The 72,089-nt window shown below is 45.5% G+C and overlaps 3 protein-coding genes across 3 annotated transcripts in view; all 3 read left to right on the top strand.

The window, feature by feature from the left end:
* Positions 1–6,032, top strand: part of LOC137318101 (probable G-protein coupled receptor 139) — an 8,034-nt gene extending 2,002 nt beyond the window's left edge. The window contains exon 2 of the mRNA XM_067981077.1: positions 5,113–6,032. Coding sequence (XP_067837178.1) covers positions 5,113–6,032 — 920 coding nt within the window. The remainder of the gene's footprint in view (positions 1–5,112) is intronic.
* A 9,402-nt stretch (positions 6,033–15,434) lies between these two features.
* LOC137318100 (probable G-protein coupled receptor 139) lies at positions 15,435–22,663 on the top strand. The gene is made up of 3 exons (XM_067981075.1): positions 15,435–15,557; positions 21,248–21,320; positions 21,747–22,663. Exons 1-3 carry the CDS (start codon positions 15,435–15,437, stop codon positions 22,661–22,663), a joined length of 1,113 nt encoding a protein of 370 aa, XP_067837176.1.
* A 19,322-nt stretch (positions 22,664–41,985) lies between these two features.
* On the top strand, positions 41,986–67,588 carry LOC137318099 (NACHT, LRR and PYD domains-containing protein 3-like). The gene is made up of 8 exons (XM_067981074.1): positions 41,986–42,057; positions 44,112–44,283; positions 44,388–44,453; positions 50,068–51,855; positions 52,350–52,584; positions 53,086–53,172; positions 54,095–54,240; positions 67,464–67,588. The coding sequence occupies exons 1-8, from the start codon at positions 41,986–41,988 to the stop codon at positions 67,586–67,588; spliced, it is 2,691 nt and encodes an 896-aa protein (XP_067837175.1).
* Positions 67,589–72,089: the final 4,501 nt, after the last annotated feature.

The following is a 72,089-nucleotide window of genomic DNA, read 5'->3' as shown; positions in this document are numbered from 1 at the left end:
CAGGATTTTAGTCAGAGCATGCGGATTCAGGGGGCAAGTAGCAGAACGGTAGCAAGCTGGCTACAAAACAGAAAACAGAGAAAACTCAGATTAATACACTATGAAATTCAAATAAAGCTCTGGGGTTCATTTCTAGAGGAATATAATTGAAAAGCAGGAAAATTATGTCAAACTTGTAAAGAATCTTGGATAGACCACGCTATTGATGCAGTTCTTAGCGAATTTGATAGTCAGGGAGATAGACAGGCGTTTCTACAACCGCTGACGTGAGTCCCGCGTGGTGTGTTGCCTCCCTGATGCCAGGATGAAAGGTATCACTAAGTGGGTGCAGAACATTTTGAGGGGGGAAGTTTAACAGCCAGAAGTTGTGGTTCCTGTGGGAACCAATGATATGGAAGGGAAAGGGTCGAGGTCCTGCAGTCAGAGTTTCAGGAGCAAGGGAGGAAGCAAAAAACGAGACCTTCGTCCCTGTGCTGGCGCTTTGAAAAAGCTATCCAATTAATCCCATCCCTCTGATCTTTCCCCACAGCTCCGTATTTTTTTCCATTCAAGTATTTATCCAATTCCCTTTTAACAGTTACTTCTGAATCTGTTTCCAGCACTCTTTCTGACAATGCATTCCAGATCATTACAACTTCCTGCAAAAAATATCCTCATTTCGCCTCTGGCTCTTTCACTGATCACCTTATAGCCGTGTCCTCTGTTTCCTAACCTTCTGCCACTGGAAACAGTTACACTTTATTTATTTAATCAAAACCGTTCATGATTTTGAACACCTCTACCAAATATCCCCTAACCTTCCCTGCTGTAAGGTGAGCAACCACAGATTCTCCAGTCTCCCCTCATAAATGAAGTCCCTCATCCCTGGAACCTTTCTTGTAAATCTCTTCTATACCCATTCCAAGGCCTGACATCTTTCCTAAAGTGTGGTATCCAAAATTTAACACAATACTCCAGCTGAGGCCTAACCAGTGTTTTATAGAGGTTTAACATAACTTCCCTGCTTTTGTACTCTATGCCTCTGTTGTTAACGTCCAGGATCCCGTATGCTTTTTAAAAAACTTCTCAACTTGTCCTGCCGCGTTCAAAGATATTTATTCCCCGTTCTCTCTGCTCCTGCACCTTATGGGAGCTCTAGATTTTCACTTCGTAGGAACCTATCTACTCTGTACCCCAATCCATTCCTCCTTGAAGGCAGCCCTTTGTTCAATTGCTGCTTTGCGTACCAATTTGTGATTCCAATCCACATCAACGAGATCGCTTTTCAACTCACTGAAATTTGCCTTCCTGCAGTTAAGTTTTTTTTTAGATTTGTTTGCTCCTTGTCCTTTTCCATAACTTTTCTAAACCTAAGGATATTATGATCACTGTTCCCCAAATGTTCCCCCACTGAAACATGCGCCAACTGTTCAACTTCCTTCTCCAGAAGTGGACCCAGCATTTTTTTTCCATCCAGGTTTGGCTGTAGACATATTGATCCAGAAGTTTCTCTTGTACACATTTCAGGAATTCCTCCCCCTCTTCGCCCATTGCACTTTTATTGTCCCAGTCTATAGTTGGATAATTGAAGTGCCCCATTATTATTACATAAGAACATAGCAACATAATAAATAGGAGCAGGAGTAGGCCATACGGCCCCTCAAGCCTGCTCCACAATTCAGTAAGATCATGGCTAATCTTCGACCTCAACTCCACTTTCCCGCTCGATCTCCATATCCCTTGATTCCGCTAGAGTCCAAAAATCTATCTCGCTCAGCCTTGAATATCCGCAACGAGTGAGCATCCACAGCCCTCTGTGGTATAGAATTCCAAATGTTCTCGATCCTCTGAGTGAAGAAATTGCTCCACATCTCAGTCCAAAACGTTCCACCCCTTATCTTGAGACTATGCCCTCTCGTTCTGGACTCTCCAGCCAGGGGAATCATTCTGTCTACCCTGTCAAGCTCTCTTAAAATATTATACGTTTCAAAGAGATCATTCTTCTAAACCCCAGAGAGTATAGGCCAAATCGAGTCAATATTTCTTCATAGGACAACACTCTCATCCCAGGAATTAATCGAGTGAACCTTCGCTGCACCGCCTCTAAGGCTTCTATCCTTCCTTAGGTAAGGAAACTAAAACTGCCTACAATACTATAGGTGTGGTCTCAACAAAGCCTTGTACAATTGCAGCAAGACCTCCTTACTATTGTACTCCAAACCCCTTGCAATAAAAGCCCACATACCATTTGCCTTCCTAATTGCTTGCTGTACCTGCATGTTAAATTTCTGTGTTTCTTGTACCAGGACACCCAACTCCCGCTCAACACCAACATTGAATACTTTTCCACCATTTAAGAAATATTCAGTTTTTCTGTTCTTACTACCAAAATGAATAACCTCACATTTCTCCACATTATACTCCATCTGCCAACTTCTTGCCCACTCACTTAACCTGCCGATATCCCTTTGCAGACCATTTGCAGTCCTCCTCAAAGCTTACTTTCTCAGCTAGCTTTATATCGTCAGTAAACTTGGATACATTACTCTCGGTCCCTTTATCTGAGCTATTAATATAAATTGTAAATAGCTGAGGCCCAAGCACTGATCCCTGCAGCCACCCATTAGTTACAGCCTGCCAACCTGAGAATGACCCGTTTATTCCTACTCTCTGTTTTCTCTCCTTTAATCAAACCTCTAACCATGCTAATATATTACCCCCAAACCCATGAGCAATTACCTTGTGTAACTACCCGTTGTGAGGCACCTTATCGAATGTCTTTTGAAAATTCATGTATACTACAATGGGCCGAATGGCATTCTCCTGTTCTGTACCTACTATCACACTATGTCACTAAACTGCATCGTGTGTAATTGTAGGGTGGCACCAGTAACGGTGGAGCGAGGTTTTCTCGAGTGTATGTGTGGTATTCCATGAGTCTCAGAGGAGCACAGTTATCTGGTGTAAGTGTGGTATACCATGAGTACCTGAGGAGCGCGGATATCTCTCGTGTAAGCATGGTATACCATAAGTACCTGAGGAGCGCCGTTACCTCGAGTGTATATGTGGTATACCATGAGTACCTGAGGAGCGCAGTTATCTCTCGTGTCAGTGTTGTATACCATGAGTACACGAGGAGCACAGTTATCACTAGTGTTTGTGTGGTATACCACGAGGACCTGAGGATCGCGGTTATCTCGAGTATAAGTGTGGTATACCATGAGTATCTGAGGCACGCGGATATCTCTAGTGTAAGGGTTACCACAAGTACAGGAGGAGCACGGTCACATCTAATGTAAGTGTAGGGGCACCACTATTACCGGAGTAGCACGGTCACCTCTATTGTAAGTGTAGGGGCACCACTAGAACCGGAGTAGCACGGTCACCTCTATTGTAAGTGTAGGGGCACCACTAGTACAGGAGGAGCACGGTCATCTCTATTGTAAGTGTAGGGGCACCACTATTACCGGAGTAGCACGGTCACCTCTATTGTAAGTGTAGGGGTACCACTAGTACAGGAGTAGCACGGTCACCTCTATTGTAAGTGTTGGGGTACCACTAGTACAGGAGGAGCACGGTCATCTCTATTGTAAGTGTAGGGGACCCACTAGTACAGGAGCAGCACGGTCACATCTATTGTAAGTGTAGGGGTACCACTAGTACAGGAGGAGCACGGTCACCTCTATTGTAAGTGTAGGGGACCCATTAGTACAGGCGGAGCACGGTCGCCTCTATTGTAAGTGTAGGGGTACCACTAGTACAGGAGGAGCACGGTCGCCTCTATTGTAAGTGTAGGGGCACCACTAGTACCGGAGGAGCACGGTCGCCTCTATTGTAAGTGTTGGGGCACCACTAGTACAGGAGGAGCACGGTCACCTCTATTGTAAGTGTAGGGGCACCACTATTGCCGGAGGAGCACGGTCACCTCTATTGTAAGTGTTGGGGCACCACTAGTACAGGTGGAGCACGGTCACCTCTATTGTAAGTGTAGGGGCACCAATAGAACCGGAGGAGCACGGTCACCTCTATTGTCAGTGTAGGGGTACCACTAGTACCGGAGGAGCACGGTCACCTCTATTGTAAGTGTTGGGGCACCACTATTGCCGGAGGAGCACGGTCACCTCTATTCTAAGTGTAGGGGTATCACTAGTACCGGAGAAGGGTGATCAGGTTTAATACTGCAAGACTGAGGTCATCACCAGTATTGCAGGATTAGGTTCCGCACCTGTTGCTGGTGGAGTTGGGTCAAAGGGAGTGAGTCTAAGGCAAGGTCAGGGCGATTACTTCAAATGTAGCTGCCTCCACCAGTCCTGTAGTTATAGGGTCAGGACGAGTACTGGGAGATTCCACTTTCCATTTGTAAAGAATGCTTTAAATGTGTGATTTTTTAAACTGTCCACTAATAATTCCAACTATTTCTCTGAATTCGATGTCTCAGACCAAAAAAGAACTTCCCTTAGTCTATTTGACTGTGAGTAATGTTAATTATGATGTAACCTGATTGACTCCCTGCTGAATTGATATGGGTATAAATATAGGGATCCCTTCTCCCGTCTCAGCCAGGCACCAGTCAGAGACATTCAGCTCCGACAGAATTCATCCATTCTCACAGAAAATGGGGCAAATAACTACACTGCTGATAAAATAGATTTACTACCCGATTCTCGCAGCCGTCGGTGTCGCAGGTGAGCTATTTTAACCTGTTAGTTGTTAATCGCTGTTAATTGTATCACTGTTCTTACCGCATGTTGGATAAGGTAACGTATTTCCCAGATGTCAGCATCACACAGTCAGTCGTTACCGGAACCAACTCGTGAACCATGGGTCTGCAATTTCTGCGTTCCCCTTCATCTGATCATTTCACTGACGTTACAATATTCTTTGAAGCTCCAACACAAGCGTTTTAGCGGAATTACGGACCGTTTCTTCACCCCGTGCAGAGTGAGCGCTGCAGCAGCTCATTACACTGTGTGGGTCGCTTTCCCAAGTAGTGACTCGAATATTAATCCTGCTCTCACACTGCTCCGTGTTGATAATCACACCGAATGGAACAAAATGCTTTCAACAGGCATCTGCAAATATATTTGCAATCAGACACTGGAATATTATTTCTCTCCTCTCTCTTTCTTACAGCGAACTTGATGACAATTGTGATTCGCTCAAGAGGAAACTGCGGCCTTTCGAATTGTATCTCTGTCTACATGGTGGCCATGGCAACAGCGGATCTCCTGGTCATGATCATCAATATAATCGTGTATTATATTTTCAGTTATCACTTCCCACTTTCATTCCTCTCCCACACTCCCGTGTGTAGGTTCATTTTATACATGGCCACTGTCACCCTCGATTTATCTGTTTGGTTCACCGTCTCTTTCACATTTGACCGTTTTGTAGCTCTCTGCTGCCGGAAGTTTAAAACCAATTATTGCACCGAGAGAACTGCGTCCGCGGTTATAACAAGGGTCTCTGTCCTTATTTTTTTAAAGGACATCCCCATTTTGTTTGTATATTCATATGAACAAATAATTAACAAAGTTCAGTGGGGCTGCCGGTCCAGTGAGGCTTTTCTCTCCTCACCTCCAGCAATACCGTACGGCTGGTTTCACGGCACCTCGCTCATTTGGCTTCCTTTTACTTTAATTGCCTTGTTTAATTCTTTGACCATCAGACGGATTGCAATGGCGAATAGAACCCGCAGGAGACTCCGGGATCACAGCAGTGAGAATCAGAGTGATCCAGAAATAGGGAACCGAAGGAAATCCATAATTTTACTGTTCACTATATCGGGCAGTTTTATACTGTTATGGCTGACAACTTCTGTGAGTTTTGTAACTACCAGACTGACAAACACCAATTATTACCGAGGGGACCGCACAAACCCAACATATATCGCCGCAGAAACCGGAGCGATGCTGAAGTATTTGAGTTGTTGTCCAAACACGTGTATTTATGCAGCTACCCAGAGGAAATTCAGAGAAGAGCTGAAGAAGCTGCTGAAATCTCCCTGGACACTGATTCTAAGATTGGTTAAAAATGAAAGAAATGCGAACTAGAGCTCCCATCGTGATACAAGATTTCACTTTCAGCCCCTATTCCAGTTTAGACTGAGGTTCCCTCTCCTTACCGCTACATAAACATGGTTCTTATAAAAACCCACTGGTCCGCGATTACATATGTGATTTCAATTCCATTTCATGCTAGCTTTGACAGAGCGTTTCTAAAGTTCATTGGCCGAGTGATTCCTAAAATATAAGGACATCCGCCGTTAAGTATGAAACGTCCCAGTGATGAAGTGAACTTTAATAGTGGAATAGAATGTTTGATCACCGAGTTTAATATCACTGTGCGAGGACGGTAATTAAATTCTGCCGTGTAATTGACAGGAAAATCCATCCGTTTTAGGTAAAGATTCGGTCGTTTCGAACTCCCGGAGAATTTACTTTTTCCGGGAAGTCTGATGAAAATATTTCTCGGACTGATGTCAGCTGCACCGACCGTCTCATCCCCTCTCCAGGGAATAAGGAGAGGAGCCGCTGTCTCGCTCGCAGTCTGGCGAGGTTTCAGCATTTTTGAATGTTAACAGTTGTTGCCTTGTTTTACCTGGTTTTTTCTGAGATCTCGATTAATTAGAAATACTTGAAGGCTGTCTGGCAACATTAAACATAACATTTTTATTTGTTGTTATTAAATGTAACACAGGGATCCTGACTGCTATTAATCTTAATCAACGACCCAGTAAAAATGATAAAGTAACGTGAGAAGTAGGAATTTATAACAATCAGGACATTTGAGGCAATCAATACTTTCAGATATTGAGAAGGATTAATCCACTGTGTGTGTTGGTGCAGAGACAGTAGCATCTAATGCCCCCTCCGCTTTTACCAAGGCTGAGCATCGGAGTTCAGTCCGGTAACACTGCAGACCGGGGTTTGAGAGCGTTGCTCGGTGCAAAGGCATCAGATGGCGACCTGAGGCAATTAACTAAAACGTTGTCCTCCCGCCAGTTTTTGTGCCTCGGATGAAACTGTTTCCGAATTTATCCTGCAGTATAGGGGTTACAGATTGGAAGATGTCGAGGAGAGGCTGCCCCTGGGACTGGTCAAATCCACCGCTCACACTGCAGCATGTGTGAGATCATCGGAGGAGATGTCTCTGACTGCTTCCATTGTTCTATTCAGTACACCCGGTTGCACATGGCACACAGACAGCGCTTTGTTCGATCTTTACAAACTCTGTGATTGATGGGCACCGCAAATATTGATTGCTGTGTTGTTTCAAATTTCCTTTAAAATTTATTGACATACATGTGTTTTATTTTGGTCAGCCGGTTTATAATTTTAGCGAGATGCATTCCATCGACTGGACAGATAAACAGCGTGAAATTCCGATACTTACCTCATAGATAGGGACTAAACTCGTCACAAAACGTTCGGGCTTGTCCATTCCAGTGTAAGTTCTTTTTTTAACAGCGTGGTAAGTCTTAATTACTGCCAAACAACCTCTCTGGCCATGAAAATTTAATTTACAAGTATGGAGTCTCTTTCCTTCAGCTTCTAATTATTGTCGGACATTTAAAAAGTATTTTGAATCATTTTTCTAAAACTTTTTCTATCCCTCTCTTTACTTCACTCACTGCACCTAATTTGATATTGAATTCATTATTCCAACTGACACTTCCTGGTCGAGACTCTGTTCTGCTCATCATCAACGATTCTTCAATCTGATTGATTATGGAGATACGCAGTTGCTTGCGCTGTTCACAAAGCTCCAAGATGTCCATTAGAGGGCGCCACGCCATTTGGCTGCCCCGTTGACAGCAACTTGCCGTCAAAACCCCAGATAAAGCCTTTAACTAAGAGCAAGTCTAACGAAAGGCTGGCGTCATTCACAGCAAAATCCGGCCCAATGTATATTTGGTTTATTAAGGGGCAAAAACCTAACGGTAAAAACAGGCTGAGTCTCATCGACTCAGCAATGCGAAGCCGCAGCTCACCAGATATACAGCGCCCCCTGATGACTGTGAAAGGAAATTACACTCGCTTCACCTTTCCTTCCACCTGACAGGAGCACAGGCAGGGTCAGAACACCAGGTCTCTGAAAAAGGCTCCACAGATAATTTCATCTCATGCTTTTTAAAGGTGCGGGTTGTAAAAGCTCTACACGTGTGCAGCATGTCTGTGACTGGGAATGAGCAGCTGCCCAGGTATTGAGAGATCAGAGACAGGGTAACAATTTTTGCTCACTCACTTAAGCTGTGGTATATTATTTCGCTTATTTTTCACAGGAGAGGAGAAAAAGATCACCACAGAGTTAATAATAAACATTCACAGATCCTCTCCCCAGCTTTTAAAAATGCATCATTCCATCGTCTACCTTTTCTGTTAAAATTGTGACTGTGCTGAGACTATTTATCGCTTGTTCCATTTCATTCTGCAGAAGCATGAATCAGAATCGACGTTAGTCTCGGAAATGCAGAGAGAAAGAGGGAGACTGGGAGAAATGAAGGAAAACGTTCTACAAACGCGGGGATTTCCAGCATTTATTTCGCAGTTGAAATGTTCCTTTCTGTTAACCATTTCCATTAGCCGCATCACTGACGACCCCAGGCAGCGGCTGCACACTTAAGGCCCAGATAGCGGAGTTACGGGAATATCTTGGAGTGTCGATATTCAGCTGCCCAATGTCACAGGCTAGGGTTGCGAAAGTTAATGACATACCGCAACCCCGCAAAGTGGAAAATCTTCCCAGGTTCCTAGCGATTATCGTCACAATTCCATCAATAGAGATGAAGTGATAACATTTCTTAGGATTATTTATTTTCTGTATTTTTCAAATTTGTGTCCATTTATTAAGATATAAAATTCTCATAACATTGGCCATTAACTTTCAACAGTGTTAACGATCCATTGATCAACAGAGGAAAGCTCAGTAAATGTTTCGATTAAGTATGGACTGATAGCACAGGCAGTGTGTGGGGACTGCAGTATGAACTGATAGCACAGGCAGTGTGTGAGGACTGCAGTATGATCTGATAGCACAGGCAGTGTGTGGGGACTGCAGTATGAACTGATAGCACAAGCAATATGTGGGGACTGCAGTACGAACTGATAGCACAGGCACTGTATGGGGACTGCAGTATGAACCGATAGCACAGGCAGTGTGTGGGGACTTCAGTATGAATTGATAGCACAGGTAGTGTGTCGGGACTGCAGAATGAACTGAAAGCACAGGCAGTGTGTGGGGACTGCAGTATGAACAGATAGCACAAGCAATATGTGGGGACTGCAGTACGAACTGATAGCACAGGCACTGTGTGGGGACTGCAGTATGAACCGATAGCACAGGCAGTGTGTGGGGACTTCAGTATGAACTGATAGCACAGGTAGTGTGTCGGGACTGCAGTATGAACTGATAGCACAAGCAATGTGTGGGGACTGCAGTCCGAACTGATAGTACAGGCAGTGTGTGGGGACTGCAGTATGAACTGATAGTACAGGCAGTGTGTGGGGAATGCAGTATGAACTGATAGCACAAGCAATGTGTGGGGACTGCAGTCCGAACTGATAGTACAGGCAGTGTGTGGGGACTGCAGTATGAACTGATAGCACAGACAATATGTGGGGACTGCAGTCCGAACTGATAGTACAGGCAGTGTGTGGGGACTGCAGTATGAACCGATAGCACAGGTAGTGTGTCGGGACTGCAGTATGTGGGAATTTGTAGACAGCGAGACTGAGCCGGTTGTCCACACCTGTGGGAAACCCCTCTGCCTTGAGAAACTATGGCTCAGAGTCATTGAGCTGCAGTGCTAGTGAGAGTCATATAGGGGAGGGGAAGGAATATCTGGATAGTTTACTCCAAAGTACAGTCACACCTGATAGTAAAAACAAGGTGTATGAAGGGGAGAGTGTGACTGTCAATCAGCAGGTATGGGGTGGGGGCTTAGGGTTGGTAGAGAAGGAAGTACGACAGAAACGTGCGCTATCCAACAGGCACGATGTAATTGCTACCTGTGAGAATAAGGATAAAGGCTGCAGGGAGAATGACCAGAATCCCAACCAAGGCACCGTGGTGTAGGAGGCAGTCCAAGGGGACGGGTGGGGGTGGGGTGTAGGGGCGGGGGGTGGTGGGTGGAGGGAGGAGGAGCAGAAAAGAAAGGTTGTGGTCATAGGACATTCGATGCGTAGGGGGTTAGATTGCACGCTCTACTGCCACCACCCAGAGTCGAGGGGGGTCGCCTACCCGATGCAAGGGTAAATGATATCTTGATGGAACTGGTGAGAAACTAAGAAAGGGAGGGGGAAGATTTAGTTTTTGTGTCCCATATCGGGACCAATGAAAGAGGGAAGAACAAGGAGGCGGTCCTGCTAAGGGAGCATCAGGAGGGAATATCAGAAACGTAGGACCCCAAGGGTGGTAATCTCAGGACTACTACCCGAGAGATGCGCCAATTGGCATGGGGATATAGAGATTAGAACGGTGAATGCGTGGTTGAAAGAGTGGTCTGGGAAAGAGGGGTTCCATGTCGTGGGACTTTGGCACCAATGCTGGAATGGGGGAGATCGTTGATAAAATAAACAAACTGAGAGAGGATAAAACGTCGGGTCTGGGTGGATTGTATCCATGCATAATAAAAGAATCTAGAGAAGAAACAGCAGAAAAGGGAATAGTGCGAGATGGCTGGAGATCAGCTGATGTTATTCAGATTTAGAAACGGAAATAGAAGCAATCCAGGGAATTACAGACCAGTGACCTTCACGTCGGTAAATGTAATAGAAAAACATCTGGAAACCGAAGATATAATGAAGGATAATCAGCACGGATTTCAAAAGGGAAGGTCGTACTTAACCAACCTAATTGAATTTTTTGAAGAAGTAACAGAAAGAGTATGTGGGGTAATCCAGTGGATAAAATACACCTGTATTTTCAAAAATGCTTCGATAAAGTACCCCTTAGTACACTCAGGATTTAAGTCGGAGCATGCGGATTCAGGGGGCAAGTAGCAGAACGGTAGCAAGCTGGCTACAAAACAGAAAACAGAGAAAACTCAGATTAATACACTATGAAATTCAAATAAAGCTCTGGGGTTCATTTCGAGAGGAATACAATTGAAAAGCAGGAAAATTATGTGAAACTTGTAAAGAATCTTGGATAGACCACGCTATAGATGCAGTTCTTAGCGAATTTGATAGTCAGGGAGATAGACAGGCGTTTCTACAACCGCTGACGTGATTCCCACGTGGTGTGTTGCCTCCCTGATGCCAGGATGAAAGGTATCACCAAGTGGGTGCAGAACATTTTGAGGCGGCAAGTTTAACAGCCAGAAGTTGTGGTTCCTGTGGGAACCAATGATATGGAAGGAAAAGGGTCGAGGTCCTGCAGTCAGAGTTTCAGGAGCAAGGGAGGAAGCAAAAAACGAGACCTCAAATGTAGTAATCTCTGGATTACTCCCAGTGCCACGGGCTAGTGAGTTTAGGAATATTAGGTTAAGAGAGGTTAATGAGCGGCTGGAGAAATTGTGCAGGAGGGACGGATTCAGATTCCTAGGGCATTGGGATCTGTTCTGGGAAGGAGGGATCTGTTCAAGATGAACGGGTTGCACCTCAACAGAGCTGGGACCAATCTCCTGGCGGGGAGGTTAACTGGTGCTGTGGGGGAGGGTTTAAACTAATTTGGCAGGAGGATGGACTCCGGGATGAAACTTTAAAAAGGAGAAGCAAGTTGCACAGAGGATTGGGAGGAACAAGTAGCGTTAGAGTAAAGATTAGTTCAGAAATAGGAGGGATCAGGCAGGGGGAAATTGCGAGGCAGTCTAAGATGAGATTGAAGTGCATGTGTGTAAATACACATCGCGTGGTAAATAAGGTTAGTGAGCTGCAGGCTCAAGTCGCCACATACTATAGTGTAGTGGCAAAAACAGAGAGCTAGCTCAAAGAAGGGGAGGATTGGGTACTTAATATTCCTGGCTACAAGGTATTCAAGAAAGATAGGGAAGGAAAGCAAGGATGGGGATGGCAGTATTGATCAAAGAAACCTTTATATCTCCGGGTAGGAATAATGTAGTTGAGGGGTCAAAGACAGAATCCATTTGCTTAGAATTGACAAATAATAGAGGAGCTATTACACATCGGGGTTTATTCTATAGGCCACCAAATAGTGGGGAGGAAATAGAGGAGAACATTTACAGACAAATTACAGTAAAATGCAAGAAATATAGAGCAATGATAATGGGGGACTTCACGTATCCTAATATTGACTGGGACAGTAACAGTGTAAAAGGCAAAAAGGGGGAGGAATTCTTAAAATGTGTTCAAGATCATATTCGGTAACAGTTTGTTTCCAGCCTAACGAGGAAGGAAACAGCGCTGGATCTAGTTCTGGGGAAACGAAGTGGGCCAGGTGGAGCATGCTTCAGTGGGAGAGCATTTGGGGAACAGTGATCATAATCTCATTAGGTTTAGAATAGTAATAGAAAAGGATAAGGAACAATTAAATCTAAAACTTGAGCAGGGCAAATTTCAGTGAGTTAAAAAGGGATCTTGCCCAGGTGAATTGGAATCAAAGATTGGTCGGCAAAACAGTAATTGAACAGTGGGAGGCCTTCAAAGAGGGGTTGATTCTGGCAATGAGTAGACAACATTCCTACGAAGGGCAAAGGAAGGGCATCCAAAGATAGCGCTCCCTAGTTGACGAAAGATACAGACATTAAAATGAAACAGAAAAAGGAGGCTTATGATGCATGTAAGGTGCATAATACGGTCGAGAACTAGGCTGAATATCGAAAGTTCAGAGGAGTTCCAGTAAAGGGAATAAGAGGGGCAAAGAGAGAGTATGAGAATAAATTAGCTGCTAACATAAAAGGAACCCAAAATTATTTTATAAACACATAAACAGTAAAAGGGTTAAAGGAGGCGTGGGGCCGATTAGGAACAAAACAGGAGATCTTCTTGTGGAGGCAGAGGGCGTGGCTGAGGCACGAAATGAATATTTCACATCTGTCTTCACTGGAGAAGAGGATGCTGCCATTGCAGCAGTAAAGGAGGAGGTAGTAGAAAAGTTGGATATGATAAAAATAGATAAAGAGGTGGTAAGTAAAAGATTGGCAGCACTCAAAGTAAAAAAAGTCACCCGGTCCTGATGCGATGCATCCTCGGTTACTGAACTGAACCTGGATTATCATAAACTGGGAGATTCAGGAGTGAAACTACTGTCTGCGGTTCTGAGGAACCCAGACTGTAAAATGCAGAAACTGGGGTAAGTATAAGACTGTGTGAGATTGTGTTTATAATTACTGGACGTCAAACGTTATGATTGGTATCAATAAGAGCATAATTAATAAACACTGTATATTATTATTCGTATCGGAAGAGGAGTTGGTCATACAGCCCCTCGAGCCTGGTCCACCATTCAATGACCTTAGACACTGTTTCGGCCGAATGGCCTGTTTTTGTGCTGTGAATTCTATGTAATTTCAAGAACACTTTCAATATTACAATGACGTTTAAGAAAGATAATTTTCTAAAATTCAACTTCGGCCGGGCGCACAATGGCAGTAATTGGTTGGTCGCCCGTTGTACATCCGATCGCATTTGCAACGAGGAGAATGATCATTAGTGTCACAGCCGTATATAGAACATTAATGCGACACTGGTAGAGAGATCACTGGTGTCACAGCAGCAGGTATAATATTAGTATGACACTAGTAGATTGATCACTGGTGTCCCAGCAATTGTATAACATTAGTGCAACAAATGTAGGAGCAGCATGGTTGTCACAGCCGAGGTATATCACCAGTGCTGCAAAAGTGGACGGAGCACTGGTGTCACAGCAATAGGTATACCATCAGTGCGGCAAAAGTAGGGTCAGCCCTGGGGCCCCAGCAGTACATATACCACGAGTGCTGCACATGTAGTGTCAGCACTGGTGTCAAAGCAGTAGCTATTCGTCCAGTCCTGCAAAAGTAAGCACTAGTGCCCAGTACTAGGTATATCAGCAGTTCTCCAACCGTGGACTCATCGCCTGTACCAGAGGAGTTGAGACATCGGCAGTGCAGTAAGTGTAGTGCCTCGAAGAGCACTGTAGGAATAGGATCAGCACTTGCGCAGTTGGAGCTTTGTGACCTCTGGTGCAAGTGCAGGGTAGCACTAATACCAGAGCAACACGGTCATCTCCAGCGTAAGTGTACAGTACATATAGTACCAGAGCAGAACATTCACCTCCAGTGTAAGTGCAGGATACCACTAGTACCGGAGGAGCATTTGTCACCTCTACTATAATGTAGGGTACCACTATTATCGGTGAAGCACGGTCACCTTCAGAGTAACTTTAGTGCATCACTCGATCTGGAGGAGCACGGACACCTCTCCTGTAAGTCTAGGTTATCACTAGAACCGGAGAAAGGTCAGCTCGAGTATAACTGTAGGGTATCACTACTAACAGGTGAGAACACACACCTCCAGTGTAAGTGCATTGTACCACTAGTACCGGAGGAGCAAGGTCACCTCTAATGTAAGTGCAGGCTACCACTAGTACAGGAGGAGCACAGTCACATCTAGTGTAAGTGCAGGCTGCCACTTATATAGGAGGAGCAAAGTCACACCTTGTGTAAGTACAGGCTACCACTAGAACTGGAGGAGCACGCTCACCTCTATTGGAAGTGCAGAGGTACCACAAGAACAGAGGAACAAGGTCACCCCTCGTGTAATTGTAGCTTGCCATTTGTACCGGAGGAGAATGCTCACCTCCAGTGGAAGTCTAGGGGCAGCACTAGTACCGAAGAAGCATGGTCACCTCGGGAACGAACTGGAACAATGCGCTTACAGCCCAACCAGGAAGGGGACGGTGCTGGATCTAGTTCTGTGTAATGAAGCGGAGCCGGTGGAGTATGTTTCAGTGGGGGAGTATTTGGGGATCATTGATCATAATATAATTAGGTTGAGAATAGTTAGGGAAAAGGACATGAAACAATCAGGCGTAAATATACTTAACTCTAGGAGGTTAATTTCAGTAAGTTAAAAATGATCCTTCCCCAGGTGGATTGGAATCAAAAATTGGCAGAACAGTAAATCAACAATCATGTAAGAGTTAGTTCGGGTACAGAGCAGGCACATTTCTACAGTAGTGGGGGCGGGGGAGTGGGTTGATGGATGGGGTGGGTGGAAGGAAGGTTATCGAAAGCTACAGCTTCCTGGATGACGAAAAATATGGGGACGAAAATGAAACAGAGAAATGAGGCTTATGACGAATGTAAGGATAATATTGCAGTTGAGAACCAGGCTGAATATGGAAAGCACAGAGAAGATCAAAAAAGGAGAGAGCATGAGAATACATCAGCGGCTAAAAAAAAGGGAAACCAATAGTCCATTATAAACATATAAATGGTGAAGGCTAGTCAAAGGAAGGGTGGGGCCGATTAGGGACAAACAAAAGGCGATCATCTTGTGGTGGCAGAAGGCATGGCTGAGGAACGAAATGGACAATTCGGATCCGTCTTCGCTGGAGAAGAGGATGCTGCCATTGTAGCAGTAAAGGGGGAAGGACTAACGATATTGGATATGATAAAAATAGACAAAGAGGAGGTACTTAAAAGATTGGCAGGAGTCAATGTAGAAAAGTCACCCGGTCCAGATGGGATGCATCCTCGGTTTTCTAAGGGAAGTAAGGATGGAAATTGGGACGGGTCTGCGCCAAATCTTCCAATCCTCTTTCAATATGGGGATGGTGCCGGAGGACCGGACGATTGCAAATGTTACACCTCCTAAAAGGGCTAATCCTGTCATTTACAGGCCAGCCAGCCTAACGTTGGTGGTGGGGAATGCTTCAGCGTCAATAACCCGGGTCAAAATTAATTAGAGCTTGGAAAATTTTGGAATAATAAATGAAAGTCATCACGGATTTATTATCGCTAAATCGCGTTTGATTAACTTGATTGAGTTCTTTGATGAAATAGCGTAGATAGTTGATGAGGGTAGTGCGGTTGATGTGTGCTGGACTTTTGAAAGGCATTTGGAAAACACCACATAATCGACTTGTTAGCAAAATTGAAGCCCGTGGAATTACAGGAGCAGTGGCAGCATGGATACAACATTGGTTAGGGGACAGAAAGCAGAGAATAGTGGTGAATGGTTGCTTTCAGACTGGAGGGACGTGTACGGTGGTGTTCCCCAGGGGTCGGTATTAGGATCACTGCTCATTTTGATATATATTAATGGCCCAGTCTTGAGTATAGAGAACAGAATTTCTAAGTTTGCAGATGAAACTAAACTCGGAAATGTAGGAAGAAATGTGGAGGATAGGAACAGACTTCAGAAGGAAATAGATAGACTGGTGAACTGCAGATGAAATTTACAGCAGAGATGTTTGCAGTGATACATGTTGGTAGGAAGAAGGAGGAGCGGCAATATATACTAAATGACACTATTTGAAAGGGGGTGCGGGAACATAGAGACCTGGGGTTACACAAATATCAAGCTTCATGATGGTCGGACAAGTTGAGAAGGCAGTTCAAAAAGTAAATGGGAAGCTGGGCTTTATTAATAGAGTCTTGGGTACAAAAGAAAGGAAGTTATGTTAAACCTTAATAAAACTTTGGTTAAGCCTCAGCTGGAGTATTGCGTCCAATTCTGGGCACCACATTTTAGGAAGGATGTCAAGGCCTTCGAGAGAATGGAGAAGAGATTAACTAGAATGGTACCAGGGATGAGGGACTTCAGTTATGTGGAGAGATTGGAGAAGCTGGGGTTATTCTCCGTGGAGCAGAGAAAATGAAGGGGTGATTTGATAGCGGTGTTCAAAATCATGAACAGTTTTGATAGATTAAATAAGGAGGAAATCTTTCCAATGATAGAAGGGTCGAGAACCAGAAGGTGATCGGCAAAAGAGGCAGAAGCAGTGTGAGGAAACATTTTCTTCCGCATTGAGTTGTTATGATCTGGGATTCAATGCCTGAAAGGGTGGTGGAAGCAAGTTCAATAGTAACATTCAGAAGGGAATTGGAAAAAGTAGTTGAAGTGGAAAATTACATTGCTATGGTGAAAGAGCAGGGGAATGGGAGTAATTGGGTCGCCCTTTCGGAGAACTGGCATACGTATGATGCACAGAATGGAATCATCCTATGCTGCATCTACCATGACAACATGATACTGTGACACCTCTAGTGTAAGTGTAGAGTACTACTAGTACCGGAGGAGCACGGTTATCTCAAGTGGAAGTGCAGCATGCCACAAGTACTGGAGAAGCACAGCATTCTCCAATGTAAATGTAGTATACTACAAGTAATGCAAAGCACAGTTATCTCAAGTTTAAATGTAGTATACCACAATTATTGTAAAGTACAGTTATCTCCAGTGTAAGTGTAGTACACCACAAGTAACGTAAAGGACAGTTATCTCTTGTTTGAATGTAGTATACCACAAGTACTGTAAAGTCATAGAGTCATAGAGTCATACAGCACGGATGGAGGGCCTTCGGCCCATCGTGTCCGCGCCGGCCATCAAGCCCTGTCTGCTCAAATCCCATATTCCAGCATTTGGTCCGTAGCCTTGTATGCTGTGGCATTTCAAGTGCTCATCCAAATGCTTCTTGAATGTTGTGAGGGTTCTTGCCTTCACAACCCTTTCAGGCAGTGAGTTCCAGACTCCAACCACCCTCTGGGTGAAAAAGTTCTTTCTCAAATCCCCTCTAAACCTCCCGCCTTTTACCTTGAATCTATGTCCCCTTGTTATAGAACCCTCAACGAAGGGACAAAGCTCCTTAGTATCCATCCTATCTGTGCCCCTCATAATTTGGTACAACTCAATCATGTCCCCCCTCAGCCTCCACTGCTCAAAGGAAAACAAACCCAATCTTCCCAGTCTCTCTTCATAGCTGAAGCGCTCCAACCCTGGTAACATCCTGGTGAATCTCCTCTGCACCCTCTCCAAAGCGATCACATCCTTCCTGTAGTGTGGCGACCAGAACTGCACACAGTACTCCAGCTGTGGCCTAACCAGTGTTTTATACAGCTCCATCATAACCTCCTTGCTCTTATATTCTATGCCTCGGCTAATAAAGGCAAGTATCCCATATGCCTTCTTTACCACCTTATCTACCTGTTCCGCCGCCTTCAGGGATCTGTGAACTTGCACACCAAGATCCCTCTGACCCTCTGTCTTGCCTAGGGTCCTCCCATTCATTGTGTATTCCCTTGCCTTGTTAGTCCCTCCAAAGTGCATCACCTCGCACTTTTCCGGGTTAAATTTGCCACTGTTCCGCCCATCTGACCAACCCATCTATATCGTCCTGCAGACTAAGGCTATCCTCCTCGCTATTTACCACCCTACCAATTTTTGTATCATCAGCGAACTTACTGATCATACCTTTTACATTCATATCCAAGTCATTAATGTAGACCACAAACAGCAAGGGACCCAGCACCGATCCCTGTGGTACCCCACTGGCCACAGGCTTCCAGTCACAAAAACAACCTTCGACCATCACCCTCTGCCTTCTGCCACTAAGCCAGTTTTGTATCCAAAGTGCCAAGGCACCCTGGATTCCATGGGCTCGTACCTTCTTGACCAGTCTCCTGTGGGGGACTTCATCTCTAGTGTAAGTGTAGTACACCACAAGTAACGTAAAGGACAGTTATCTCCAGTGTAAGTGTAGGACACCACAGGTACTGCAAAGCACAGTTATCTCCAGTGTAAGTGTAGGATACCGCAGGTAATGCAAAGCACAATTATCTCCAGTGCAAGTGTAGGATACCACAGGTAATGCAAAGCACAGTTATCTCCAGTTTAACTGTAGGATGCCACAGGTAATGCAAAGCACAGTTATCTCCACTGAAAATGTATTGTGTCACATGTAATCTAAAGCACAATAATCTCCAGTGTAATTATAGTATACCACAAGTACTGTAAAGCACTGTTATCTCCAAGGTAAGTGTAGTATATTACAATTAATCTAAAGCACAGTTATCTCCAGTGTAAGTGTAGGATATCACAAGTAATGTAAAGCACAGTTATTTCCAGTGTCATTGTAGGATATCCTTAAGTAATGTGAAGCACAGTTATCTCTAGTTTAAGTGTAGTCTGCCACAAGTACTGTAAAGCACAGTTATCTCCAAGGTAAGTGTAGTATATTACAAGTAATGTAAAGCACGGATATCTCGAGTGTAAATGTAGTATACCACAAGTAATGCAATGCACAGCATTCTCTTGTGTAATTGTAGTATACCACAAGTAATATAAAGCACAATAATTTATAGGGTACGTGTAGGATACCACTCGCACCGGAGGAGCACAGTTATCTGTAGTGTAAGTGTTGGGGCACCACGAGTGCCAGAGGAGTACGGCAAATTCTATCATTAGTGTGGGGTATCAACAAAGGCGCAACGTCATAACTGTTGTAAGTATAGGGCACCAGTAGTAACGGAGGAGCACGGTCACATTTAATGTAAGTATAGGGTATCACTAGTACCGGAGGAGCACGGTCACATTTAATGTAAGTTAGGGTACCAGTCGTACCGGAGGAGCAAGGTAACATCTACTGTAAGTGTAGGGTATTACTAGTACCGGAGGAGAACGGTCACATCTAATGTAAGTGTAGGGTATTACTAGTACTGGAGGAGCACATACACAACTAATGCCAGTGTAGGGTATCACTCGTACCGGAGGAGCACGGTCACAACTAATGTAATTATGTGGAGATGCCGGTGATGGACTGGGGTGGACAAATGTAAGGAATCTTACAACACCAGGTTATAGTCCAACAATTTTATTTTAAAATTAAATTGTTGGACTATAACCTGGTGTTGTAAGATTCCTTACAACTAATCTAAGTGTAGGGTGTCACTAGTAGCGGAGGAGCACGGTCACATCTAATGTAAATGTAGGGTATCACTAGTACTGGAGGAGCAAGTTCACATCTCATGCAAGTATAGGTTATCACTGCTACTGGCGGAGCACGGCCACAACTACTGCAAGTGTCGGGTATCACCAGTACCGGAGGAGCACGGCCACAACTAATGCCAGTGTAGGGTATCACGAGTACCGGAGGAGCACGGCCACAACTAATGTAAGTGTAGGATATCACTGGTACCGGAGGAGCACGGCCACAACTAATGTAAGTGTAGGATATCACTGGTACCGGAGGAGCACGGTCACATCTCATGCAAGTAAAGGGTATCACTGCTACTGGAAGAGCACGGTCACATCTAATGTTTGTATGGGGTATCACTAGTACCGGAGGAGCACGGTCACATCTAATGTAAGTGTAGGGTGTCAGTATTACCGGAGGAGCACGTTCACAACTGATGTAAATGTCGGGTTTCACTAGTACTGGAGGAGCAAGGTAACATCTAATATAATTGCAGGATATCAGGAATACTGGAGGAGCACGGTCACAACTAATGTAAGTGTAGGTTATCCTTAGTACTGGAGGAGCACAGTCACATCTAATGTAAGTGTAGGTTATCCTTAGTATTGGAGGAGCACAGTCACATCTAATGTAAGTGTACGTTATCCTTAGTACTGGAGGAGCACAGTCACATCTAATGTAAGTGTAGGTTATCCTTAGTATTGGAGGAGCACAGTCACATCTAATGTAAATATGGGGTATCACATGAACCGGAGGAGCACCGTCACATCTAATGTAAGTGCAGGTTATCCTTAGTATTGGAGGAGCACAGTCACATCTAATGTAAATATGGGGTATCACATGAACCGGAGGAGCACCGTCACATCTAATGTAACTATAGGGCATCACTATATGTGGCGGAGCACAGTTGCCTCGAATGTAAGTGTACGGGTGCCACTAGTACCAGACACGCCCGCTTAGGTCTAATGCTGCAAGACTGGGGTCATCACCAAAATTGCAGGATTATTTTCCGCAACTGCACTGATCGAGTTGGGGCACTCGGAGTGAGTCAAAGGCAGGGTCAGGGCGATCAGTTCAAGGGTATCTGCCTCCACCAGTCCTGTAGTTATCGGGTCAGGACCGTTACTGGGAGATTCCACTTTCCATTTGTCAAGAATGTTTAAATTGTGTGATTTCTTAAACTGTCCAATAACTAATTCAACTATTTCTCTGAATTCGAAGTCTCATGCAAAAAAAAACAACTTCCCCGAGTCTATTTGTTAAATGACTGTAACTAATGCTAGTTATGGTGCAACATGATTGACTCCCTGGACAATTGATGTGTGCATAAATGGAGGAATCCCTTCCATTTCCTCAGACATGCACTGGTCAGAGTCGTGTCAGGTCCTCGAGAATTTATCCATTCTCACAGAAAATGGGGCAACCAACTATTCTGCTGATAAAACAGATTTACTACCCGATTCTCGCAGCCGTCGGTGTCCCAGGTGAGCCGTTGTGACCTGTTCCTTGTTCATCTGTGTTAACTCTATCACTGTTCTTACTGCATGATCAATAAGGTAACGTGTTTCCCAGATGTCAGCATTACCCAGGAACATGCCGTGAACCGCGGGTCTGCACTTTCTACGATTCCGTTGATCCGTTAATATTCACGTTGTTACAATGTTTCTGAAGCTCCAACGTAAGCGTTTCATTGGATTTACGAACCATTTCGTCACCCCGTGCAGTGAGCGCTGCAGCAGCTCATTCCACTGTGTGGGTCGGTTTCCCGGGTCGTGACTCGAATATTAATCCTGTTCTCACACTGCTCCGTGTTGATAATCACACGGAATGGAGCAAAATGCTCTCAACAGGTATCTCCATATGTATATCAAACAGTGGAATATTATTTCTCTCCTCTCTCTTTCTTACAGCGAACTTGATGACAGTTGTGATTCTCTCCCGAGAAAACTGCGGCCTTTCCAAGTGTATCTCTGTCTACATGGTGGCCATGGCAACAGGAGATCTACTGGTCATGATCATCAATATTATAGTTTATCATATTTTCAGTTATCACTTCCCACTTTCATTCCTCTCACTCACTCCCGTTTGTACGTTCATTTTATACATGACTGTTGTCGCACTCAATTTGTCTGTTTGGTTCACCGTCTCCTTCACATTTGACCGTTTTGTTGCTCTCTGCTGCCAGAAGTTTAAAAACAAGTATTGCACCGAGAGAACTGCGGCCGCGGTTCTAACAGGCGTCTCTATTCTGATCTTTTTAAAGGACATCCCCGTTTTTTTTGCATTTGAGCCTCACCAAATAATTAACAAAGTGCAGTGGGGCTGCCGGTCAAGAGTGGCCTTTTTCTCCTCCCCTCAAGGTGCAACGTACGCCTGGTTTCACCTCATCTCGCTCATTTGTCTTCCTTTTACATTGATTGCCTTGTTTAATTCTTTGACCATCAGACGGATTTTAGTGGCTAATAGAAAGCGCAGGAGTCTGCGGGGTCACAGCAGTGTGAATCAGTGTGATCCAGAGATGGAGAACCGAAGGAAATCCATCATTTTACTCTTCACTGTATCGGGCAGTTTTATGCTGTTGTGGCTGACAGCTTTCGTGAGTTATGTAAGTACCGGACTGACAAACTCCAATTATTACCGAGGTGACCGCACAAACCCAGGATATATCGCCACCGAAGCCGGAGCTGTGCTGAAGCATTTGAGTTCCTGTCCAAACACCTGTATTTATGCAGCTACCCAGAGGAAGTTCAGAGAAGAGCTGAAGAAGCTGCTGAAATCTCCCTGGACACTGATTCTAAGATTGGTTAGAACACGAACTCCGAACTAGACCTCCCTTTGGAACATTAGGATTCAGTTTTAGCACCGATTCTATCTTAGACTGGGGTTCCCTCTCCTCACAGATCCATAATGATCTTTCTTGTAAAAACTCACAGGTACGCGACTATATTTCCTGCACTTTATAGAATCTAGCGCTAACTTTGACCGCGGGTTTCTGCAGTTGATTGGCCGAGTGACTCCTGACAAATAAGAACAGTCCCCATTAAGTATGAAAAGTGTCAGTGATGAAGTGAACGTTAATAGTGGAATAGAATATTTAATCAACGAGTTTAATATCACTGTGCAAGGAAAGTAATGCAATTCTACCGTGTAATTGGCATGAAGATACATCAGTTTTAGGTAAAGATTCGATTGTTTAAAATTCCTGCTGAATTTACTTTTTCTCGGAGGTTTGATGAACTCGGTGCCTGGACTGACGTCAGCTGCACCGGCCGCTTCATCCCTTCTCCTGGGAATAAGGAGCGGAGCGGCTGTATCATTCGCAGTGCTGCGAGATTTCACCATTTTTGAATGTTAACAGTTGTTGCCTTGTTTGATCTGCTTTTTCTGAAATTTCGATTAATGAGGAATATTTGAAGGCTGTCCAGCAACATTAAAAATAAAGTCTTTACCTGTTGTTACTAAATGTATCTGACTGTTACTAATCTGAATCAGCGACCCGGTAAAACTGATAAAATAATGTAAGAACCAAGAATGTAAAATAACATTCATCATCAGGAAATGTGATGCATCGTTCTGCAATCAATGCTCTCGTATATTGGAATGGAATAATCCGCTCTGTGTATTGATGCACAGACAGTAACATGTAATACCCCCTGCCCTTTTATCAATGGTGTTGTTTGGGCATCCCAGTGCGAGGCTGTGTATTCGGAGTTCCGACCGGTCACACTGCAGACCGGGGTTTGAGAGCGTTGCTCGGTGCAAAGGTATCAGATGAAGACTTGTGCCAATTAATTGGCAATTTTTCCGCCCGCCAGTTTCTGTGTCTCGGATGAAACTGTTTCCCGATTTATCCTAATTGGTGCAAAGTTCAGGGATTCTGTGACGCGTCACCAATTCTATTCAGGAGCTCGTGCATCTTTCACTCCCTGAAGTTTGTTTATTCAGCAGTTTGATTTTAACTTTACAGTTCAAAGATAACAAATAAATCGCTTTAAAAATATTTACTATTTAATTATTTTAGCTTTTATCAGACTGCTGGACGTCAGCGCTGGGCGCTGATTTTCTTCCCTTTAATATAACGTAAAATTTTCCAGACTGCGCTCCGCCCCGTCGAGGCTTAAAGACCACGTGATAAATACAAACATTTCCCCCTCCATTTTAACCATTTTAATCTTGAGGGGGAAGACAGCCCACCATATCTTCCTAACATTAAAATCATAGTATCGCAGATTCATCGTATTGTACAGCACAGGTTGATGCCGTTCTGCCCGTCGTGCCGGTTCTTTGAAAGAGCTATCCAATAAGTCTCATTCCCCGGCTCTTTCCCCATACCCCTGCACAATGTTGCCTGCAAGTATTTTCCAATTCCCTTTTGAAAGTTACCATTGAAGCTGTTTTCACCACCCTTTCATCCAGTGCATTCCAGATCATTACAATTCTCTGCGTAAATTTCTCATGTGTCGTCTGGTTACCCACTCTTTCCGGCCCAACGAGGAAGGAGGCATTGCTGGATCTGGTTCTGGGGAATGAGAGCGGTCAAGTGGAGGAAGTGTCAGTGGGGGAACATTTAGGGAGCAGTGAACATAGTATCATAAGATTTAGAGTCGCTACGGAAAAGGAAAAGGACCAATCTGGAGTAAAAATACTTAATTGGAGGAGGGCAAAATTCAGTGGCTTGAGAAGGAATCTGGCCCGGGTAAATTGGAATCAAAGATTGGCAGGCAAATCTGTAATCGAACAATGGGCAGCCCTTAAAGAGGAGTTGGTTCAGGTCCAGTCTATATACATTCCCAAGAGGGGGAATGGTACGGCAACTAAATCCGGAGCTCCCTGGATGATGAAAGAGATCGAGAGTAAGATGAAGCTAAAAAAAAGGGAGCGTATGACAGATGTCAGGTTGATAATACAAATGAGAACCAGGCTGAATACAGAAAGTTCAGAGGAGAAGTGAAAATGGAAATAAGAGGGGCAAAGAGAGATTCTGAGAATAGACTGGCGGCTAACATAAAAGTGAATCCAAAAGCCTTCTACGGGCATTTAAACAGTAAACGGGTAGTCGGAGAAGGTGTCCGGCCAATTAAGACCAAAAAGGAGATCACCACATGGAGGCAGAGGGAATGGCTGAGGTACTAAATGAGTACTTTGCATCTGTCCTTACCAAGGAGAAGATGCTGCCAAAGTTACAGTAAAAGAGGGGTTCGTTGAGAAACTGGATGGGCTAAAAATTGAGAAAGAGTTGGTGCTACAAAGGCTAGCTGTACTTAAAGTAGGTAAGTCACCTGGTCCCGACTGATTGCATGGAATCATAGAAGTTACAACATGGAAACAGGCCCTTCGGCCCAACATGTCCATGTCGCCCAGATTATACCACTATGCTAGTCCCAATTGCCTGCACTTGGCCCATATCCCTCGATACCCATCTTTCCCATGTAACTGTCCAAATGCTTTTTAAAAGACAAAATTGTACCCGACTCTACTACTGCCTTTGGCAGCTCGTTCCAGACACTCACCACCCTTTGAGTGAAAAAATTGCCCCTTTGGACCCTTTTGTATCTCTCCCCTCTCACCATAAATCTATGCCCCCTCGTTATAGACTCCCCTACCTTTGGGAAAAGATTTTGACGATCTACCTTATCTATGCCCCTCATGATTTTATAGACTTCTATAAGATCACCCCTTACCATCCTTCCCTCCAGGGAAAAAATACCCAGTCTATCTAACCTCTCCCTATTAGTCAAACCATCAAGTCCCGGTAGCATCCTAGTAAATCTTTTCTGCACTCTTTCTTGTTTAATAATATCCTTTCTATAATAGGGTGACCAGAACTGTACACAGTATTCCAAGTTTGGCCTTACTAATGTCTTGTACAACTACAACAAGACATCCCAACTCCTGTATTCAATTTTCTGACCAATGAAACCAAGCATGCCGAATGCCTTCTTCACCACCCTATCCACCTGTCACTCCACTTTCAAGGAGCTATGAACCTGTACTCCTAGATCTCTTTGTTCTGTAACTCTCCCCAAAGCCCTACCAGTAACGGAGTAGGTCCTGGCCCGATTCGATCTACCAAAATGCATCACCTCACATTTATCAAAATTAAACTCCATCTGCCATTCATCGGCCCACTGGCCCAATTTATCAAGATCCCGTTGCAATCCTCGATAACCTTCTTCACTGTCCACAATGCCACCAATTTTGGTGTCATCTGCAAACTTACTAACCATGCCTCCTAAATTCTCATCAAAATCATTAATATAAATAACAAATAACAGCGGACCCAGCACCGATCCCTGAGGCACTCCGCTGGTCACAGGCATCCAGTTTGAAAAACAACCCTCTACAATCACCCTCTGTCTTCTGTCGTCAAGCCAATTTTGCATCCAATTGGCTACCTCACCTTGGATCCCGTGCGATTTAACCTTATGTAACAAACTACCATGCGGTACCTTGTCAAAGGCTTTGCTGAAGTCCATGTAGACCACGTCTACTGCACAGCCCTCATCTATCTTCTTGGTTACCCCTTCAAAAAACTCAATCAAATTCGTGAGACATGATTTTCCTCTCACAAAACCATGCTGACTGTTCCTAATCAGTCCCTGCCTCTACAAATGCCTGTAGATCCTGTCCCTCAGAATACCCTCTAACAACAAAAGCAAAGAGGTTATGATCAACCTTCGTAAAACACTGGTTCGGCCACAACTGGAGTATTGTGTCCAATTGTGGGCACTGCACTTTTGGAAGAATGTGAAAGCCTTAGTGAGGGTGCGAACAAGATTTACTCGAATGGTTCCAGGGATCAGGAACTTCTGTTACGCGGATAGGGTTGGACACAGAGGAGATAAGGAGAAACTGTACCCATTGGCGGAAGGACCGAGAACCAGAGGAAACAGAATTAAGGTGATTGGCAAAAGAACCAAAGGCGATCCAAAGAAAAAAAAATTTATGCAACGAGTTGTTATGATCTCGAATGCACTGCCTGGGGAACGGTGGAGGCAAACTCAATCGTGACTTTCAAAAGGGAATGGGATAAGAACTTGAAGGGATAACATTTCAGTGCTACTTGGAATGGGTGGGGAGTGGGACTAACTGGATTGCACTTGCAGAGAGCCGGCATGGGCTCGATGGGCAGAATGGTCTCCTCCTGTGCAGTAACCATTCTATGATTCTATGATTTAATCTATTAAGAACGTGCGTAATTCTCCGCTACAACTGATACCCTATAGTTACATAAGATGTGACCTTGCTCCTCCGGTACTTGTGGTACCCTCGACTTACCTCTGATATGACCGTGCTCCTCCGGTATTAATGGTATCCGAAACTTACTTAAAATATGCCAGTACTCCTCCGGTACTAGTGGTGCCCTATACTTACATGAGATGTGCCTGTGCTCGTCCGGTACTGGTGATACCCGAAACTTACAGTAGATGTGAACGCGCTCCTCCGGTTCTCGTGATACCCTATACTTACATTAGATGTGAACGCGCTCCTCCTGTACTAGTGGCCCCCTATACTTACATTAGATGTGAATGTGCTTCTGTGGTACTAGTGATACCCTATGCATCCTTCAGATGTGACCGTGCTCCTCCGGTACTAGTGATACCCTATACTTACATTAGATGTGACCGTGCTGCTCCAGTACTAGTGATACACTATACTTACATTAGACGTGAACGCGCTACTGCAGTTCTAGTGATACCCTATATTGACATTGGATGTGGCCGTGCTCATCCAGTACCAGTGATACCTTTTACTTACATTAAATGTGACCGTGCCCCTCCGGTACTAGTAATAGGCTATACTTACATCAGATGTGACCGTGCTCCTCCAGTACCAGTGATACCCAATACTTACATTAGATGTGACCGTCATCCTCCGCTGCTAGAGATACCCTATACTTACATTAGATGTGACCGTGCTCCTCCGGTTCTAGTGACACCCAATACTTACATTAGATGTGACCGTGCTCCTCCGTTGCTAGAGATACCCTATACTTACATTAGATGTGACCGTGCTCTCCGGATAATAGTGACACCCTATTCTTACTATAGATCTGACCGTGCTCCTCTGATGTGGAGATGCCGGTGATGGACTGGAGTAGACAAGTGTAAGGAGTCTTACAACACCAGGTTATAGTCCAACAGCTTTATTTAAAATCACAAGCATTCGGAGGCTGCCTCCTTCGTCAGGTGAGTGTGGGATTCCATAAAGGTGCAGCATTTATAGTCAGAGAAAATGCTTGGTGATTGCAGATAATCTTTCCAACTGACCGCTATCAAGGCAAAGGGGTTGAATCGTGTTCAGACAGAGAAACATTACATACAAGACGATTGAATACACATACGGTCAGAACACAAAGACAGAGAGAGTGAGAGAGAGAAACATCCGAAAGGCAGAGAAATTGAGAGAATAACCAGTTGTATTAAAAACAGATAACTTTTTTTCGCTGGTAGGGTTACATGTAGCGTGACATGAAGCCCTGTTGAGGCCGTCCTCATGGGTGCGGAACTTGGCTTAAAATTTTTGTTCGACGATTTTGCGTTGTCGTGTGTCTCGAAGGCCGCCTTGGAGAAAACTGACCCGAAGATCGGAGGCTGTATGTCCTTGACTGCTGAAGTGTTCGTGACCGTGCTCCTCCGGTACTCGTGATACTCTATAATGACATTTGATGTGACCATTCTGCTCCGGTACTACTGGTACCCTACACTTACATTAGATGTAAACGCGCTCCTCCGGTTCGAGTGATGCCATATACTTACATTGGATGTGACCGTGCTCATCCTGTACCAGTGATACCCTACACTTGCATTAGATGTGAACGCGCTCCTCCAGTACCAGTGATACCCTATACTTACATTAGATGTGACCGTGCTCCACCTGTACCAGTGATACATTTACTTACTTTACATGTGAACGTGCCACTCCGGTACAAGTGATAACCTATACTTACATTAGATGTGACCATGCTCTCCCGATAATAGTAATACCCTTTACTTACTATCGATCTGACCGTGCTCGTCCGGTTTTGGTGATGCCCTATATTTACATTAGATGTGACCGTGCTACTCCGGTACGAGTGAGACCCTATACATAAATTAGTTGTGACGTGCTCCTCCGGTACAATGATACCCTATACTTACGTTAGATATGACCGTGCTCCTCCGGTACTACTGGTACCCTATACTTACTTTAGATGTGAACGCGCTCCTCCGGTACTAGTGATACCCTATAATGACATCAGACGTGAGCGTGCTCCTGCGGTTGCAGTGATACACCATACTTACATTAGATGTGACCGTGCTCTTCCCGTACTGGTGTGATGCCCATTACTTACATTAGATGTGACTGTGCCTCTCCGGTACTGGTGATAACCTATACTTAAACAAAATGTGACGGTGCTCCTCCGGTTTTAGTGATACCCTATACTTACATTAGATCTGACCCTGCTCCTCCAGTACCAGTGACACCTTTTACTTAATTTACATGTGACTGTGCCCCTACGGTACGAGTGATTCTTACATTAGATGTGACCGTGCTCCTCCGGTGCGAGTGAGACCCTGTACTTACATTAGATGTGACCGTGCTCCTCCGGTACTTATGAAAACCTATGCTTACATTAAATGTGACCCTGCTTCTCCGGCACTAGTGATACACTATACTTACATTAGATGTGACTGTGCCACTCCGTTACTAGTGATACCCTATAACAACATTAGATGTGACCGTGCTCCTCCGGTACTAGTGAGACCCTACACTTAAATTCGATGTGAACGTGGTCCTCCGGTTCCAGTGATGCCCTATACTTACATTAGAGGTGACCGTGCTCCTCCGGTGCAAGTGATACCCTATACTTACTTTAAATGTGACCGTGCTCCTCCAGTACTGGTGATACCCATTACTTGCATGAGATGTGACGCTGCTCCTCCAGTACCAGTGACACCTTTTACTTAATTTACATGTGACTGTGCCCCTATGGTGCTCATGATACTTACATTAGATGTGACTCTGCTCCTCCGGTAATAGTTATACCCTATACTTACATTAGATGTGACTGTGCCCCTCCGGTTCAATGATACCATATAATTACATTAGATGTGACTATGCTCCTCCGGTACTAGTGAGACCCTGTACTTACATTAGATGTGACTGTGCCCCTCCGGTCCAATGATACCATATACTTACATGAGATGTGACTGTGCTCCTCCGGTACGAGTGATACGATATACTTGCATTAGATGTGACCATGCTCCTCCGGTACTATGATACCCTATACATATCAAAGATGTGACCGTGCTCCTCTGGTATTAGTGATATCCTATCCTTACATTAGATGTGACCGTTCTCCTCTGGTACTAGTGATACCCTATTCATACATTAGATGTATTGTAAACAATTTTACAACACAAGTTATAGTCGAACGATTTTATTTGAAAATCACAAGCTTTCGGAGGCTTCCTCCTTCCTCAGGTGAATGTGGAAATGAAATCCTCGAAACTATCGCATTTATAAATCACATAACAATACCTGGTGATTACAGACAGTCTTTCCAACTGCCCGTTGTCAAGGCAATCAAAGTGTTCAGACAGAGAGGTGTTGCCTACCGGGCCACCGAATATACAAACACCCAAAAAAAAAACAGAGAGAGAGAGGCAGAAACATAGGAACATACGGAAGGAAGAGAAAGACAGCAAATGACCCGTTATATTAAAAACAGATAACTTTTGTTCGCTTCAGGCCGTCCTCATGGGTGCGGAACTTGGCTATCAATTTCTGCTCGACGATTTTGCGTTGTCGTGTGTCTTGAAGGCCGCCTTGGAGGACGCTTACCCGAAGGTCGGAGGCTGAATGTCCTTGACTGCTGAAGTGTTCCCCGACTGGGAGGGAACCCTCCTGTTTGGTGATTGTTGCGCGGTGTCCGTTCATCCGTTGTCGGAGCGTCTGCATGGTCTCGCCAATGTACCATGCTCTGGGGCATCCTTTCCTGCAACGTATGTGGTAGACAACGTTGGCCGAGTCACAGGAGTATAAACCATGCACCTGGTGGGTGGTGTACTCTCGTGTGATGGTGGTATCTGTGTCGATGATCTGGCATGTCTTGCAGAGGTTACCGTGGCAGGGCTGTGTGGTGTCTTGGACGCTGTTCTCCTGAAAGCTGGTTAATTTGCTGCGAACGATGGTCTGTTTGAGGTTGGGTGTCTGTTTAAAGGCGAGTAGTGGAGGTGTGGGGATGGCCATAGCGAGGTGTTCGTCGTCATTGATGACATGTTGAAGGCTGCGGAGAACATGGCGTAGTTTCTCCACTCCGGGGAAGTACTGAAAGACGAAGGGTACTCTGTTGGTTGCGTCCCGTGTTAGTCTTCTGAGGAGGTCTATGCGATTTTTCGCTGTGGCCCGTCGGAACTGTCGATCGATGAGTCGAAAGTCATATCCCGTTCTTACTAGGGCGTCTTTCAGCGTCTGCAGGTTTCCATTGCGTTCCTCCTCGTCAGAGCAGACCCTGTGTATTCGCAGGGCCTGTCCATAGGGTATGGCCTCTTTGACGTGGTTAGGGTCGAAGCTGGAAAAGTGGAGCATCGTGAGGTTGTCCGTGGGCTTGCGGTAGAGTGAGGTGCTGAGGTGCCCGTCTTTGATGGAGATTCGTGTGTCCAAGAAAGAAACTGATTCTGAGGAGTAGTCCATGGTGAGCTTGATGGTGGGATGGAACTTGTTGATGTTATCGTGTAGTCTCTTTAGTGATTCCTTGCCGTGGGTCCATAGAAAGAAAATGTCGTCGATGGATCCGGTGTATAGTGTTGGTTGGAGGTCTTGTGCAGTGAAGAAGTCCTGCTCGAACTTGTGCATGAAAATGTTGGCGTATTGGGGTGCGAATTTGGTCCCCATAGCTGTTCCGTGTGTTTGGGTAAAGAACTGGTTATCGAAGGTGAAGACATTGTGATCCAGGATGAAGCGGATGAGTTGTACGATGGCGTCTGGAGATTTGCTGTTGTCGGTGTTGAATATTGATGCTGTCGCAGCGATGCCGTCATTGTGGGGGATACTGGTGTATAGTGCCGAGACGTCCATCGTGGTGAGAAGTGTTCCTGGTTCAACTGGTCCGTGGGTACTGAGTTTTTGTATGAAGTCTGTAGTGTCGCGACAGAAGCAGGGGGTTCCCTGTACGATGGGTTTCAGGATGCCCTCGATGTATCCAGAGAGGTTCTCACACAGGGTTCCGTTGCCTGATACGATAGGACGTCCGGGTGTGTTGGCTTTGTGTATCTTTGGGAGGCAGTACAAGTCTCCCACGCGGGGAGTACGTGGGATGAGAGCGCGTAGGATGCTTTGAAGGTCTGGATCGATGGTCTTGATCAGTTTGTTGAGCTGGTGGGTGTGTTCTTTGGTCGGATCTGCGGGTAACCGTCTGTAGTCTTCCTGGTTGTCCAGTTGTCGGTATGCTTCTTTGCAATAGTCCGTTCTGTTCTCTATGACGATGGCTCCTCTTTTGTCCGCTGGTTTGATGACGATGTTGCGGTTGGTCTTGAGAGCGTTGATGGCGTTGCATTGTGCTCGTGTGACATTCTGGACTGTCTTCTGAGTGCGGCTGATGAATCTGGCATTGATGCATTTCCTGACAGCTTGAGCATACATGTCAAGGTGAGGGCAGCGACCCTCCGTAGTTGTACCATGGATCCCTCTGTCTGCTGCCCCGGATCGTTGATTGTCTCATTGGGTTCGCTGCTGAAATCTTGGGATTTGTGGAATAATTCCCGGAGCCTCATTCTCCTGATGAATTCCTCTGTGTCCGCCGGGAGACCATGGGGTCCATTTTGCTGGTGGGGTAGAAATTGAGCCCTCGGCTGAGAACTTCGATTTCGTCTGGTTGAAGGGTGTGGTTGGACAAATTGACGATAGACTTCCCTGTGGTTGCAACCGTGGTACCGGGGGAGGCTTGGTTGATGCTGGTGGTGATGCCGAGTTTCTCAAGCTTCCTGCTCTTGGTTTTCATGTAGGCAGCGTAGGTCCGTTGCCTCATCTGTTTGGCGGTGTCTCGTAGCTGGTCTGCTGTGTCCTGACGACAGGTTGGGAGTATCGACTCTATCTTGGTTTCGAGGTTGCGGCGTCTGCTGTAGAGTTGGTGTCCGAGACGGTTGCAGAGTGTGCGAGAGGGACGTCGGCAGAGTCTCTCATCGTAATCTGAGTTGTATGTCGACTTGAGTGGGTTTGTGATCTGTAGTCCTTTCGGGATCTTGTCTGCTTTCTTGCAGCTCTGTAAACACTTCATGACTGTGTCTTTTTGCGCGATCTTCTTGGATATCCTCTCCACTGTGAGCCGGCAGTTTGTGGTGTCGATACTAGCCATGATGTGGAGATGCCGGTGATGGACTGGGGTTGACAAATGTAAGGAATCTTACAACAACAGGTTATCGTCCAACTGTTTCATTTGAAAATCACAAGCTTTCGGAGGCTTTCTCCTTCGTCAGGTGAGTGTGGGAATCGGATTCCTTGGATGGTTGCCGCATTTATAGTCAGAGAACAATACCTGGTGATTACAGATAATCTTTCCAACTGCCCGTTGTCAAGGCAATTAAAGTGATCAGACCGAGAGATGTTACCTACAGGGCCACCGAATACACAAACGGCCAGAACAAAAGACAGACGGACAGAGAGAGAGAAACATCCGAAAGGAAGAGAAAGACAGCAAATGACCCGTTGTATTAAAAACAGATAACTTTTTTTTCGCTGGTGGGGTTACTTATAGCGTGACATGAACCCAAGATCCCGGTTGAGGCCGTCCTCATGGGTGCAGAACTTGGCTATCAATTTCTGCTCGACGATTTTGCGTTGTCGTGTGTCTCGAAGGCCGGCTTGGAGAACGCTTACCCGAAGATCGGTGGCAGAATATCCTTGACTGCTGAAGTGTTCCCTGACTGGAAGGGAAGCCTCCTGTCTGGCGATTGTTGCGCAGTGTCCGATCATCCGTTGTCGCAGTGTTTGCATGCTCTCGCCAATGTACCATGGTCCGGGGCATTCTTTCCTGCAACGTATGAGGTAGACAACGTTGGCCGAGTCACAGGAGTGTGAACCATGTACCTGGTGGGTGGTGTCCTCTCGTGTGATGGTGGTATCTGTGTCGATGATCTGGCATGTCTTGCAGAGGTTACCGTGGCAGGGTTGTGTGGTGTCGTGGACGCTGTTCTCCTGAAAGCTGGGTAATTTGCTGCGAACTATGGTTTGTTTGAGGTTGGGTGGCTGTTTGAAGGCGAGTAGTGGAGGTGTGGGGATGGCCTTAGCGAGGTGACCCATGAGAAGGCCTCAACCGGGATCTTGGGTACGTGTCACGCTACACGTAACCCCACCAGCGAAGAAAAGTTATCTGTTTTTAATACAACGGGTCATTCTCTGTCTTTCTCTTCCTTTCGGATGCTTCTCTCTCTCTCTCTGTCTGTGTTTTGTTCTGGCCGTTTGTGTATTCGGTGGTTCTGTAGGCAACATCTCTCTGTCTGAACACTTTGATTGCCTTGACAACGGGCAGTTGGAAAGATTATCTGTAATCACCAGGTATTGTTCTCTGACTATAAATGCGATAACCTTCCAAGGAATCCGATTCCCACACTCACCTGACGAAGGAGAAAGCCTCCGAAAGCTTGTGATTTTGAAATAAAACAGTTGGACGATAACCTGGTGTTGTAAGATTCCTTACATTACACAATAATAGTGTATTGTTCGCTACTCTGTAGTATTTACATTGAATTACATAGGATTTACAGCACAAAAGCAGGCCATTCGGCCCCACTGGTCCATGTTGGTATTTATGCTTCACACGAGCCTCCTCCCATCCGAATTCATCAAACGCTTTCGGCATATCCTTCTATTCCTTTCTCTCTCTTGTACTTACATAGCTTCCCCTTCAATGAATTTATGCTATTCGCTTCAACTACTTCATGTGGTTGCAAATTCCACATTCTCACCCTGTCTGGGTAAAGAAGTTTCTCCCGAATAAACAAAGTTCCGCTAAAATTTATAAAATATTGTTTCATATACAGACTGCAATAATGATATCTGAGTCTGATTTTAAGCCCAAACTACAGAGTGGAATATAAATATGATGAAACATGATTTACCGGATCAGCTTCAGCTTCTTTCTTTGTGCCGCGAGGTTCTCGAGCTGTGAAAATGTGAAGCAATTTGCCCTTTTGTCGATATTTCTATCTGAAATGACATCTAATACGCTCAGTGATTGGTTTCCATCGAGTGCGGAGCAGAGTCCCTCGATACAAGCATCTGTGAGCCGGTTATTGTTCAGCCTGTATTACAAAGCGACAGAAGGTTATTACGTGTCTCAGAACTCAATCGATGTTATTTTCAGAGGACATCAAGAAAAGCAAAAATAGCAATAAATTTACAACAGGGCTGGGGGAACAGATCTGATGCAGCATGGACCTGAATGACTGGTGCAACATTTAATCAACATAATTTCACTTACTCCAGTGTTTCTATTTTACAATCAGGTTTCTCCAGTGCTTTCAAGAGTCGTTTCACTCTTGAATCTTTCAGGTCATTGTCTTGCAGGCTGGAAGCAGGGAAATGCAATTTGAGAAAGAAGCAGAATGCGGAAAATGATTCATTATTTGATACAACATAGATTAGCAAAATAATGCCTTTATTAAACGAAATACATTATTGGAGCAGATTCCCGTATTCAGTGCCCATTATATACCCTGTTCCATTTTACTTTCCATTGACTTCTGAGATCGTCCATTTTACAGCATTGCTGGAAGTTAAAATGACCTTTATCAGCTGGGCGTTAAGGATCGCCTGGGAGATGCACAGACAGGAAAATCTGAACCGGTGGGTTTTAATTCCATGCATTAGATTTTAACTTTCACTGCAGGGCGATGATCACGGGCTTTGTGAATGGGCCGCTACTTTACGGACTGTCTGATTTTCCTTTTCACGAAAATAAGTGGAAGTCCCATCTGCAAGGTCTAGTTGACAACTTGGAAGTTAATGTTGAATTCTGTGAACACCCCCTGTACATTTTCCTCTCTGCAATCTTCCCAAGCGATGTTTAACGATAAACAAATCTACCCTGTGTACTCCAGGCTATTCCAATGTGTGTGAACGTGATGGTACAGTACAATGAACAAATATACCCTGTGTACTCAAGGCTGGTCCAATGTGTGTGAAGGTGATGGTAAAGTACAATGAACAAATCTACCCTGTGTATTTCAGGGTGGACCATTGTGTGTGAGGGTGATGGGACAGTGCTTTGAACAAATCTAACCTGTGTACTCCAGGCGAGACCAATGTGTGTGAATGTGGTAGGATAGTGCAATGAATAAATCTACCCTGTGTAGTCTAGACTAGTCCAATGTGTGTGAAGGTGATGGTATAGTACAATGAACAAGTCTACCCTGTGTACTCTAGGCTCGTCCAATGTGTGTGAAGGTGATGTTATATTACAATATGAAAATCTACCATGTGTACTCTAGGCTAGTCCAATGTGTGAATGTGATGGTATAGTAAAATGAACAAATCTACCCTGTGAATTCTGGGCTAGTTTAATGTGTGTGAATGTGATGATATAGTACAATGAAGAAATCTACCCTGTGCACTCTAGGCTTGCCCAATGTGTATGAATGTGATGGGATACTACAATAAACAAATCTACCCTGTGCACTCTAGGCTAGTCTAATGTGTGTGAAGGTGATGTAATAGTACAATGAACAAATCTACCCTGTGTACTCTGGGCTATTCCAATGCGTGTGAAGGTGATAGTATAGTGCAATAAGCAAATCTACCCTGTGTACTCTAGGCTAGTCTAATGTGTGTGAAGGTGATAGTATAGTGCAATGAACAAATCTACCCTGTGTACTCTGGGCTATTCCAATGCGTGTGAAGGTGATAGTACAGTGCAATAAGCAAATCTACCCTGTGTACTCTAGGCTAGTCTAATGTGTGTGAAGGTGATAGTATAGTGCAATGAACAAATCTAGCCTGTGTACTCGAGACTAGACCAATGTGTGTAAAGGTGATAGTATAGTACAATGAACAAACCCACGACCTCTACCACCTAGAAGGACAATACAGCAGGCACATGGGAACAACACCACCTGCACGTTCCCCTCCACGTCACACAACATCCCGACTTGAAAATATATCCCCATTCCTTCATCGTCGCTGGGTCAAAATCCTGGAACACCCTCCTTAACAGCACTATGGGAGAACCTTCACCACACGGACTGCAGCGGTTCAAGAATGCGGCTCACCACCACCTTCTCAAGGGCAATTATTAGGGATGGGCAATTAGTGCTGACGGCGCTAGCGACGCCCATGTTCCATGAACGAATAAAAAAATGCAGAACTTAATATCGGGCGTTTGCTGTAACGGGCGGCCGATGCTATTCCGCCTGAGAGATGATGATCAAATATAACGTGGAGTGAATCGCATTGGCTGAAGACTGGCTCCTGTGATGGTGGGGATATCGGGAAGAGGCTGAGATGGATCATCCACTCGACACTTCTGGCTGAAGATGGTCGCAAACGCTTCAGCCTTATTTTTTGCACTCACGTGCTGGATTCCGCCATCATTGTGAATGGGGATGTTTACAGAGACTCCTCCTCCCGTTAGTTGTTTAATTGTCCACCACCCTTCACGACTGGATGTGGCATGACTGCAGAGCTTTGATCTGATCCGTTGATTGTGGAACCGCTTCGTTCTGTCTATAGCATGTTGCTTCCGCTGTTTAGCATGCATGTTGTCTTGAGTTGTATCTTCACCAGATTGGCACCTGATTTTTGGGTTTGCCTCGTGCTGCTCCTGGCATGCTCTTCTACAATCCTCATTGAACCAGGGTTGATCCCCTAGCTTGTTGGTAATGGTAGAGTGAGGAATATGCCGGGCCCTCAAGTTACAGATTGTGCTGGAATACAAATCTGCTGATGCTGGTGGCCCACAGCACCTCATGGATGCCCAGTTTTGAGCTGCTGCAGGTGTTCTGAATCTATCCCATTCAAATACGGAAGTAGTGCCACACAACATGTTGGATCGTGTCTTCAGTGCGAAGTCCAGACTTCGTCTCCAAGAGGACTGTGCGGTGATCAATCTTACCTATACTGGCATGGATAGATGCATCTGCGATTGGTGGATTGGTGAGGAAGAGGTCAAGTAAATTTTTCCCTCGTGTTGGTTCCCTCACACCTGCCGTCGGCCCAGCCTGGCAGCTATGTCCTTCAGGACTCGGCCAGCTGTGGTGCTACCGAGCCACTCTTGCGAATGGACATTGAAGTCCACTACGCAGAGCATTTTTGTGCCCTTGATACCCTCAGTGCTTCCTCCAAGTGGCGCTTAACTTGGAGGAGGAATGATTCATCAGCAGGAGGTTTCCTTGCCCATGTTTGGCCTGATGCCATGTGGTCCGTAATCAATGTTGAGGACTCCCAGGGCCACTCACTCCTGATTGTATATCACTGCAGCGCCACGTCTGGTGGGTCTGTTCTGCCGTTGGGACAGGACGGACCCAGGTGTGGTGACGGAAGAGCCTGGGACGTTGGCTGAAAGGTATGATTCTGTGAGTATAACTATATCAGGCTGTTGCTTGACTAGTCTGTGGTAGAGCTCTCCAAATTTTGGCACAAGTCCCCAACAAGTTCGTGAGGAGGACTTTGCCGGGTCGACAGGGCTTCGTTTGCCTTTGTCGTGTCCGGTGCCTCGTGGTCTGTCCGGTTTTATTCTTATAATAACTTTTCATAGCGAGATTTTACAATGACTGTCTTGCTAGGCCATTTCAGAGGGCGTTGTGGAATCAACCACATTGCTGTGGGTCTGGAGTCACATATAGGCCTGACCGGGTAAGGACGACCGGTATCCTTCCCTCAAGGGCATTAGTGAACTCGATGACTTTTCGTGACAATCCGGTAGTTTCATGGCCACCAATCCTGATAATAGCTTTTCTTTAATTTCAGATTTTTATTTAATTAATTGAATTTAAATTCCCCAGCTGCTGTGGCGAGATTTGAACTCATGACTTTGAATCATTAATCCAGGCCTATTGGATTTCTCGTCTAGTAACATAACCAATATACCACCGTATCCACATTTCCCTCTATTTCAACAGTTACTCAGCTTTAAAAGTGCTTAATTGACTGTAAAGCCCTTTGGGACGTCCTGAGGTCATGAAAGGCGCTGTATAAATGAAAGCTCTTTCTTCCTTTATGATTTTGGACACGTCTCTTAAATCTCACCGTACCCTTCTCTGCTGTAAGGAGAACAATTCCAAATTCTCTAGTCTCTCCATGTAACTGAATTCCCTCAACCCTGGAAACATTCTAGAAAATCTCCTCTGCACCCTCTCGCAGGCCTTGACATCCTTCCTAAAGTGTGGTGCCCAGAATTGGACACAATACTCCTGCTGAGGCCTAACCAGTGTTTCATAGAGGGTTAGCATAACTCCCTTGCTTATGTACTTCATGCATCTATTTATAAAGCTCAGGATCCAGTATGTTTTATCGATTGGACTGACGTCTCCCTTGGTGACTGTGATCTGAAGCTGAACTTTGGCCGGCGTGTGGAGTGGAACTTCTGTAATGATTCGATCGAAAAGGCTAGGTTTGTGGAGTTTGCTCTGGGTGTGTTTGATAAGAAGACATACGTTCACTGAGTCACTTTAGAAGGTGCTACACTACAAGGTAGGAAAAAAGCAAATTACCCGACTCTGTCTATTATGGATTTAAATTTCTTAACATCCGCGTAGTTGTACATTTATCCTGATAGATTAATGTTGAATTGAAAGGCAAAACGTTTTGTGTGTTTAACTGATCAGCTTTTCAGTCGCAAGGTGAGGGTTTAAATAATCGAGTTGTTAAAGATGATTAAAGGATTCGATAGGTAGAGAGAGAAACTCTTTCCTCTGGTGGGGGGAGTCCAGAACAAGGGTGCAGAATCTTAAAATTAAAGCCAGGCCGTTCAGGGTGATGTCAGGAAGCATTTCTTCACACAAAGGGGTGTAGAAATCTGGAACTCTCTCCCACAAATAGCTGTGGAGGCTGGGGGTTAATTGGAAATTTGAAAACTAAGATTGATAGATTTTTGTTCAACAAGGGGTTTCGGAACCAAGTGAGGGGTGGTGGGGGAGATTAGATGGAGTTCAGCTACAGATCAGCTACAAGCTGATTGAATGACGGAACACGCTCGATGGCTGAATGGCCTCCTCCTGTTCCTGTGCAACAGGTTCGATGGGCTGAAAGGCCGACTCCTGTTCCAATGTAACAAGCTCGAGGGGGACTGAATGGCCTTCTCCTGTTCCCGTGTAACAGGCACGATGGGCTGAAAGGCCTACTCCTGTTCCTATGTAACAAGCTCGAGGGGGACTGAATCGCCTTCTTCTGTCGCTGTGTGACAGGCTCGATAGGCTGAATGGCCTTCTCCTGTCCCTGTGTAACAGGCTCGATGGACTGAATGGCCTTCACCTGTCCCTGTGTAAAAAGTTCGATGGGCTGAAATGCCTACTCCTGTTATGTAACTTGCTGGAGGGGAGCTGAATGGCCTCCTCTTGTTCCTATGTAAACAGGCTTAAGGGGGCTGAATGGCCTCCTCCTGTTCCTCACTTTAACATCTTGTCCGAAGACAGTACCAACCACAGTGCAGCACTCCCTCAGTACTGGCACCGTGGAGTGTCGGCCCAGATTGTCTGCTCAAGTCTCTGGAGCGGGACTGCGAACCATCCACCTTCTTCCACGGCCGATAGTCATTAATACGACGTGGAGTTGGTTCCATGTGTTGATCACACTTTGTAGGATGAAGAAGTTCCTGATGTAATCTGTCATAATAACATGTTTTCTGAGGACTTTATATCACCTGGAGGACGGTCTGGAATCGCAGATCCCAGTCCCCGAGTGCTAGTCGTGATTATAACCTTGGAATGTCCTACCCAACAGACCTGAAAGCAAGAGAGGAATCCAATGCTTACAAGTTAGGGCCCTATTACAAAGTCCTTGATGTTTGTGGGATCTTTCTGTCCGTACACCAGCTTCCGTGATTCCCTCCGTTTATAGCACTGAATAGACATCAAAAAAGTCCTTCATTGTCTGTACAGCGGCTTTGGGAGGTCCTGAAATGTGCCGTATAAACATCCGTTCTTTCGTTCCTTCTAGGGAGTAATATTGGGCGGCGGGTGTAAAACCAATCTCGGCCGTTTCCCGGCGGCCGAGATAGGTTCAAATTGCCACCCTTAAGCTATCCGGAAGTGAGAGAGTTGTGAAAAAGAATTTTTAATTCTAACCTTCAGCAGTGAAGCCAGAAAGCAGTGAAGGAAGACCTTAATAATTGTACCCCTTACAATTTAATAAGGTAGAATTGTGATATCATCGAATCATACAGCACAGGAGGAGGCCATTCGGCCCATCGTGTCTGTGCCCGCTCTTTGAAAGAGTTAACTAATTAGTCCAATTCCCCTGCTCGCTCCCCATAACCCTGCAGCATTTTCATTTTCAATTATTTCCTTTTGAAAGTTACAATTGAATCTGTTTCCACCGCCCTTTCAGGCAGTGAATTCCAGATCATCAAAACTCTCTGCGTTTCCTCATGTTCCTCATGTTCCTCATGTTTCCTCATGTTTCCTCATCTCCGCCTCTGATTCTGTTGCCGATCACGTTAAATCAGCGTCCTTTGGTTACCGATCCTCCTGCCACAGTTTCGCCTCATTTACTCTATCAATAACTATTCATAACGTAACTTCATTCCATTAATTGTATTGGATCAATCCACCGGATATTAATTGTCGATATTTACCTATTCTAATGAATGAAGTTTATTTCCGCTCAGATTCCGAGCAGATGTTTCCATTATGGCTGAGGGGTGGAAAACGGGACCAGGACAAAGTACTCCGACAGGAGGGAAAAGTGGAAAAGGGGCAATTCGAAAGGTGATCAACTATATAACTGGCAATGGTAAGGGTTGATGAGGGAATTTACAACTGGTTGCCAACCGGCTGAAACAATATTCTTGTAAATTACTTAATCATATCTTGTATGTTGCAATTTTCATTCACGTTAAATTACATTGTTTTTTTAGCTGAGGAGAAAGATGGAGTCAGACGACTTCTGGCCAGTTATAATGACACAGAGTTACAAGTCATCACCCAGTTCTACCGTCAGAGAATAGAGGAAGCGATGGTTGAACTGGTGGAGAATATCGCCCTGGCACTAATGGCAGAAAATTCACTGAGTGACGAGGAATATGGGGTATGTTGGATTACACCAGTTGCCTCATTTTGCGTCAAAGCGTTGGTCATTTAGAATCGAGAGTAAATCATAGTCGTATCGCAGTATTGTACAGCAAAGGTGGAGGCCACTCGGCCAATCGTGCCTGTGCCGGCTCTTTGAAATGTCTCTCCAATCAGTCCTATTCCCCTCACTCTTTCCCCATTGCCCTGTAAATGTTTCCTCTTCAAGGATTTACCTTTGGAAAGTTACTATTGAACCTGCTTCCACCGCCCTTTCAGGCAGTGCACTCCAAATCATCACAACTCGCTGCATTAAAAAATGTCGCCCCTGGACCTTTTGCACATTACCTTAAATCTGTGTCCTCTGGTTACCGGACTTTCTCCCACTGGAAACAGTTTCTCCTTATTTACTCCATCAAAACTTTTCACGATTTTGAATCCCTCTATTAAATCTTCTTTTAACCGACTCTGCGCTAAGGAGAACAATCCCAGTTTCCCCAAACTCTCCACATAACTTTAGTCCCTCATCCCCGGTACCATTCTAGTAAATCTCTTCTGCACCCTTTCTAAGGCCTTGGCGTCCTTCTAAAGTGTGGTGCCCAGAATTGGACACAATACTCCAGCTGGGGCCTGAACCAGGGTTTTATAAACTTTCAACATTAAAAGTAAAGTATCGATTACATCTTGAGAAGGAGGCCTCAAAGTACAGCAAAATCGGACAGGTCCGAAATTGGAAGCTCAGCCCAATGTGGGCAATTTAAACTTTGGGCGGTGGTGTGAACCGCACACTGCCCAGTCGGTCGCCATTATACACCACGCCAGGTTTTCCCCTACATTATCCCCATTATTTCATGTAGGCGCTCAGATGTTCTTCTCCCCCTCCCCTCTCCAACACTCCCACCATTTCCCAACCAAGAAAGCTGTTAGACAATCACCTACTAGGCCCTTGCTTGTGTCCATTAACCGGCGCCAAGAAATGCACAGAACCATTCTGGAGAGATTGGACAGCCAGGTCTTCCTCAGCTACTCTTGAAAACTTGCAACAATTTCTTGTTCTTGGAAGTTGCGCTGAGCCTGAGTGGAACCCTGCAGGACGCTGCAAGTGAGACACGTGTAATCGGGTGTAAAGCAAAAATACCCAGTGTTAAAAATCGAAGAAACTCGGACGCAAGTGTGTTACGCTGCAACTGAATTTCCTGACTGTTGTACGCATATCTGTCAATCCCTTTCCCTTGAACCTATCACGGCTCATTACAATAGCTCCGCCCCCAGGTTAAAGCACGGTACACTCGAATTTCCTGCAATTGCACTGGCTCAAGATGGGTGTTAAATGAATCCCAGTATTTCAGGCATTGAAGGAAACAATCATCTTTCTTTATTTTATTGCTACTTTCGAGCGATGTTTTACTATTGATCCTCACTGAGGCCTGCTCTGTATTTTCTGTTTCTTTGTAATTCTAAACCTTTCCCCTAACAAGCCACTGAAGGTGATGTTATTTCAGCACAATGGTCGCGGTCTAGTACCATTACAGGTGTCAGCTGTGACTCAGTGAGTAGAACTCTTGCCTTTGAGTCTGCAGGTAGTGGGTACAAGTTCCAGTCCAGAGGGTTGAGCACAAAATCCAGGTGGACACTCACAGTGTTAGTACTGAGGGAGTGCTGCACTGTCACTTGGTGTCGTTTTTTGTTGAAACGTTAAACCGAGGCTCCGTCTGCCCCTGTCTGATGGACATAAAATATCCCACGGCCATTATTTCGCAGAAGAGCAGAGGGAGTTCTTCTCAGTGTCCTGAGCCCGATATTTATCCCTCAACCAACATCACTAAATCAGATTATCTAGTCATTATCACATTGCTTTTTGTGGGATCTTGCTGTGCGCAAATTGGCTGTCGCCTTTTATACATTACAACAGTGACTACACTTCAAAAGTACTTAATTGGGTGTAAAATGCTTTGGGATATCCTGAGGTCGTGAAAGGCGCTATATAATTGCAAAAGTCTAACTTTCCTTTTTCTTTTTATCTTTCTATCTTTCTGTCTTTCTTTCTTCCGCATTATCTCTTGGTGATTGCAGTTCATCAGTCAATCAGTGAAGCACCAACGCAGAAAGGAAGCCACTCGATACCTTCTGGATAGAGTGACGGAAAAGAACGGCCGCGCAGAACGGACATTGTGGGAAACCTTGGTGAAAATGCAGGGAGCCAGGCCAAAGCTGAAATACATATTGAAGGAAATACAGAAGAAAGGTATTGTCCGACACAATGTCTCGAACTGGCCACCGGAAGTGGTTATTTCACTATTTGTCCCAGAGATAAAGCTCAATACTAATGAGGTGAAACGTCTTTCTCAGGTCCGAATCTGCTTCACAACGCACGCTGCAGTCAGGTGGAAGAGAAACTGTCAGGTGATCTGAAAGGTAAGTCAATGGCTCAGCTTCTGAGCCAATGCGATCATCCGATTTATACCACGAGGATCCGGCAGCTGACGAATGGTGATTTCAAACTTAAGACACGAAGCGGGTGAAATTTGATTTAGGCGGGGGCCCAAAACGGGTCCGTATCGCAACTGCCGCCGATATTGGCCCTGCACCCGATATTCACCTCCACTGAAGTATAACGAGCGTTTTATATCACCACCCAAATCGAGTTTCACCACCCCCCACCCCCCAACTGGTACTTAATGTCTGAAGTTTCTGATGCCCCAATGCAAATTGCCCCAGTACTGACCTGTACCAGTCAGAAAGATCACATCTCCACCCCACCCCCGGCCACGCACACCCCCCCCCCCCGAATGTACACAGGGCGTCAATAATAACTTGCAATCGTTTATTTCTTTAGTCATTCTTGAGATGTGGGCGTCGCAGGCAGTTATTGCCCACCCCTAAACTCTCTTGGATACAGCTGAGTTTCTTGCTAAGCCCACCTCAGAGGGCAGTTGAGAGTCAACCACGTTGGTGTGGGGACTGGAGGCGTAAAAAGGTACAGAACGGGTAAGGACTGGAGTCATATATCGGCCCAGAACGGGTAAGGACTGGAGACACAAATAGGCCCAATCCGGGGAAAGACTAGAGTCACAAATAGGCCCAGACTGGGTGAGGACTGGAGTCACATAGATGCCCAGACCGGCTAAGGATTGGAGTCACATATAGGCCCAGAACGGGTAAGGACTGGAGTTACATATAGGCCCAAACCGGGGAAAGAATAGAGTTACATATAGGCCCAGACTGGTTAAGGTCTGGAGTGACGTATAGGCCCAGACCGGGTAAGGACTGGAGTCACATATAGGCCCATACCGGCTAAGGTCTGGAATCACATAGAGGCCCAGACCGGGTAAGGACTGGAGTGACGTATAGGCCCAGACCAGGTAAGGATTGGAGTGACGTATATGCCCAGACCAGGTAAGGATTAGAGTGGCGTATAGGCCTAGACCGGGTAAGGACTGGAGTGGCGTATAGGCCTAGACCGGGTAAGGACTGGAGTCACATATAGACCCAGACCGGGTAAGGACTGGATTCACATACAGGCCCAGACTGGGTAAGGAGTGGAATCGCATATAGGCCCAAACCGAGTGAGGAGTGGAGTCGCAGAAAGGCCCTGACTGAGTAAGGACGGCAGGTTTCCTTCCCCTGAAGGGACATCAGTGAACCAGTTGTGTTTTTATGAAAATCCAACACCTTCCCGGTCACTTTTACCGATTCCAGCTTTTTATTTCCAGCATTTTTAAAACTGATTTCCAATTCTCAAACAGCCCTGGTGGGATTTGAACTCACGTTCTCTGGATTATTAGTCCAGGACTCTGGATTCCAGTTCAGTAACAAAACCACAAAAATTGGCATTAACTCTTTGGGAAGCGAGAGGATAATGGGCTATAGACCCTTTCCTTATCTGTGAGACTGTGCAATAAGGGTTAGTGATTGAAGCAGAGACTATATCTACATTTCAGAATAGGTTAGATCGGTGATTGAAGGAAAGGGAGGGGGTAAATCGATATGGGAACAGGACGAGCAGATGCGATTAGTTATACTGCTCCTGTGGAGGGTGAACACCAACACGGACTGTTCGGGTCCAACTGGCTGTTCCCCCATTGTAATTCTATGAAATTAAATAGAACTACCGAGAAGGTACAGCACAGAAACAGGCCATTCGGCCCAACAGGTCCGTGCTGGTGTTTGTATTCCACAAGACCCTCCTCCCACCATTCCTCATCCTACCCCATCAACGTATCATTTTATTCCTTTCTCCCTCGTGTGTTTATCCCGTATTCAAATCGCGTCCCCTGTTGGTGGGCTCTCAGCCCGTGGTTTCCCTTCCAATAATTCACTTGGCTGTCCCAAATGGGTATAACAAGGATTTATTATAACATCAGCGGAATCATCAATGTACACAGTATTTCAGCGGCAATAACACAATACAAGGTTGGCATTACCCGGTTTCAAGTCTTCTGGTCAACAGCGTAAAACGGGAGATCTCGTTCCGAGCTTTGTTTAGATCCTTTGCGTTTTTTGATTCACACCTTTCGTTATATTTTTGTTGGATCCGCCCACTCTTTCTTTAGCTGAAACTCATCTAAAAGGCACAGCCTGAGTGTCTTTTCCGATTTGTCTTTAAACAGCTTGTTTATTACAAAGATTGCTGGGTCCTTGTTTGCCTCAATTAGGTGTAAATGTCCTCCCATACACTGGATTGATCTTTGTTTGTTGCTTATCAGGTAACAAGTTCGAAGACCCTTAAAGTAATTCAACAGTCAACAGGATTATCTTTATTTCCTTTGTTTTGACAAGACAGAGCTGGTCAAAACTTCTAATCTTATGCTTCCCCGGGCAAACATGTGGTCTCAGGTGACACCGTTTACATGTACACAGCAGAACTTCAATGGCTTGGCTGGGACATGTTTTGACAATTTCATTATACAGGACATACGTTGTTGACAATTGCTTAGTTACAGGCTGGCCATCTCAATGAATGACATCTGTTCTTTGATTAATAGAGATCTCTTATCAGCAGAACAGGCAGTTCTTGTGTTTTTTGATATTCTAGTCTTCTATTTGACCCTTTTGTGCGCAGGGTACTTTTTAAAATAATCTAGCAATTTTTGTTCCGACACAGTATTATTTTACACCAGCTTCCCCTTAAATGCATCTCCGCTATTCTCCCCAACTACTTCCTATGTTAGCGAGTTCCACATTCTCACCATTCCCTGTGTAACGAAGTTTCTCCTGAATTCCCTGCTGGATTTAATGGTGACTGTCTCAAGTTTATGATTCCTAGTTCAGGTCTCCCCGCAAGTGGAAATATCTTCTCTGCATGTACTCTATCAAATCATTTCATAATCTTCAAGATGTCTATCTGGTCAGCCTTCTCTTTTCTATAGGAAGGCGCCGCAGCCTGTTCAATCTTTCCTGACATATATAACCTGATATCATTCCAGTAAATCTTCTTTGCACTTGCTCCAGTGCCTCTCTATCCTTTTTATAACATGGAGACCAGAACTGTTCACAGTGCTCTTAGGGTGTTCTAACCAAGGTTCGATATAAGGTTAACATAACTTCGCTGCTTTTCAATTCTCTCCCTCTAGAAATGAACCCGTGCTTTGTTTATTAACTTGCGTCGCTTCTTTTAGTGATTTGTGCATCTGTACCCCAGATCCCTCTGACCCCTTACCCCATTTAGACTCTTATTTTCCAATGTGGCATCCTTATTCTTCCAACCAAAATGTACCACCTCACACATATCTGTATTGAAATTATTTTGCCAATTACACGCACATTCTGCATGTTTATTAATGTTGCAGTCCTCCTCTGTATTAACTATAACCCCCAATTTGGTGATGTCTGCAAATTTTGTTATTGTACTTCCCGATTCCTAAGTCCACATCGCTTATGTAAATGGTGAACAACAGTGGTCTCAGCACCGATCCTTGTGGAACACCACTTCCCACCTTTTGCCAGTCTGAGTAACTACATTTAATCCCGACTCTCTTTTCTGTTTTGTAGCCAACTTGCTATCCATTCTGCTACTTGTCCACTGAGTCCACATGCTCTGACCTTAGTCAGATGTCTACTATGCGATAGCTTATCGAAGGCTTTTGAAAATCCAAACATATGCTATCTACTGCATCACCATTGTCTACACCTTCTGTTACTTCTTCAAAGAATTCAAAGGTTGACAAAGCATGACCTTCCCTTTTGAATTCCGTGCTGACTACTCTTTATTATATTTTTGGTTTCTACGTGTTTTCTATTACATCTTTGTGTAAGGATTCCATTACCTTTCCTGCCATCGACATTAAGCTAATTGGTCCAAAGATCCGTGGACTGGTTCTATCTCCGTTATTAAATACAGGAGTCACATTAACTGTCCGCCAGTCCTCTGGCACTAGTCCCCTTTCTAATATATTTTATATATATCTGCCGTGCAGCAGAGACAGGGAGATAGACAGGAAGAAAGAGAGACGGGGAGAGAGAGAGAGACAGGGACAGAGACAGAGAGACTGAGGGACAGATAGGAAGAGACAGAGACTGATAGAGATAGAGAGAGAGACTCGAAGAGGGAAAGACAGAGAGTTAGAGATAAGAAGAGAGAGATTCAGAGAGGGAGGGAGAGAGACAAAGAGAGAGAGCAGAGAGAGAGAAACACACAGACACAGAAAGAGAGAGGGAGAGAGAGAGGGACACATAGAGAGAGACAGAGAGAGAGAGACAGAGAGGAAGCGACAGACAGAGAGAGAGAGAGAGGGAGAGACAGAGGGGTAGAGAGCAAAAGAGACAGAGAGAGACAGACAGAGAGACAGAGAGAGAGGGGGGGGCAGAGAGAGACAGAGTGAGACAGGCAGAGAGGGAGGGAGAGAGAGAGACAGAGTGAGACAGAGAGGGAGAGAGGGAAACAAAGCGAGAGAGAGAGCGACAGAGAGCGACATATATATAGAGAGAGCCAGAGATATAGATAATCAGAAAGAGAGAGACAAACAGATAAAAAGTTCCATCCTGCTCCACTCTGTTTATCCCATCGTTCGACACTCCCAAAGGCTTGAAGTCTCCTCTTGAAATGGTGGCCTATAAACTCTTCGAGCCTTAGTCTGAAATTCTGCCATCTTTGTTCTAGCTGAGCTGGTAAAGAATGTCTTTACGACCTTGGCTAAAATAATGGGGAGAGAAACCTCATTCGAATCCAGTACACAATGGTGCTAAATTTCCCGATACAACACTGCAGTCTCAGACACAATGTAAGGAAACTGATTGAGGTACGAGCAGGTTGCGAGCGGCCAGGAAGCAGATTCCAGGGTAATTCTCGGCCTTTTGAATGTTAAAACGAGCGTTTCACTGCGATATGTAACTTTGCGAATGGCAGAAATAGAAGTTTCCTCTTGCAAGCTGGAAAAGGAACAGTGTATGAAACTAGAAATTACTGTTCATCATATTGGGGTAGCAAGTCTGAACGGACCTGTACGATACCCTTAAGATCCCTCACCGCCAACATTAAATGTTGGTACCCGAATAAGGCAGAAGGTCATTTCTAGTCTCTGGCAGGGGAGGGGTAAAATTTTTTAGGGCAAGATGGGCGCTAGCGAATCACCAATCCGTTTTAAACTCCGCCCAATTTCTTTCCATTGGGTGTCATTTTAACTTTTGCCGACGATGCAAATTATGTGATATCGAATTAGCCGCCTGTTGTACACTCCGCCCGATTTTCCTCTCCACTGGAGGCAATGGATGGGAAAATCGGTCCACTTGTAGAACGGGCGACCAATTCGACATCGGCCATTTTACATCATTGCCCAGAGTTAAAATCGCACCCAATGCTAAAGTAAATAGGTGTGGGGTGGAAACTCATCTCGGGAGCTGGTGCAAAACAGGCGGTATTTCATCCACCGTCCGTTATATGTCTCGCCCAATATTGCAGTTCATGGTATTGAATATCAGGCAGGACGTATAACGGACCGTCAATCCGATCGAGATATGTTTCCACCCCGTGGAGCGGCCTGACATGACACGGAGATCGACACTAATGGCGTTGTTAATGTTGCCCCGAAAGATATCCAGAAGCAGCACAAGGAACATCTCTGCTCCCAAAACGAGAGGGTGGCCAAAGGCGCCATCCGAGGAAGGGACAAGGCAAAGAGTTTCTCCGGCACCAATCGCTACACCGAACTGGTAGTTATTTCTTCTCTCCGGGAGCGGAGACTAGTGGAGCACGAGCTGCTGGCCAGAGGCAGGGACCACGAGGAGTGGCAGCAGAAGCATGTGGTCAGTGAACTGGAGAAGATCCGCATCCATCAACTGTTCAGGAGTAGCTTCGGCCACAGCAGCCTGTCTGGGACCTCAGTGGTCAGTGGGGTGGCCGGGATCGGTAAGACCACCATGGTCCAGAAGATGGTCCATGAATGGGCCTTGGGGAACATCTATCCTCAGTTCCAATTCGTCTTTCATTTCAAATTCAGAGACCTCAACGCCGTAAAGGGGAGCACGTCCCTGAAAGACATGGTGTTAGAGTCCTACCCTTATTTGGAAAAGATACTTGGAGAGATATGGATGAGGCCGGAATATCTGCTCTTTGTGTTCGATGGGTTGGATGAGTTCCAGTACAGGATTGATTTCACCGGCCGTGGGGCAAGTCAAGTCTCTGGGCACGGCTGTACAGGGCCCGAAAGCAGATGTGAAGTGTCCGAGATTGTCCGCTGCCTGGTGCAGGAACGGTTGCTGAAAGGATGTTCCGTGCTGCTCACAAGCCGACCAACCGCCCTTGACTCTTTGGAACAGGCCAACATCAACCTCTGGGCCGAGATTCTGGGCTTCCTCGCCGCCGAACGGAAGGATTATTTCAGACGCTTCTTCGGGGACGAGAAACTGTCCGCCGACGTCTTCAAACACGTTGAGGAGAACGAGATCCTGTACACCATGTGCTACAACCCTTCCTACTGCTGGATCACGTGCTCCACCTTAGGCCCGCTCTTCACTCAACCGGAGGGGAAACGACCGCTCCCCAAAACAATCACGCAACTCTTCTCCAACTACGTTTGTAACCTCTTGAGGAACCACTGTCGGGATGTTGAAGACCAGCGGGCCATGTTGCTCCGAGCCGGGGAGATGGCCTACCAGGGAGTTTCCGAGAGGGTCATCGTCTTCAACGAAGATCACTTCCGCCAACACCAGCTGGAGCCCTCTAAGTTCATTTCCGGCTTCATGATGGAGATCCTGGAGAGGGACGAGGAGGCGAGGAATGTTGTCTATACGTTTCTCCATCTCACTATCCAAGAGTTCTTTGCCGCCCTGGCTCAGTACCTGACCCCGAAGCGCCAGAACGTGTTCGAACTCCTTAACTGGGCGTTCAGGAAGGACGACGGCCGCTTTGAGATCTTTCTCCGCTTCGTGGTGGGCCTCTCGTCGCCCGCCTCCGCCGAGCAGCTGGAGGAGATCCTGGGCCCGTTGAACCACCATACCATCTGCCAGGCCGTCGACTGGCTGAAGATCAACGTTCAGGCTGAGATCAAGAGGACAGACAGGAACGAGGGCAAGAGACAGCTCCTCAATCTGTTCCACTACCTGTGCGAGTCTCAGAACAGTGCGCTGGCCCAGCGGACAGTCGGGGCGGTGGAAAGGCTGAACTTCGGGGATTCCAACCCGCGGCTCGCGCTGAGGCTGAGCCCCCTCGACTGCGCCGTGCTCTCCCACGTTGTCCGACTGTGCGAAACTCTGGAGGAGCTGAATTTGGAGAAATGCTACATCCAGGAGGAAGGGGTCAAGCGACTGGTCCCCGCGATGCACAAATGCAAAGTTCTGAGGTATTTATTAACGGGAGAGGGAGGGCTGAAATTGGAAACGAGTAGGGACACAAAAACGGGACAGTGTCCCAGTGTCGCCTGTTAAATGTCCCGGCTGTAATTCACTTAAATAAACTTCAATACGTGCCTTCCTCCAGTTGGGCCCACCGTTCTTCCACTACACATTCCAGGGCCACAAGAGCCTTTTCCTCCTTTCCAGATTTTTGTTGCTTCCCACCTTCTCTGCTATTCTGCTGCAACCAATTCCACCTCCTCTGGACCTGTCTTTTGTTTTAATACTTGTCCGCCCCCTTTTGCCTTGCAACATCATCCACTTTTGCCATTGAATCACTTCTGTGTTCCACCCCATCACAGACCTCTCCCTTTTGCTCTCCCCCCCCCCTTTTCCCTGCCTCTTAATCTGGTTAAAAGCTGTTCATCTCTTAAAAGGTACACTGTTTTTTCTCCGTATATAGTTACGCCAAGCCTTTTTCAAGCACTGGTTCGGCCCCAACTGTCGTATTGTGGCCAATTCTCGGTACTGCACTTTTGGAAGGATGTGAAGGCCTCGGAGAGGATGCAGAGGGGATTTACCAGAATGGTAACAGGGTTGAGGGATTTCAGTTTCGTGGAGAGATTGAGGAAACTGGGGTTGTTCTCCTTAGAGCAGAGAAGGTTAATGGGAGATTTGATAGAAGTGATCAAACTCATGAAGGGTTTGTTGGAGTAAAAATAAGTAGAAACTGTTTCCAGCGGCAGAAGGGTCGTGAACCAGGGGACATGGATTTAAGGTAAGTGGGAAAAGAGCCAGAGGGGAGAAGAGGAGATTTTTTTTGCGCATTCCATTCGGCCCATCGTGCCTGTGCCGGATCTTTGACAGAACTTTCCAATTAGTCCCACACTCCCCCTTTCCTGCAAATTTTTCCCTTCCAGTATTTCTCCAATTCCCCCTTTGAAGTTTATTATTGAATTTGTTTCCACCTCCCTTTAGGCAGTGAATCACAGATCATCACAACTCGCTGCGTAAAAAGAATTCTCCTCATCTCCCCCTCTGGTTCATTTGCCAATTACCGTAAATCCGTGTCCTCTGGTTACTGACCCTCCTGCCACTGGAAACAGTTTCTCCCTATCTCCTCCATCAAAACCCTTCATGATTTTGAACACCTCTTCAAATCTGCTCTTAACCTTCTCTGCTCTAAGGAGAAACTTTCCTGTAAACTGCAAGAGATTTAGATCAGAAGCGAGATTTGTTTTTTTACCTTATCCGTGACACTTTTTCTCTTTGTGTCCAGGCTGAATCACAATAATATCGGAGACGCAGGAGTCAAACTATTATCTCTGGCATTGAGGCACCCGAACTGTAAAACGGAGAGGCTGGAGTAAGTGATGCTCCAGATGTTAATCTAACCCGCCCGGGTCGGGGCAAGTCGGGTCCTGTTTTACACCCCGCCTGATTTTACCGTTGATCAATAGAGTAAAATCAAGCTGGGTGTAAATAGAGGGCTTGACCCAAACTCACTGCTTTAGTTGTAATCACTCATTGTTCTTTAAATATATTGCAAGATCTTACTGCCTTTTCGAGCTTTACTTAATTCCGATATCAATTATTAATCACAGGTGTCGGCAGTGGCTCAGTCGGTAGCGCTCTTGTCTCTCAGTCAGTAGCTTCTGGATAGAAGTCCCACTCCAGACACTTCAGCAGATAATCCAGGCCGACACTCCCTGGTTCCAGTACTGAGGGATCGCTGCACTGCCGGAGGTTAAGTACTGAGGCAGCGCTGCATTGTAGGAGGGTCAGTACTGAGGGAGTGCTGCACTGTCGGAGGTTCAGTGCTGAGGGAGCGCTGCACTGTCGGAGGGGTAGTACTGAGGGAGCGCTGCACTGCCGAAGGGTCAGTACTGAGGCAGCGCTGCATTGTAGGAGGGTCTGTACTGAGGGATTGCTGCACTGTCAAAGGTGCCGTCCTTCAGATAAGACTTTAAACCGAGGCCCCGTCTGCCCCGCTCAGGTGGATGTAAAATATCCAACGGTCACTATTTGGAAGAAGAGCAGGGGGGAGTTCTCCCCCGGTGTTCTGCCCAATATTTATTCATCAACCAACATCACTAAAAACAGATGATCTGATCATTTATCACATTCCTGTTTGAGGGATCTTGCTATGCTTAAATTGGCTGCCTTGTTTCCGACATTGCAACAGGGACTACACTTCACATGAGCACTTCATTGGCTGTGAAGCTTTTTGGGATGTCCTGAGGTGGTGAAAGGCCCTATATATAAATGTCAGTCCTTTCGTTCTTTAGATTGCAGGATAACAATCTGACAGCTGCTGGCATTGAGGATCTCAAGACGGCTTTCAGTATGAACCATTCCGTGACGATGCTGTACCTGGATGGAAACCAATTCACGGACCAATGTGTTCCCGATCTGCGAAACCTCATCCGCAGCTGTAAAAACTTGGAGCTGATTCAGTGAGTCCGAGTGTTAATGATTTTTATTAAATAAGCCCATCCTTTTATGGACAATGCATTTTTTTATAGAATCATAGGTCCCGGTTTTAAAGTGGGGGCGGGGTGAGTGAAGTGAGCCCCGACGGGAGTCTTGGAACCTAAAGACTCGGACCATCCTTAGAAATGATAAATTGGCCTTCGAATGACTGCTGCCCAGATTTACCAGAATGTTACCAGAACTCCAATGGTTAGATTATGAGGAGAGATTACATAAACTAGGATTGCATTCCCTGGAATATAAGGGGTTAAGGGGATGATTTCATTGAGGTTTTTAGGATTTTGAACAGAATTGATAGGGTAGTCAGAGAAAAACTTCTTCCACTGGTGGGGAAGTCAAGGGCAAGGGGAGATAAACCTTCAAATCAGAGCCAGGCCATTCAGGAGAGAAGTTAGGAAACACTTCTCCACACAAATGGTGTTAGAAGTGTGGAACTCTCTCCCGCGAAAAGCAATAGATGCAGGCACTTTAAAATCATTTTAAATCTGAGATCGATAGATTTTTGCTCGCCCAAGGGTATTACTGGACGTGGAGCCGATGCGGGAGGGTGGAGTTTGGAGACAGATCAACCATGATCTGAATGAATGGCGGAACAGGTTCAAGAGGCTGAATGGCCTCCTCCTGTTCCCATGTGCCGATCGTACTATCATAGTATTATAGAATCATACAGCACAGAATGAGGCCATTCGGCGCATCGTGCCTGTGCCGGCTCTTTGAAAGAGTTATCCAATCAGTCCCACTCCCCAGATCCCTGTAATGTTTTTCCCTTCAAGTATTTATCCAATTCCCTTTTGAAAGTAATTATTGAATCTCCATCCGCCAGCCTTTCAGGCCGTGCATTCCAGATCATAAAAACTCGCTGTGTAAAAAAAATGTTTCCTCATATCGCCTCTGGCTCTTTCGTTCTTTTGCCGTTTGGTCACTGGTCACTGACCCTCCTGCTACTGGAATCAGTTTCTCGTTATTTACTCTATCAAAACCCTTCATGATTTTGGAACCTTTATTAATTCTCCCCTTGACTTTCTGTCCTCGAAGGAGAACAATCCCAGCTTCTTTCGTCTCTCCACGTAACTCGAGTCCCTCACCCCTGGTACCATTCTGGCAAATCTCTTCTGCACCCTCTCTAAGACCTTGACATCCTTCTAAAGTGTGGGGCCCAGAATTGTACACGACACTCCAGCTGAGGTCTAACCAGTGGTTTAAAAGGTTCAGGAATAATGTCCTTGTTTTTGGACTCCATGCCTCCATTAATATGAACATATGTTCCAATGTTCTTATGTTCCTTTGATGTTAACGGCTGGGCCTTATTCGTAAAATGTTACTCGCTGACCCTGCCCTAACTTGGCCAGCTCCACTCCCTGGCCGATGGGCGGGAGCAGGAATACGGCGGCAGGAAGCCGCAGCCGGGGACCCAGTTAAGTGTTGAGGGGTGGAACGGGCTGAGGGTGGGGGTGCTGGGCGCCTATGGTCGCGATCGCCATGGAGCAAACGAGGCCCAATGATTCATTGTGTGGCCCGCAGGAGCAGTCAAGCCCCTCCTGGCACAAGGAGGGCACCTGAAATTAAAATTTAATTGCTCACCTGCCTGGGTACTCTTCTAGCCCACTGACCCCATCAGGGCAGGTCTGGCCTGTCCGGGAATTGGTCGCTGCTCCCCAGACTCAGGCCTCTGACCAATATTTCAGATCAGGTCCCGGTGACCGAGCTGTCTCTTGGGTGTCCCTCTCGCCTGATCGAAAGAGATGGTTAAGGTTAGGACTCTTCCCTCATTTTAACTGTTTTAACCCTCACATTTACCTGAGGAAGGAGGAAGCCTCCGAAAGCTTGTAGATTTCAAATAAAAATTGTTGGACTATAACTTGGTGTTGTAAAATTGTTTACTCATTTTAACTGCCCGCCAAACTTTCGCCAGTGCCTTCCGGGCGGAGGGGGAAGTTAAAATCGTGTATCTGGAAGTAAATATTGATCTTGGGCCGTATCGATTCTACCAATCACTATACGGTTATCAATGGACCAACTAACAGGTGTCAGATGCAATAATGCCAATTCACACCACTGCCCAATACTAATTTCCTCCCCACAGAATGACACAGCACACAAGGAAGACATTCGGCCCATTGTGCCTGTGCTGGCCCTTTGAAAGAGCTCTCCGATTAGTCTTTCCCCCGCCCGCACACCCCCCCTTCCCAACTACCGCTCCTAGAATCACAGAATGGTTGCAGCACAGAAGTAGGCCATTCGGCCCATCGAGCCTACGCCAGATCTCAGCAAGAGCAATCCGGCTAATCCCACACTTCCGCCCTTTCTTTCTAGCCCTTCAGTATTTTCTCCTTTAGGTTCCTATCTAATTCCTTTTTGAAAGCCACGATTGTATCTGCCTACTCTACCCCCTCGGGCAGTGCATTCCAGATCCTAAACATTCGCTGCATAATAAAGTTTTTCCTCATATCGCCTTTGGTTCTTTTGCCAATCACCTTAAACCTGTGTCCACTGGTTCATGACTCTTCCACCAGTGGGAACAGTTGTTCTTTATTTACTTTGTTTAGACCCCTCATCATTTTGAACACCTCCATCAAATCTCCTCTCAACCTTCTCTGCTCCAAGGAGAACAATCCCAGCGTTTCCAGTCTATCCACGTAATGAGGTCACTGATCCCTGGAACCATTCTTTCCCCATAGTCCTGCAAAGTTGTCTTTTTCAAGAATTTCCCGAATTCCCTTTTTACAGTATAAAGGGGACTATTTTGTAATTTAAATATTAACGAGTGTCTCTGGCATTTTGACCGAATGGATCAGTCGCCTGTTTAATCCTTTACCTCTGTTTCAGAGTATGGAGGAATCAGTTCAGTTCAGAGGGACAGAGACAGCTCAGATCTCTGAGGGAGTGCAGGCCCGGGCTGCGAGTGTTTGTGTGATCACAGGCAGCGATTGTCCATTTGATCTGTTAAGACAGCACGGAATGCACTTTTCCAAAGTTCATAATCAATAAAATAATAAACACCGATGATTAACCTGAATCCAAAACATCAAAGGTTTGTAGTGTGAAATAAAACTGGAAATACTTGAAGTGGTAAATGGACTCTCATTATTATTAAAGAGAAAATATGAGAGCAACTTTCAGACCGAGATCCTGGGTCAGAATTGCTTTCTTTTAAAGGAAGTAAAATACACTTTTTTCAATCATTATCGGGAGGTGGGGGTGTCGCTGACAAGGCAGGCATTTATCGCCCATCCCTAGTTGCCCCCTGAGAAGGTGGTTGTGACGGGCCTTCTTCTTGAACCAGTTGCTGTCCGTGTGGTGAAGATTGTCCCACAGTGACTTTCGGTCAGGGAGATCCAACATTCTGACCCAGCAACGATGTACAGCACATAGAGGGTAAGAGAGAACCAACTCCCGTCTGGTCCTGTACGTCTCGTGTGTGTCTTACTGTCAGCTCCTGTCCATTTACAGGTCACACATAGCGGGTAAAAGAGATCCAACTCCCGTCTGGTTCTGTCCGTCCCTTATTTGCCGCAGTGTCAGCTCCTGTACATGTACAGCACACACAGTGGGTAAAAGGGAACGATTCGGTCCCGTCCGATACTGTACGGGTCTCAGTGTCAGCTCCTGTACATGTACAGTACACACAGTGGGTAAAAGGGAACACATCGCTTCAATTGTAATGTTCAGTGTACCGGTTATTTGAGGGGTTCAGTCCCTAAACGGGCTGTGTTTGGACAGACACTTTTTAAAGTAAAGGGTTGCGTTTAATTTATAGAGGTGGGAGCAATCCGTGTCTGGGACACAATCGCCCTGTGAAATACAGAACTTTGATCACACTATGGTGCGTTTGGATTTATAGGGGACAAGGTTTAACTGCACTGGGCTAGATTGTTTAGTTAAAATCAATCATTGACGGAGTCCTTCGGAACAGGATGGGAGTTGCTTCTCTCTCTCTCTCTCTCTTTGTAAAGATCCTGAGGCGGTGAAACTCCCTGACAAACTGTTCAAAGAAACACACACAACGCACATGGGGAATATACAAAAACCTGGGACTGGAAATGAGCCTCCCACCAACAGAGCAGAGAGACGGAGGAAATCAACAAACCTTCAAGATCTGGATCTGTTGTGTCCTTTGAGCAGGTTCTGGTTAACTTTAGTTCATTAAATGTAACACACACACACACACACACACATACACGCACGCACACAAGCACACACGTGCGTACACATAGACGGAGAGGGAGAGAGATTGAAGAGACAGCTGTCCCTTTTACAAGCATTGGGTTCGAATTGAGCTGAGCTGTGCTCCAAATGAATATGCGATTAAAATATCGAATTCCAATCAATTTGCTCCCGAGCTCCCCACGTGTCTGTGTGGTTACATTACAATACAATTTCACATGAAGACCGAAAATGGCTTCTGAATTCACAGCTATTTATTTTTGAGTCGTAGGTGCATCTTTTCAAAAATAAAACTTAAAACTAAGAAAATCGTTTACAGCTGCTTTCATATTTGGACAATCTACATGCTGCAGGGCGCTCCCTGCAAGTGCTTTTAATTTCAATTAAGACATTGTCAGGCTCTGAATTAGATATTTGTGGGTTCAAGTCCAAGATACTTGAGCACAAAATCTAGGCAGACACTCCCAGTACAGTACTGAGGGAGTACTGCACTGCCGGAAGTGCCGTCCTTCAGATGAGACGTAAATTGAGGCCCCGTCTGCCCTCTCAGGTGGACGTAAAAGATCCCATGGCAGTATTTCGTAGAAGAGCAGGGGGAGTACGCCCCGATGTCCTGGCCCACATTTCTAAAACACAGCTTATCTGGTCATTATCACCTTGCTGTTTGTGGGATCTTGCTGTGCACAAATTCGCTGCCGCCTTTCCCACCTTACAACAGTGACTATAACCTCGAAAATGCTTCATTGGCTGTAAAACGCTTTGGGATATCCTGAGGTGGTGAAAGGCGCTGTATAAATTGAGTCTTTCCTTCTTTACCCTCACTCCAAGGCAAAATCAAGACAGATGTATTACCCGGGACAAAGTGACCCAAACTTTTTTGATTCGATGAAATGAATATTCATATTTCCAGTTTAGAAGGTCACTTTATGAAGTTTCTGCTGGTTAACACGCACGTTTACCATTTCATAGTCTGTTCTCACTGCTGGTAATAAGTTCAAAAGCTGTCGGAAATTCACTCAAATTCCGGACATCTCTCTCTCTCTCTCTCTCACTGTTTCTCTCTTACTCTCTCTCTCTCTCTCTCTCTCTGTCACTGTCACTCTCTCTCTGTCTCTCTCTATCCCTCTCTCGAACCCTCTCGCTCTATCACTCTCTGTTTCTGTCTTTCTCTCTCCCCCTCTCTCTCTCTGCATGGCTCAGTCTCTGTCTCTTTCTCTCTCTCTCTATCTCTCTATCTCTCTCCAGGACTGTCCTGGATGCTCCAGGGATGGATACGGGCTATGTTACGGAGGTGGAAGCAGGCGGTCTTGATGATGGAGCGGATATGATATGTCTCTCTGTCTCTGAAACTCTGTCTCTCTGTCTGTCTCTTTGTCTCTCTCTGACTATCTCTCTGTCTCTCTCGATATCTCTATTTCTCCGTTTGCCTAACTTTCTCCCTCTCTGTCTGTCTCTGTCTATATCTGTGTCTGTGTGTCTCTCTCGATCTCTCTCTCCCTGTTTCTCTCTGTCTGCCTCTCTCTGTCGCTCTCGCTCTTTGAATCGCTCTCTTTATCTCTCTCTCTCTCTCTGTCTGTCCTTCTCCCCCTCATTCCTTCTCTCTCTCTGTCTGTCTCTCCCTTTCTGTCTATCTTGCGCTGTCTCTCTCTCTTTCACTCTTTCCTCCCTCTCTCCACCTCTCTCTCATAGAAACATGGACAATAGGAGCAGAATTAGGCGATTCGGCCCGCCGAGCCTGCTCCACCATTCAATATGATCATGGCTGATCCTCTATCTCAATACCATATTCCCACACTCTCGCCATACCGCTTGATGCCTTCCGTGTCTCGAAATCTATCTATGTCCTTCTTAAACATAATCAGTGGCCTCCACAGCCTTCTGTGGTCGAGAATTGCACAGGTTCACCACCCTCTAAATGATGAAATGTCTCCTCATCTCAGTCTCAATGTCCTACGCCGTATCGTGAGACAGTGCCCCCCACCCCGATCTGAACCCTCCAGCTAAGGGAAACATTCTCCCTGCATCCAGTCTGTCCAGCCCTGCAATAATTTTATACGTTTCAATGAGATCCCATCTCATTCTTCTAAACTCGAGTGAATACAGGCCTAGTCAACCCAATCTCTCCTCATACGACATTCCTGCCATCCCATGGATCAGTCTGGTGAACCTTTGCTGCACTCCCTTTATGGCAAGTACATCCTTCCTTAGGTAAGGAGACCAAAACTGCACACAATACTCAAGGTGTGGCATCACCAAGGCCCTGTATAACTTCAGTAAGACATCCATGCTCCTGTATTCAAATCCTCTTGCAATGAAGGCCAACATACCATTTGCCTTCCTAACTGCTTGCTGCACCAGCATGTTTGCGCTCAGCGACTGTTGTACAAGGACACCCAGGTCCCTTTGTACATCAATACTTCCCAATCTATCACCATTTAAATAATACTCTGCCTTTCTGTTTTTCCTTCCAAAGTGGATAACTTCATATTTAACCACATTTAATGGTATTAGACAGGAACTTTCAGAAGTTGATTGGGAGAGTCTGTTGGCAGGCAAATGGACGTCTGGTAAGTGGGAGGCTTTTAAAAGTGTGTTAACCAGGGTTCAGGGTAAGCACATTCCTTATAAAGTGAAGGGCAAGGCTGGTAGAAGCAGTGAACCTTGGATGACTCGAAAGATTGAGGCCCTAGTCAAAAAGAAGAAGGAGGCATATGACATGCATAGACAGCTGGGATCAAATTGATCCCTTGAAGCGTATAGAGATTGCCGGAGTAGAGTTAAGAGAGAAATCAGGAGGGCGAAAATGAGATTGCTTTGGCAGATAAGGCAAATGAGAATCCAAAGAGCTTCTACAAATACATAAAGGACAAAAGAGTAACTAGGGAGAGAGTAGGGCCTCTTCAGGATCAACAAGGTCATCTATGTACGGAACCACAAGAGATGGGTGAGATCCTGATTGAATATTTCACATCGGTATTTACGGTTGAGAAAGGCATGGATGTTAGGGAACTTGGGGAAATAAATAGTGATTTCTTGAGGTGTGTACATATTACAGAGAGGGAGATGCTGGAAGTCTTAACGCGCATCAAGGTAGATAAATCTCCAGGACCTGATGAAATGTATCCCAGGACGTTATGGGAGATTAGGGAGGAAATTGCGGGTCCCCTAGCAGAGATATTTGAATCATCGACAACTACAGGTTTGGGGACTGAAGATTGGAGGGTAGCAAATGTTGTGCCCTTGTTTAAGAAGGGCGGCAGGGAAAAGCCTTGGAACTACAGACCGGTGAGCCTGACATCTGTAGTGGGTAATTTGTTGGCGGGTATTCTGAGGGACAGGATCGACAGGCATTTGGAGAGGCAGGGACTGATTAGGAACAGTCAGCATGGTTTTGTGAGAGGAAAATCATGTCTCACGAATGTGATTGAGTTCTTTGAAGGGGTAACCAAGAAGATAGATGAGGGCTGTGCAGTAGACGTGGTCTACATGGACTTTAGCAAAGCCTTTGACAAGGTACCGCATGGTAGGTTGTTACATAAGGTTAAATCTCACGGGATCCAAGGTGAGGTAGCCAATTGGATACAAAATTGGCTTGACGACAGAAGACAGAGGGTGGTTGTAGAGGTTTGTTTTTCAAACTGGAGGCCTGTGACCAGCGGTGTGCCTGAGGGATCGGTGCTGGGTCCGCTGTTATTTGTTATTTATATTAATGATTTGGATGAGAATTTAGGAGGCATGGTTAGTGAGTTTGCAGATGACACCAAGATTGGTGGCATTGTGGACAGTGAAGAAGGTTATCGAGGATTGCAACGGGATCTTGATAAATTGGGCCAGTGGGCCGATGACTTGCAGATGGAGTTTAATTTAGATAAATGTGAGGTGATGCATTTTGGTAGATCGAATCGGGCCATGACCTGCTCCGTTAATGGTAGGGCGTTGGGGTGAGTTATAGAACAAAGAGAGCTATGAGTACAGGTTCATAGCTCCTTGAAAGTGGAGTAACAGGTGAATAGGGTGGTGAAGAAGGCATTCGGCATGCTTGGTTTCATTGGTCAGAACATTGAATACAGGAGTTGGGATGTCTTGCTGAAGTTGTACAAGACATTAGTAAGGCCACAATTGTACAGTTCTTGTCACCCTATTATAGAAAAGATATTATTAAACTAGAAAGAGTGCAGAAAAGATTTACTAGGATGCTACAGGGACTTGATGGTTTGACTTATAGGGAGAGGTTGGATGGACTGGGACTTTTTTCCTTGGAGAGTAGGAGGTTAAGGGGTGATCTTATAGAAGTCTATAAAATAATGAGGGGCATAGATAAGGTATATAGTCAAAATATTTTCCCAAAGGTAGGGGAGTCTATAACGAGGGGACATAGATTTAAGGTGAGAGGGGTGAGATTCTAAAGGGTCCAGAGCGGCAATTATTTCACTCAAAGGGCGGTGAGTGTCTGGAACGAGCTGCCAGAGGCAGTAGTAGAGGCGGGTACAATTTATCTTTTAAAAAGCATGGGTAAAATGGGTATATTGGGGGTATGGGCCAAGTGCAGGCAATTGGGACTAGCTTCGTGGTATAAACTGGGCGACATGGACATGTTGGGCCGAAGGGCCTGTTTCCATGTTGTAAACCTCTCTGATTCTATTCTATGATTTTACTGCATCTGCCATGCATTTGCCCGCTCACTGAACTTATCTAAATCGCCTTGAAGCCTCTTTGCATCCTCTCTATACTCTCCCTGACTCTATTCTCTATCCCCTCTCTGACTCGCTCTCTCTTTCCTCCCTCCTACTCTCTCTCTATCCTCTCTCTGTCTCTCCCTTTATCTTTTCTTTGACTCTCTTTCCATCCTCTCTCTGACTCTCTCTATCCTCTCTCTGTCTCTCTCTCTCCTCTTTCTCTAACCTCTCTGTCTCTCCCTCTATCTTTTCTTTGACTCTCTTTCCATCCTCTCTTTGACTCTCTCTATCCTCTCTCTGTCTCTCTCTCTCCTCTTTCTCTATCCTCTCTCTGTCCCTCTATCCTCTGTCTCTCTATCCTCTCTCTGTCTCTCCTCTCTCTAGCTTCCTGTCTCTCTCTCTCCCTGTCTCTCTCGCTCTGTCTCTCTCTCTCCCCTTCTCTCTCTCCCTCTGACTCTCTATCCTCTCTTTGACTCTCTCTCTCTCTCGCTCTCTCACTCCCTCTCCGTCTCTCTCTCTCTCTCTCTCTTCTCTCTCTCCCACTCCGTCTCTCTCTCTGTCTCTGACTCTCTATCCTCTCTTTGACTCTCTCGATCCTCTGTCTATCTCTGTCCAGAGCAACATACTTCTCTCTCTCTGACTCTCTCCCTCTCTCTCTATCCTCTCTCGGAATCTGTCTCTATCCTCTCTCTAACTCTCTCTCTCTATATCCTCTCTCTGACTCTCTCTATCCTCTCTCTGACTCTCTCTCTATCCTCCCTCCGACTCTATATCCTCTCTCTGACTCTCTTTCTCTCTATCCCCTTTCTGACTCTTTCTCTTTCCTCCCTCTGGCTCTCTCTCCATCCTCTCTCTGACTCTCTCTTCCTCTATCCTTTCTCTGTCTCTCTCTCTATCCTCTCTCTTTCTCTCTTGATCTTCTCTCTGTCTCTCTCTCTATGACTCTCTTTGACTCCCTATCCTCCCTCTGTCTCCCTCTCGATCCTCTCTCTATCTCTCTCTCTCTCTATCCTCTCTCTCTCTCTGTGTCTCTATCTCTCCCTGTCGCTCTCACTCTCTCTCTGTCTCTCTATCCTCCCACTGACTCTATATCCTCTCTCTATCTCTCTCGCTCTCTCTTGCTCTCGCTCTCTCTTGCTCTCTCTCTCTCCGTCTATTTCTCTTTGACTCTCTATCCTCTCTCTGACTCTCTCTATCCTCTCTCTGACTCTCTCTCCATCCTCTCTCTGTCTCACTTTCTATCTTCTCTCTGACTCTCTCTCTCTATCCTCTCTCTGTCTTTCTCTCTAGCCTCTCTCTGACACTCTCGCTATCCTCCCTCTGTCTCCCTCTCGATCCTCTCTCTATCTCTCTCTCTCTATCCTCTCTCTCTCTGTGTCTCTATCTCTCCCTGTCTCTCTCACTCTCTCTCTGTCTCTCTATCCTCCCACTGACTCTATATCCTCTCTCTATCTCTCTCGCTCTCTCTCGCTCTCTCTCTCTCTCCGTCTATTTCTCTTTGACTCTCTATCCTCTCTCTGACTCTCTTTCTCCTCTCTCTCTCCAGGCGTGTCCCGGAAACTCCAGGAATTAAATATTAATCTCCTGGACACGGTTGTGAGCAAATATTCAAGAGAATAATTATAGGAATTTGTAAAGAATGTGTATTAAAACAATTACTTTGAACACATTTGTTCATCAGTGATAAAAATAGTGAAAAAAAAGACTATTTGACCCGGTGTTGGGTGAAGGGAACTTGGTGCGAGTTTCGGATCAGCTGGAGTTTACGGATGGTGGAAGATTGGAGGCTGGCCAGGAGAGCATTAGACTAGTGAAGCCTGGAGGTGAAAAAGGCATGATGAAGGTTTCAGCAGCAGATGAGCTGAGGCAGGGGAGAAGACGGGCGCTGTTACTGAGGTGGAAATAGGCGGCCGTTGTCATGGAGAGGATATGATATGTCACTCTGTCTCTCTGATTCTGTCTTTCTGTCTCTGTTTCAGGACAGTACAGAGGGAGAGCTGCACTCTCCAAAACAAACCTTATCCTCAATCTTAAGCCTTTTTCTCAATCTTTCCCTTCTCCTCAATCTGACCCTTTCTCCGGAACCTGATCAGTTCTCATCAAGCTGCCCTTTCTCCTAAATCTGATGCCCCTCTCCTCAATCCTCTGTATGTTCCTTCTTTGCAATCTGATATGGATCAATTTCAATTTCAGAACTGAGATCGATACATTTTTGTTGGGTAAGGGACATGGAGCAAAAGCGGGTAAATGGAATTAAGGTACGGATCAACCAGGAAACAATTGAATGACAGAATGTGCTCGAGGGGCTGAATGGCCCACTCCTGTTCCCTCGGTTCATCACCTGCCTTTTCGATTCAAAGGTTAACTGCCCTACAAACAGTTTTAAGATGCTCTGTTTTAATCTCCACGAGAGTTAATCAATAATCACCGAAACAATAAGAAATGCAGAGAATGAAATCTGAAGGAATAGTGGGTTGGAAGCGGGCCTCGGCAAAGATTTTCCAACATTTTTAAACGGGTAAAAAAGTTCTCCTTGAGTGAATGAAGTTCAGTTCCCTCCTCCCTGACTCTGGTGGGCAGCTGTTGTGCAGTGAACCTGGGAATCGGCTAATCTCACCGAGACCTCTCCATGGGGTTGTAACTGTGCACCTGGGAATCGGCTATTCTCACCCTGACCTCTCCCTGGTGTTATACCTGTACACCTGGGAATCGGCTTTTCCCACCCAGACGTCTCCCTGGGGTTGGACCTGTAAACCTGGGAATCGGCTATTCCCACCCAGACCTCTCCCTGGGTTTGTACCTGTAAACCTGGGAATCGGATATTCCGGACCAGACCTCTCCGTTGTGTTGTACCTGTGCACCTGGGAATCGGCTATTCCCACCCAGACCTCTCCCTGGGGTTGTACTTGTACACCTGGGAATCGGATTTTCCCACCCAGACCTCTCCCTGGTGTTATACCTGTGCACCTGGGAATCGGCTATTCCAACCCAGATCTCTCCCTTTGGTAGTACCTGTAGACCTGGGAATCGGCTTTTCAATTGGTTTGTAGCTGTACTCCTGTAAATCGGTTTTTCCCGCCCTGTCACTGACTCTCACGATGTTCACTGATTTAGTTCTCAGTGCTGAAACTGGGGTATGCCCAAGACCAGACACTCTTACTCTGATATCTTTATATACATTGTACCTGCAATCCTGTTCATTTGTTGATATCTGTAGAGTGGTTCATTCCTACAGATTTACTTATATTTCATTCTATACTGGTGTTAGCTGGGCCTCAGTGGCAGCAAAATCGCTTCTGAACCAGTACTTTATCTTTTATAAGCCCCCGTTAGAACGCTGGGATTTAGTTACCCAACAAATCCATGCAGAGGAATCAGATGAAACTTTAACCCCTTCACCTTACCTCCTCACGAAGATACCGTCTGGGTTTAACCTCCCAGTCCATGTCTAGATATGAAGGATGCCTAATATTGCTCGCTGAACTGTCTTACATCTCCGGGTTCGGATTGAATGAGTTCACATCTCCGACCATTAATTAGGACCCCCACAAGCTACTGAGTAAATGAATTAAGGCACTCTTGCCTCATTTTCCAGTCGTTATATGATGCACCTGATATTCAGTCTATTGAAGTCAATGCAATTAAATATCGGACGGAGCGTAAAACACGCCACTACCACAATACCGTCTGTTTTGCAACCAATTCCATGTCCAATTCCACGCCCACGATCTTAAAATTACAGCTCCGGCAGTCCACACAAAAGGTAATTTACATCTGAGCCTCTCTCCCACAAAAGGCTGTGGTTGCTGGGTCAATTGCAACTTTCAAGTCTGAGGTCGATACATTTTGGTAAGATAAGGGCATCAAGTAATCTGGAGAAAGGCGGGTAAGTGTCGTTGCGATACAGATCAGCCATTATCCAATTGAATGCAGGAAAAGGTTCGATGGGCTGAACGGCCTACTCCTGTCCCTATCTAACATTAAAGAAGGTAACGTTTCTCATTTCCCTCTGAGGTGTGAAAATCGACTTGGGCATGGTCGCAAAACAGGCGGTATCGCATCTGCCGCCCGTTCCACGTCCCGTCCAATAATCAATCCCATTGTCTTAAATAGTACTGAATGTTGCGCGTGTCCTATAACGGTCAGCATATGTGATTTCGCCTATTCTGCCTCCCCCATCTATGGCAAATTTCAGTAAAAGTGCCCACGAATGCCTGTATCTGCAATCTTCTCATTCAACAATTTATCATATCTCGTTATAATTGGCTACTCTTAATTTGGCAGATCATTTTAAGAAATTAACCGTTTCACTCTTCACTCTCAGGTCCATCAGTTATTGGAAACGATGTTGAGTCTGTGTCAACAAGGCGCATTTCGTCCGGGAAAGTACATCATTTTCCAAACTTCACTGGATACATGCGTAGTGCCGGAGGATTGGAGGACTGCTAACGTTGTACCTTTGTTTAAAAAAGGAGCGAAGGATAGACCGAGTAATTACAGGCCAGTCAGCCTAACCCCGGTGGTGAGCAAATTATTGGAATCAATTCTGAGGGAAAGGATAAACTGTCACTTCGAAAGGCACGGACTAATCAAGGACAGCCAGCACGGAATTGTTAAGGGGAGGTCGTGCCTGACTGACTTGAGTGAATTTTTCGAGGAGGTGATAAGTAGGATCGATGAGGGTAGCGCAATTGATGTCGTCTACATGGGTTTTAACAAGGGTTTTTACAAGGTCCCACATGGCAGATTGGTCAAAAAAGTAAAGACCCGTAGGATCCAAGGGAATGTGGCAACTTGGATCTAATATTGGCTCAGTTAGGAAGCAAATGGTAATGGTCGACGGGTGTTTTTGCAATTCGAAGGCTGTTTCCAGTGGGATTCCACAGGGCTCGGTACTTGGTCATTTGCTTTTTGTGGTGTACATGATAGATTTGGGCTTAAAATTAGGGGGCATGATTCGAAATTTGCGGATGATACAAACATAGGCCGTGTGGTTGATAGTGAGGAGGAAAGCTGCAGACTGTAGGACGATATCAATGGACGGGTCAGATTGGCAGAAAAGTGTCAAATGGAGTTCAATCCGGAGAAGTGTGAGGTAATACATTTGCGGAGAACAAACAAGGCAAGGGAATTCACAATAAATGGGAGGGCACTGAGAGGTGTAGAGGAAGTGAGGAACCTTGGAGTGCATGTCCACAGATCCCTGAAGGTATCAGGACAGGTGGTTAAGTGGGCATATGGAATACTTTGCTTTATTAGCCGAGGCATAGAATATAAAAGCAGGGAGGTTATGCTGGAACTGTATAAAACATTAGTTAGGCCACAGCTTGAGTACTGCTTACAGTCCTGGTCACCACATTACAGGAAGGATGTAATTGCACGAGAGAGGGTGCAGAAAAGATTTACGAGGATTTTGCCAGAACTGGAGAATTTTAGCTATGATGACAGATTGGATAGGCTGGGGTTGTTTTCCTTGGAACAGAGGAGGCTGATTTAATTGAGGTGTGCAATATTATGAGAGGCCAAGGTGGAGTGGATAGGAATGATCTATTAACCTTAGTGGAGGGGTCAATAACTAGGGGGCATTGATTTAAAGTGATTGGTAGAAGGATTAGAGCGGAAATGAGGAAAACCTATTTCACCCAGAGGTTGGTGGGAGTCTTGAACTCACTGCCTGAGAAGGCGATAGAAGCAGAAGCCTTCAACTCATTTAAAGAATACCTGGATGTGCACCTGAAGAGCCGTGATCTGCAGGGCGACGGATCAAATGCGGTAAAGTGGGTTAGGCTGGGTGGCTCGTTTCTCAGCCGGCGCGGACACGATGGGCCATACATTTTCTATGATTGTACGAATCTCTGATCATGGAATGTAAATATTTATTTATGGTTCTGGGGCAGTTTCGGAATATCTTAATACTCTTATCTCTCCTTTAATGCTCAGATGCAGCATTTTTGAGAAAGTGAGATTTCAAATGATTCCTTCTCTGTTCTGTGAGGTTTGAGCATTTGGGTTAGTGGTAGAATTGCCGCCTCTGTGTCAGATTGTGGGAGTGCATGGCCCTTCATTCAATGTGCTGCGGAGGCCCATATAATTTTCACACCGTTTAGGACCAACCAACCCTGTGAGGCCGCGAATCAGCCTGCGAATCGTTTCACAAATTCACACAATTCTTCACGGGAACAGACTCAAGATATGACAACAACGACCAATCTGTCGATTCCCAATTCTTTTTCCGTTATTTCGCATCGAGAGGTTCACCATTGTCGGTAAAAGAAATCTCGATGTGTTCCTGTGAAATTTCTCGGCTTTAACCTTGCAGCTGTGAATTTAAACTGGGTGACATCCACTAAACAACCAATTAGCGCCAGTGAATGAATTGTGTGTCCAATTATATACTAGCAGTAATTCGAAGCCTCATTTTATTGGGAACATTGAGACAGTAGTGACTAGTGGAGTCCTGCAGGGATCTGTCTTGGGCCTCAGTTATTCACAATATTTATTAACGACTTAGATGAAGGCATGGAAAGTCTCATATCTAATTTGCCGCTGACATAAAGATTGCGGGCATTGTAAGCAGTGTGGATTAAAACAAAATTGCAAAGCGATATTGATAGATTAGGCGAATGGGCAAAACTGTGGCAAATGGAAATCAATGTAGGCAAAGGTGAGGTCATCCACTTTGGACTCAAAAGGATAGAACAGGGTACTTTCTAAATGGTAAAAAGTTAAAAACAGTGGATACCCAAAGGGACTTATGGGTTCAGGTACATCGATCATTGAAGTGACATGAACAGGTGCAGAAAATAATCAAGAAGGCCAATTGAATGCTGGCCTTTTTATCGAGAGGACAACAGTATAAGGGGGCAGAAGTTATGCTGCAGCTCGACAAAACCCTGGTTAGACCGCACCTGGAGTACTGTGAGCAGTTCTGGGCACCGCACCTTCGGAAGGACATATTGGCCTTGGAAGGAGTGCAGAGTTGGTTTACTAGAATGATACCCGGACTTCAAGGGCTAAGTTATGAGGAAAGATTACACAAATTGGGGCTTTATTCTCCAGAGATTAGAAGGTTAAGGGGTGATCTGATCGAAGTTTATAAGATATTGAGGGGAACAGATAGGGTGCAGAGAAAAGCTATTTCCGCTGGTTGGGGATTCCAGGAGGAGAGGCCAGACCTTTCAGGAATGAGATTAGAAAACATTGCTACACACAAAGGGTGGTAGAAGTTTGGAACTCTCTTCTGCAAACCGCAATTGATGCTAGCTCAATTGTTGAACTTAAATCTGAGATCGATAGCTTTTTTGGCAACCAAAGGTATAAAGCGAGATGGGCCAAAGGCAAGTATATGGAGAGAGATGACCGATCAGCCATGATCTTATCAAATGGCAGAGCAGGCACGAGGGGCTGAATGGTCTGCTCCTGTTCCTATGTTGCTAGTATTTTGTTGCAATATTCTTATGACAGCTAATGATACATTTTGAAGTAACTTAATGTAGTTTATTGCTGGATACACTGAATTTTTAAACTTGATATAACTCTCTTCCTCACGTCAAATAAAGGCTAGTGTCTGAGTTCTAATTCTGAAGCGGCGACCCGGTCGCTTCGTCAGTTTTATTGTTCAATTTAGCAATTAGAGTGAACGCGAATTTCGCCGCATTTCTCACCTCCTCTCGTAATTTCGTCTGGGTCAGGTCATAAATACATGTGTTTGTACAACAGCTGAGGAGCTGGAGCATCAGAGACATTTCATTAAGGACGAGAAGTAATTTTAAGTTCTTGAAAGTGAATTGATTCCGTGAACAGAATATCGCGATATGCATCGTCTGCAACAGTACAAAACTTCCCGATATCGCGAAGAGCAAAATCATCGACTTTCGCCGCCTCACCATCTCGGGATCATTGCCCATGTCACCGTTGGGTTGATAGCGGAGTCCTTTGCGCCCTCTGCTGATCACTGCGATGTATCTGATCGTCGCTGCGTTTATCAGTATAATCAGCACGAAGGGAACCAATGGGGTTAATATATTGTCAACCCATTCAAATATTTGCCATTGCTTCATGGAACCAAAATTTTGCTTCTGCATGCAACGTTTCGTTCGACCGTGTGTAAAATAAAGCCGGACGTGTTTCAAACACAGCAATGACAGCAGTCGCGATCGCCTCGGTGCAATATTTCCTTTTGAACTGTTGGCAACAAATGGAAACAAACCGATCAAATGTGAAAGCCACCGTGAACCAGACGTAACAATCGATGGCCGTGTAGCTCAAGACCAGATGGATTGAGCAAGCCGGACTGCGCAGCAAAGGCGTAAAGACGTAATAAATATGATTGATCTGCCACAGTAATACATAGAGGATAACGACTGTCAGAGCTGCTATTCCCATGGCCACCAGGTAGCGTGTGACGCATTTGGAGAGACCACATTTTCCTCGGGACAGGATGACAATCGCCAGCAATGAAACTGAGAATGAGAGAGAGAAAATAATATGGAAATTGGTGATTAGGATAAGACACGACGGGGTGGGGGGGGGGGGGGTTGGACGGGGAATCAGGGTCATTGACTACATGATCAGAACATCCTGTCTACATGGTCATAACATTCTTTCGACATGATCATAACATCCTGTCTACATTATCAGAACATCCTTTCTACATGGTCATAACATCCTTTCTACATGGTCATAACATCCTTTGTACATGATCAGAACATACTTTCTACATGGTCATAACATTCTTTCTACATGGTCATAACATCCTTTCTACATGGTCATAACATCCTTTCTACATGGTCATAACATCCTTTCTACATGGTCATAACATCCTTTCTTGAAGACAGAGGTACAGTCATTAAAAAAGCTGCATGTTACTGGAATTGAGGAACCTTGGGGTAATTTTAACTCTGGCAATGCAGTGGAACTGGCCATATCGAATTGGTCGCCCATTATACCC

This window comes from Heptranchias perlo, unplaced genomic scaffold, assembly GCF_035084215.1.
Source record: "Heptranchias perlo isolate sHepPer1 unplaced genomic scaffold, sHepPer1.hap1 HAP1_SCAFFOLD_65, whole genome shotgun sequence".
In the NCBI taxonomy this organism is placed as follows: domain Eukaryota; kingdom Metazoa; phylum Chordata; class Chondrichthyes; order Hexanchiformes; family Hexanchidae; genus Heptranchias; species Heptranchias perlo.
This window is presented reverse-complemented; position numbering and strand designations above follow the sequence as displayed.

Bases quoted from the DNA above. Each gene is read 5' to 3' on its own strand.
- LOC137318100 (XM_067981075.1), top strand. From the start codon at position 15,435: ATGGCTGAGGAACGAAATGGACAATTCGGATCCGTCTTCGCTGGAGAA. The intron at 15,558-21,247 runs GTACTTAAAAGA...CCATTCTCACAG, and splicing joins TAAAAATAGACAAAGAGGAG to AAAATGGGGCAACCAACTAT. The intron at 21,321-21,746 runs GTGAGCCGTTGT...TCTTTCTTACAG, and splicing joins CGCAGCCGTCGGTGTCCCAG to CGAACTTGATGACAGTTGTG.
- LOC137318099 (XM_067981074.1), top strand. From the start codon at position 41,986: ATGGTTGAACTGGTGGAGAATATCGCCCTGGCACTAATGGCAGAAAAT. The intron at 51,856-52,349 runs GTAGGGACACAA...CACTTTTGGAAG, and splicing joins AGGGCTGAAATTGGAAACGA to GATGTGAAGGCCTCGGAGAG. The intron at 52,585-53,085 runs GTAAGTGGGAAA...CTTTGTGTCCAG, and splicing joins CCAGGGGACATGGATTTAAG to GCTGAATCACAATAATATCG.